General features: G+C 41.9%; 2 protein-coding genes and 1 long non-coding RNA gene across 8 annotated transcripts; 2 read left to right on the top strand and 1 right to left on the bottom strand.

Moving 5' to 3' along the window:
• The first annotated feature begins 5,962 nt into the window (after positions 1-5,962).
• Positions 5,963-29,544, top strand: CLNS1A (chloride nucleotide-sensitive channel 1A). Of its 3 annotated transcripts, none has more exons than XM_034933432.3 (7): positions 5,963-8,142; positions 15,802-15,938; positions 19,884-19,985; positions 20,630-20,737; positions 23,014-23,187; positions 25,989-26,078; positions 26,996-29,544. In XM_034933432.3, the coding sequence occupies exons 1-6, from the start codon at positions 8,018-8,020 to the stop codon at positions 26,054-26,056; spliced, it is 714 nt and encodes a 237-aa protein (XP_034789323.1). In that variant the 5' UTR covers positions 5,963-8,017; the 3' UTR covers positions 26,057-26,078; positions 26,996-29,544. The 3 variants fall into 3 exon arrangements, with proteins under 3 accessions (XP_034789323.1, XP_054950689.1, XP_003808186.1); XM_055094714.2 differs by having other exon boundaries at positions 7,910-8,142; positions 19,887-19,985; positions 29,000-29,544; XM_003808138.6 differs by having other exon boundaries at positions 7,910-8,142; positions 29,000-29,544.
• Positions 29,545-30,799: 1,255 nt separating this feature from the next.
• Positions 30,800-55,976, bottom strand: AQP11 (aquaporin 11). 4 transcript variants are annotated; one of them, XR_004665177.2, is made up of 4 exons: positions 54,988-55,956; positions 54,749-54,827; positions 42,010-42,126; positions 36,353-36,384 (listed from the first exon to the last, which is right to left on the bottom strand). XR_004665177.2 is itself a non-coding variant. In XM_055094713.2 (4 exons), the coding sequence occupies exons 1-3, from the start codon at positions 55,604-55,606 to the stop codon at positions 54,582-54,584; spliced, it is 768 nt and encodes a 255-aa protein (XP_054950688.1). In that variant the 5' UTR covers positions 55,607-55,956; the 3' UTR covers positions 51,933-54,293; positions 54,563-54,581. The 4 variants fall into 4 exon arrangements, 3 of the variants coding, with proteins under 3 accessions (XP_003808187.1, XP_054950688.1, XP_034789322.1); XM_055094713.2 differs by lacking the exons at positions 36,353-36,384; positions 42,010-42,126 and adding exons at positions 51,933-54,293; positions 54,563-54,651; XM_003808139.6 differs by lacking the exon at positions 54,749-54,827 and having other exon boundaries at positions 30,800-36,384; positions 54,988-55,976.
• LOC134731253 (uncharacterized) lies at positions 36,378-42,472 on the top strand. The gene is made up of 2 exons (XR_010113475.1): positions 36,378-37,321; positions 37,924-42,472. It is a non-coding gene; the product is annotated as an uncharacterized LOC134731253 (long non-coding RNA).
• Positions 55,977-71,225: the final 15,249 nt, after the last annotated feature.

Below are 71,225 nucleotides of genomic sequence, written 5' to 3'. Positions count from 1 at the left end.
ATGCATAGGACTCAGCATATAATCATACTCATGCTATTTGTCTTAGACGATGGGTGAGAAGGCGTTCTTTTACAAAGTAGCCAGGCATGGTGGCTCACATCTGTAATCCCAGAATTTTGGGAGGCAAGGCAGAAGGATCACCTGAGCCCAGGAGTTTGAGACCAGCCTGGGCAACATAGTGAGACTTCATCTCTAGAAAAAAAAATTTTTTTAATCTGTTAGGCATAGTGGTACACACCTGTACTCCCAGCTACTCAAGAGGCTGAGGTTACAATTGCCACTCCAAAATCATAACTGAGACACTGAAAGACATCTGACTTAACCAACTCCATCTTGCCTCTAACTCCAAGCTGTCATTATTCATTCCTGGGCATTAGCTGAACTGACTTTGGGAAGCACTTAGTTTATAATCCGCAGTTTAGAACAAAGACAATAACAGCCCTTTCCCAAAACAAACCCACATCTTGCCTGGGGACTAGACTGCCTATGTAGGACTAACAAATTAGCCAAAAGATCAATTCTGACCCTCTCCGAATTGCTCCTGGGGATAACATCACTATTGTAAGGCCTAAGATCTGTGCCTGAGATGTTTTGCAGACCCTGCACTTGATGGATCAGCTGGCACCACCCAGCTCAATAAACTGGCTCATTTGATCTTGTGGCCCCCACCCAGGAGCTGACTCAGCACAAGAAGACAGCTTGGACTCCCTGTGATTTCATCTCTGACCAATCAGCACTCCCAACTCACCGGCACCCCATACCCACCAAATTATCCTTAAAAACTGATCCCTGGCCAGTGTGGTGGCTCATACCTATAATCCCAGCACTTTAGGGGGCCAAGGCAGGCAGATCACTTGAGGTCAGGAATTCGAGACCAATCTGGCAGTATGATGAAACCTCATCTCTACTAAAAACACAAAAATTAGCCGGGTGTGGTGGCACACCTCTGTAGTCCCAGCTACTCAGGAGGCTGAGGCAGGAGAATCTTGAACCTAGAGGTGGAGGCTGCAGTGAGCCGAGATTGCCCCACTGCACTCCAGCCTGGGGGACAGAGTGAGACTCTGTCTCAAAAAAAAAGAAAGAAAAGGAAAGGAAGGAAGGAAGCAAGGAAGGAGGGAGGGAGGGAGGGAGGGAGAGAGGGAAGGAAGGAAGGAGGGAGGGAGGGAAGGAAGGAAGGAAGGAAGGAGAGAAAAAAACAAAAACAAAGATTTTGAGAAGGATCTATCTACTTTCAATTCCTGGGGTTCCATGAAGAAAACAGAGGTTTTTCCCAAAACGGATTGCGTGGCACCTCCTCTGTTTTTCCCAAGGAGTCTCAGGCTATTAGAAGCTATCTTAGAGCCTCTCATGCATGCCTTGAGTGGCAAGAAAAAATGGAGAAAAATAATTCAGTTGACTGAAAAGAAAAAACTTTTTTCTAGAACAACAAGATCCAAGATAAAAAAAAAGCATAAAGGCCTTTTAAATATACCTATTGGATATCCACTTCTTTTTTGAGATGGAGGCTCACTCTTTCTCCCAGGCTGGAGTGCAGTGATGCAGTCTCAGCTCACTGTAGCCTCCGCCTCCCACATTCAAGTGATTTTCTCACCTCAATCTCCCGAGTAGCAGGGACCACAAGCCCACAACACCACGCCTGGCTGATTTTTGTATTTTTTTGTAGAGACGGAGTTTCACCATGTTGCCCAGGCTGGTCTCAAACTCCTGGGCTAATGCAATCTTCCTGCTTCAGCCTCCCAAAGTTCTGGGATTACAGCTGCCAGCCACTGCTCCTGGCAGATATCCACTTTTAATTAAGCCGACTTTTAACCATAGTGCTCTTTTTAAAATCCTCTTAAATCTCTTATTACCTGACTTTAGCCATGCCAAGTGGCCAAAATTTCTGGACTTTGAACTTTACAAAAGGTAACCTCCCAGGTGTTTAGAGAAAGGAAAATTCAAGAAGGGAACCCTGAAGTTGTTCATGGAGGGGAAGAGAATTAACAAATGATTAAGGTCACACAGGCCAGGTGTGGTGGCTCATGCCTATAATCCCAGCACTTTGGGAGGCTGAGGTGGGCAGATCACGAGGTCAGGAGATTGAGACCAGCCTGGCCAACATGGTGAAACCCTCTCTACTAAAAATACAAAAAACTTAGCCAGCCATGGTGGTGGGCGCCTGTAATCCCAGCTACGCGGATGTCTGTCAGGAGAATCTTTTGAACCCAGGAGGCGGAGTTTGCGGTGAGCCGAGATCACGCCACTGTACTCCAGCCTGGGCAACAGAGCAAGACTCCGTCTCAAAAAAAAAAAAAAAAAAGGGAACAAAAAAAAGTCACACAAATATCACCCAGAAAGTACTCATATCCTAAGCCAGGAATTGAACTCAGGCCACCACTGTAAAACGGCAAAGCCTTAGCTGCTGAGCTACAGCACCGAGCTCTTTCTGTTGCCCTTCCCAGAAGGAGTCTAAGGTAGTTAATTTTGAGCTTGCAAACGCTTTTAACTCCTGAAAATGATTTTTGGAGCTAACTATGACGTGAACCCCCAAATTCCTGTTTCCTGGAAGGTGGAGACCAAGAGAAAGTACTCTCACATGGTTACAAGGTCAGGCTCCTAAGGACATAAAACAAGATAGAGACCTCATCCAGTTTTTCTGTTTTTTTTTTGTTGGTTTGTTTTTTGTTTTTTTTTTTTTTGTTTTTTCTTAAGAGACTTGTAGCAAAGTTTGGAACTGACTAGTTTGCTGGGGTGGTTTGAACAGCGGGCTTATGGGGTCCTTTTGTTTTATCCTAAGGTACTTCTCTTTATGACAGACCCATACAGAAAGACACACAAGGCCCACCAGATTCGCTACTGTTTAACAATAGCCTTAAAATCCTTTGTTGCATTAAGAAAAACTTTACAGAGGATATAAACAGTGATTGTTATCATTCATTCAACCGGTTTGCACAGAGAGAGGACAGACGTCAAGAAATCCTTTCACTTTTGCTGGTTGCCTTTTCCCTGAGTTGTTCTAGTAACCTGGCTCACTGCACTATAGCCCTGGGGGCCAAGTTGCAACACAAAGAGAATTTATCTTTTTCCACATTGGCCAGAGCAAAATACATGTGACAAAACATAGACATTAGCCACTCCACTTAGCACCCAATATCAAACAGGCAAGACTGAAACTTGCCCCTGGATGGGCCCTGTCATCTTTAAATCTTTTTAGAAGCTTCTGCATATTAATAGGCATCCCTAGATGAGACTAATTTGGGAGCCCTCATTTTTAAATGCACTTCAGTGCATTGTTGTTCAGCTGAAACTTTCCACTGTAAGTTATGTTTAGTAAAATTTTGCCATTTCTGTAAGGCTCTGCTGCTTCCCAGGCCTAACACTTATGCAGGTATAAGCTGGAAGAAACTCAGTCCTCCAGAAATTAAGGATCTATTTTTACCTAAGATATTGGCTTCACTTTCAGTTTCCCTTGATCAGCTTAGCCAATGATTTTTTCCTACCTAAGCAAGCAAAAAAAATGAAATAAAGGGGAGGAACACAAAAATCCCTGTGAATTTTCAAAAGCCAAATTTTACAACCCCAACAATACCACCACGTACTACCAGTTTCTTTCTGGCCTAGTCAGATATAAAAGGCCTCTAACTGGATTCAAGCCAGTTAATTACCAGATCAAATTTGATCCTGGACCCAGTCTAGTTTCTGTCGCAACTTCTAAACCTAGTTTGGAAAAGAAATTTGCTCAAAGAAACTCAGAGAGCTGGCCGGGTGTGGTGGCTTATGCCTGTATTCCCAGCACTTTGGGAGGCTGAGGTGGGTGGATCACTTGAAGGTCAGGAGCTCCAGACCAGCCTGGCCAACATGGAGAAACCCCATCTCTACTAAAAATATAAAAAATTAGCTGGGTGTGGTGGTGCATGCCTGTAATCCCAGCTACTCAGGAGGGGGCAGGAGAATTGCTTGAACCCAGGAGGCGGAGGTTACAGTGAGCCAAGATCTCGCCATTGCACTCAGCCTGGGCAACAAGAGTAAAACTCTGTCTCAGAAAAAAAAAAAAGGAACTCAGAGAGCTCAAAACACTAATCTGTGGAGCTCTGAAATCTGAGAGAGAACTTACCAGGATCCCCAGCTGCTGTGACAGATCAAAGGACACAGTGGATTCTGCAGGTAACTTGCTTGTTCACTCAGCACTCCTGGAGATCGTTACAAGCTCTACTTCAGATCCCACTTCTGACACCATCTGTTAAAAGAAAAACTTCAGCAGAATTAAATTTCAAGGAGTTTAATTGAGCAATGAATAATTTGCAAATCAAGCAGCCCCCAGAATCACAGCAGATTCAGAGAGATTCCAGGGATGCCTCATGGTCACAACAAATTTATAGACAAAAAACAAGAGAAGTGATGTACAAGAATTGGAAGTGAGGTACAGAAACAGCTGGGTTGGTTACAGGTTGGCATCTGCCTTATTTGAACACAGTTTGAACACTCAACAGTGTATGAGTTGTTGAAGTATGGCTGCTGGGATTGGCCAAGGCTCAACTATTGTTACAGGTGAATACTCCTAAGTTAGGTTTTCAAAGTTATCTCCCTATTAACTTAGGTTACAGTGCATCCACAAGGACTCAAATATAGAAGTACAGAGCCCTCCTCAACCCATATTTAATTCACTTTAACACTACCAACAAACTAGTCTACGTTAAAGGAAAAAAAATTTTTTTTGAGATGGAGTCTTGCTCTGCCACCCAGGCTAGAGTGCAGTGGCACAATCATGGCTCACTGTAGCCTCCACTTCTGAGGCTCAAATGATCCTCTCACCTCAGCCTCCCAAGTAGCTGGGATCACAGGCACATGCCACCATGCTGGGCTAATTTATTTATTTATTTTTTGGTAGAGATGGGGGTCTCACTATGTTGCCCAGGCTGATCTCAAACACGTTAAAAATTTAATGCCAGCCTAACTGTTGAGAAGATAGAAACAAAACTACTCCACACATCCTGTCCTCCAGCCTCAGCAGTCCTACTGCAAAGGTATTACCATACTGAGTTTACAAGAGGATTTACTTGAATTTCACTTGTTCTCTCATGGCCAAATTATTGCTCTTGAGTTTAATGCCTCAGGTCTCTCATCTGTAAAGTGGGTCAATAATAGTAACTTCACAAACTTGCAAAGAGTAAATGAAGAGATGATGCAAGCAAAGTGCAGGAAAAGTGCCTGGAAGAGAGCCTGGCACAGAACACTCGTTAACTTTAGCTACCATTATGACGATTTTGGAAGTCTTTCTTCCTATTGCTACTATACTCTTTAGTGCCTAACGAAGAAACAAAACATCAATTGCAATTTTGGTGGATTAATTCTTTTCCAGTCAGTGCCCCAGCTCCTTACTGATGTAGCTAGCTCTTCACCCTGCCCTTATTAACCCTTTATACTTATCTGCCCACCTGACACGTGGGGACGTGGCTTGTGCACTAGGGCAGTATAAGGACCTAGATTGATGTATGCTACTTGGTTGTGTATACCTGAGATGTGAACAGTCCCAGGAGATGGGGACGGGGTGGCCAGATCAGAACATCATAACCGAGTTGGGAGACTTCTGAGCTCCAGATGAGTGGTCTCTATGTCCTATGCATCCTTTGGCAAGGGACTCCATGTATTAGTCTTTCTCTCTTTGTTTTTTTTTTTTTTGTTTTTTTTTTTTTTTTTGAGACGGAGTCTTGCTCTGTCGCCCAGGCTGGAGTGCAGTGGCGCGATCTCGGCTCACTGCAAGCTCCGCCTCCCGGGTTCACGCCATTCTCCTGCCTCAGCCTCCCGAGTAGCTGGGACTACAGGCGCCCGCTACCACGCCCGGCTAATTTTTTGTATTTTTAGTAGAGACGGGGTTTCACCGTGTTAGCCAGGATGGTCTCGATCTCCTGACCTCGTGATCCGCCCGCCTCGGCCTCCCAAAGTGCTGGGATTACAGGCGTGAGCCACCGCGCCCGGCCTTTTTTTTTTTTTTTTTTTTTGAGACAGTGTTTCGCTCTTGTTGCCCAGGCTGGAGTGCAATGGCGTGATCTCGGCTCACCGCAACCTCCGCCTCCCGGGTTCAAGCAATTCTCCTGCCTCAGCCTCCCGAGTAGCTAGGATTACAGGCATGCGCCACCACGCCAGGCTAATTGTGCATTTTTAGTAGAGACGGGGTTTCTCCATGTTGGTCAGGCTGGTCTCGAATTCCCGACGTCAGGTGATCCGTCCGCCTCGGCCTCCAAAATGCTGGGATTACAGGCGTGAGCCATTGCCACCGGTGTATTACTCTTTCTCTATTGCAATTACCCTGTCTTGATAAATAGGCTCTGTCTAAGCAGCAGGCACGGTGATCCCATTGGGCAGTTACACAGGGTTGTATGTAACTGGGTTACAGGGTTGTAACAGGGTTGCTGCTGTAATGGCCCAATGGGTTCACCTTGCCTGTTGCCTAGACAGAGCTGATTTATCAAGACGGAAATTGTAATAGAAAAACAGTAATTCACGCAGAGCTGCTGTGCAGGAGACTAGAGTTTGTTGTTGTTGTTTTGAGACGGAGTCCCGCTCTGTCGCCCAGGCTGGAGTGCCAAGGCGCGACCTCGGCTCACTGCAAGCTCCGCCTCTCGGGTTCACGCCATTCTCCCGCTTCAACCTCCCGAGTAGCTGGGACTACAGGCACCTGCCACCACGCCCGGCTAATTTTGTTTTTGTATTTTTAGTCTAGACGGGGTTTCACCGTGTTAGCCAGGCTGGTCTCGATTTCCTGTCCTCGTGATCTGCCCGCCTCGGCCTCCCAAAGTGCTGGGATTACAAGCATGAGCCACTGCACCCGGCCTAGAGTTTTATTTTTACTCAAATCAGTTTCCCAGAGCATTCAGGGATCAAAGTTTTTTTGTTTTTTGTTTTTTGTTTTTTGAGATGGAGTCTCGCTGTGTCGCCCAGGCTGGAGTGCAGTGGCGCCGTCTTGGCTCACTGCAAGCTCTGCCTCCCGAGTTCACGCCATTCTCCTGCCTCAGCCTCCCCAGTAGCTGGGACCACAGGCGCCTGCCACCACACCCGGCTAATTTTTTTGTATTTTTAGTAGAGACGGGATTTCACCATGTTAGCCAGAATGGTCTTGATCTCCTGACCTCGTGATCCGCCCGCCTCGGCCTCCCAAAGTGCTGGGATTACAGGCGTGAGCCACCGCGCCCGGCCAGGGATCAAAGTTTTTAAGGATAATTTGGCAGCTTGGGGAAGGCCAGTGAGTCAAGAGTGCTGATTGGTTGGGTGGGAGATGAAGTCACAGGGAGTTGAAGCTGTCCTCTTGGCGCTGAGTCAGTTCCTGGGTTGGTGGGGAGGGGGCACAAGATCACATAGTCAGTTTATCCATCTGGTGGTGCCAGCTGATCCATCAAGTGCAGGGTCTGCAACATATCTCAAGCACCGATCTTAGGTGTAGTTTAGGGAGGGTCAGAATCTTGTAGCTTGCAGCTGTAATTTCTAATCTAAACCATAATTTCTAATCTTGTGGCTGATTTGTTAGTCCTACAAAGGCAGTCCAGTCCTCAGGCAAGAAGGAAGTTTGTTTTGGGAAAAGGCTGTCATCATCTTTGTTTTAAACTTCAAACTGTAAACTGAGTTCCTCCCAAAGTTAGTTCAGCCTATATCCAGGAATGAACAAAGACAGTTTGGAGGTTAGAAACAACATGGATTTGGGTAGGTCAGATCGCTTTCAGTGTCTCAGTTATAATTTTGCAGTGGTGGTTTCACTGTGACAATCCTGAGGGACTTCCCACAGAACCCTCAGTTATTGAAGCCCAAAGCCTCAGAAATGGCGAGGAAGAAGGGGAGGGGTGTTGCGCGGTCAAACTCCACACGTTCTTAGCCGACCTCCGCCGCTTTTCCTAGAATGTCTCATCTCTATGGTCGACGGCGTTCAGATTCCGGGGCAGACTAAGTTGTTCTTCCGGGGTAACTGCCTCTTCCAGGGCGGGCGGTGTGGTGCACGCATTGCTGTGCTCCAACTCCCTCAGGGCCTGTGTTGCCGCACTCTGCTGCTATGAGCTTCCTCAAAAGTTTCCCGCCGCCTGGGCCAGCGGAGGGGCTCCTGCGGCAGCAGCCAGACACTGAGGCTGTGCTGAACGGGAAGGGCCTCGGCACTGGTACCCTTTACATCGCTGAGAGGTAGGGTTCCTGGTCCCCAGCGCCGGCCTCCTGCGCGCCGCCCTCCTCCTTGCTGGAGCAGGCGGTGCGAAGGAGCCGGGCAAGGGGCGGCCTGGAGGCCTGCTGGGAGCGGGGTCTCGTGCCCGACGCCTCAGGGATACCTGTACCGGGTGGAAGGCTCGATTTTTCTAGTACTTCTCCGGAGCCTTCCATTCTCTGTTTTCTCCGGCCGGAATTTCCCCTTATGGATTGTGCTTTTTTTTTTTTTCTTTTTTTCCTCTTTCTCTTTCTCTGTCTCTTTCTCTCTTTCTTTCTTCTTCTTTTCTTTCTTTCTTTTTTTAACTCGCCTATTTACTGGAGGTCTGGCGCGTGCGTTGCCCTTAACGCACGGTCTGGTTTTAAGGGTCTGAAGTGTGCCTGTCTTTCCGGATGAACAGATGCAGGAGATGTTCCCCTCTCTGGGATACGTAGTTTCAGAGCCGACTGTGGAGGACTTTTAAAGTTTGGTTACACAATAAAGATTTTCTTCTGTAGGTATAGTAAGGAGAGGAACACCCTTAACTCGACACAGACAGGGGTCATATGCAGAGGGACCAGACTCCCGTTTTGGGGTCCTGGAAGGAATTGCCCTTTTATTTGGCCACGTGGAGCACTTTGGTATTTTGACAGTCAGATAGATCTACCGTAAATATTGTGGTTGTAGAACTGAGGTCCCTGTTTCCTTGACATGCAGTTTTCTTTATTTTGAAGCCTGTAATGACACATCGAATCTTTCCTGCCCTTCAGATATGTGTTGCTTCCCCTTTTGCTCCATCACTTGTCTACAGCCAGAGAAAATTCTCTACTTTTAAGAGCTCATGTGATTACTTTGGAACCACCTGTAAAATCCAGGATAATCTCCCTATGTTACTGTCGACTGGTAACCTTAATTACGTTTGTGAAGTCCCTTTTGCTGTGTAATATAACATATTCACCCGCATGATACCAGAAAGTGAAGGTCGTGGGGCCAAAATTCTGCCTACTACAGAATCCAGAGCACAAAAACTGTAAAGAACCTCTGCTTTAAAGGGAAATTTAGACATTGAGCAAGGTTTAGGCTTCAGGCCAGAAACTGAGATAGGACATATGGATGGGAGGAAAAGCAAGATTGAGGTGAGAGGCAGATAATGAGTTTGGTCAGGACATGTGTGGAGTAGTTGTACATATGACCGTGTTGGGCCGGGCGCGGTGGCTCACACCTGTAATCCCAGCACTTTGGGAGGCTGAGGCAGGCAGATCGCTTGAGCCCAGGAGTTTGAGATCAGCCTGGGCAGCATGGCGAAACCCAGTCTCTACAAAAAATAAAAAATTAGCCAGGCATGGTGGCGGCCTGTAGTCCTAGCTACTCAGGAAACTGAGGTGGGAGGATCACCTGAGCCCAGGAGGTCGAGGCTGCGGTGAGCCGTGATTGTGCCCCTGCACTCCAGCCTGCATGACAGAGTGAGACCCTGTCTCAAAAAAAAATAAAAATAAAAATAAAAAAAGAATGTGTATCTTGGGAAAGTGGTATTAAAGAGAGATGTTTGGAGGTCGTTAAAGTGTTAGTGTATACTCATGGAAATGGATTAGATATCTCAGAAGAGAAGAGGACCAAGTGTAGAACCCTAGGGATACGCCGACGGGTGGGTCATGGAAGAAGAGACTTGAGAAAGGAGGAAGGAGCAGTCAAAACAAAATGTGAAGAGCATATATTGAGTATTGACAAGGAAATCTTTGATAATTGGGGAAAGCAGTTTCTTTGAAGTGGTGGAAGATGGAGCACAGATACATTCCTAGTTCCCAGGCATTCCTTTTTTCTTCATGACATTTCTGTATGTGGACGCTTCTTTCAGTATTATAACTCCTTTTGAGGGACAGTCCTGTATTGGTTTTTGCATTTAGAAGAATTTCAAACCTAAGATCCAGTGTGGTGGCTCACGCCTGTAATACCAGCACTTTGGGAGGCTGAGGCGGGTGGATCACCTGATGACAGGAGTTCAAGACCAGCCTGGCCAACAACGTGAAACCCTGTCTCTACTAAAATACAAAAATTAGCCGGGTGTGGTGGTGTGCACCTGTAATCCCAGCTACTTGGGAGGCTGAGGCAGGAGAATCGCTTGAACCCGAGAGGCGGAGGTTGTAGTAAGCCGAGATCATGCCATTGCATTCCAGCCTGGGCGACAGAGTGAGACTGTCTCAAAAAAAAAAAAAAAAAAGAAAAATTTCAAACCTAAAGAAAAGTTGTGTTATTACTACCCATACACCCTTCACAAAGATTTATTAGTTAACATTTTGCCATGTTTATGTCTCTGTTTTTCTTTTTTTTCTGAGCCATTTGAGAATTGTCGGCATGTTTTCCACTTCCTGTTCAGAAGAACAGGGACATTATCTTGTATAACCACAATACAATTCTCATACTAAGGAAGTATAACTCTTTTTAAGTTCTTATCAGCTTTTAAAAAATTCTTAGCCTGGGCAAGGTGGCTTACGCCTGTAATCGCAGCACTTCGGAAGGCCAAGGTGAGCAGATCCCTTGAGTCCAGGAGTTCTTGACCAGCCTGGACAACATGACAAAACCCCATCTCTGCAAAGAATACAAAAAATGCAAAAATTAGCCGGTCGTGGTTGCACGTGCCTGTAGTCGCAGTTACTATGGGGAGCTGAGGTGGGAGGATTACTTGAGCCTGGGCAGTTGAGGCTGCGGTGAGCTGTGATCACACTACTGCATTCCGGCCTGGGTGAAACCTTGTCTCTGAAAAAAATTAAACATTATTTGTTTCAGCTTTTCACAAACAAATCTCTTATGTTTCTTCTTTAAGATTTTTTTTTTTTTTTTTTTGAGACAGAGTCTTGTTCTGTGGCCCAGGCTGGAGTGCAGTGGCGCGACCTTGGCTCACTGCAAGCTCCGCCTCCCGGGTTTAAGCGATTCTCCTGCCTCAGCCTCCTGAGTAGCTGGGACTACAGACGTGCTCCACCACGCCCAGCTAATTTTTGTATTTTTAGTAGAGACGGGGTTTCACCATGTTGGCCAGGCTGGTCTGGAATTCCTGACCTCATGATCCACCCACCTTGGCCTCCCAAAGTGCTGGGATTACAGGCATGAGCCACTGCGCCCGGCCAAAATAATTTTTTTGTGTGTGAAACATAAATACAAAAAAAGGGTATAAATACACACACATACTATGTACATATATATACAGTCCAGCCGTTCTTCATCTGAGGGAGTGAGGGAGAATGCCCAGAGATAACAAAGCTGGAGAAGGAGAGAGTCATGTTCATGAATTTGGCTTATAGCCTTTAGGCTTTGGTGAAACTATTTAGTTTGAGGCAGAGAGGGACAGCAACAGATTAGGTTTGGCTGGACTTGGTTTAGTCTCTCAGATTTGTGTTGAAAGATTTAGAATCTCCGGCTTATTTCAGAGCTTAGTTTTTTATAGGAAGTTGAATTTTTTTTTTTTTTTGAGATGAAGTTTCACTCTTGTTGCCCAGGCTGGAATGCAATGGCGCAATCTTGGCTCACCGCAACCTCCGCCCCCCGAGTTCAAGCTATTCTTTTGCCTCACCCTCCCGAGTAGCTGGGATTAACAGGCATGCACCACCATGCCTGGCTAATTTTGTATTTTTAGCAGAGATGGGATTTCTCCATGTTGGTCAGACTTGTCTCAAACTCCCGAACTTAGATGATCCATCTGCCTTGGCCTCCCAAGATGCTGGGATTATAGGTGTTAGCCACTGCACCCGGCCAGGAAGTTGAATTTTTATCCAAATAAGGAAGATACAGAGGCATGAATAATATAAAATAGACAGTTTAAAACAGGTAAAATAGGTAATCAAATTAAAATTAGGTAATTTAAACTTAAAATTTTTTTTTGTATCTCATTCCAAAATTAATCTTAAACCAAATAATTAAGTTAACCCAAATTCAAGACCTCTCTTAGCTTCCTGTCCTGTTTTTCATCCCGTGCTGGGAATAAAGGACACTCACCATACTTGTGCAAAAGCATTTGAATTCAGCAAAACATGTTCTCTACATGTTTACTCTGTGTCTAATTCTTCTTGTCTTTCCCTTTTGACTCACAGTTTCTTTGGAACTGGGTATGATTAATTAAATGTTTTAGAAGGATTTCTTCTAGAATATATACAAAGAGTAAATGCAAATCAGAATTTAATGATCAGACAAAACAGTTATATTTTTAGATGATACAGTGAAATCTTTTATGTTTCTCTACAGCACTTTGAAAGTTAGAACTTGAATACTTTGAGTAGATTTATTACAATCATCCCAGCAAACTTTAATGGCAGCATGTCTGGCCTATTTCATCGTGGCCTCTGCTAGAATTAGAAAATCTGGTGGTGGTACAACAAATAATTCATGTGCAATAGGATTTAATTTGTTGTTAATAGGTATTTGTTCAAATTAAAATTGCCAGATTAAATGAATGTACTGTCAAATCTCTTTTTTTTTTTTTTTTTTTTTGAGATGGAGTCTCCCCGTCGCCCAGGCTTGAGTGTGGTAGCGTGATCTTGGTTCACTGCAACCTCCGCCTCCTGGATTCAACCAATTCTCCTGCCTCAGCCTCCCAAGTAGCTGGGATTACAGGTGCCTGCCACCACACCCAGCTAATTTTCGTATTTTTAATAGAGACAGGGTTTCGCCATGTTGGTAGTCTGGTCTGGAACTCCTGACCTCAGGTGATCCATCCACCTCGGCCTCCCAAAATGCTCCCAGAATTATAGGCCTGAGCCACCACGCTCGGCTTATAATGTCAAATCTTTTTAAACATAGTAACATGCTGTTGGAAAAAATAAGTTGTTGAAAGTAAGTTGTTTTCCCATTTAAAAATATCTGTGAATATTAATATATGATTTGCATTTGTAAATCTGAAAAAGTAAAATACAGAAACCTAGAGTTTCTTTTCTTTTTTTATTTTAAAAAAAGAATTTAATGATTAGAATAAGTGTTTTTAAGTGTGGAACTTGGCTTCTGTCCTATAGAATGCATAATCCCAGTTCATGTAAAAGATTATGAGAGTTCCATAGCAAATGCTGTGCAGAGGAGCATTTGTATTCTCTCTGCACTAGTAAGGAATTACAGAGTTATTATGATGGCTTTTAAAAGTGAAGGCCATAATTTGATAGGCACTCATTCTATGTTTAGGTTTCAGTTTTTCCATGTCGTCATTGAGTCATTCAAGTTTTATGGCTCTGGATATTTGAAATTATTTTGGACACCCAAATTTGGAATGTTTCTTTCTGAATTGTGATAACGCCAGAAAATTTTTGAGATCAGAAAAGGGCAGTTTATTTGCTTTAAAATAATACAGCTTTTGTAGGGGACTCGTGATACTTGGGCATTATTTCATCTCCACATTAAAAGGAAAGCAGTGGGCAGGAAAGATGCATACAGCACATAACCTCATTACATAATACAATGTTTCTTTGGAACCAGTAGGAATGAGTTGTTCTGGAAAACAATTTGTAGAGGTTTTATCACTTTTAGCTCTTTAAGATTTATCACTTTTAGGCCAGGCGCAGTGGCTCACGCCTGTAATCCTGGCACTTTGGGAGGCCGAGGTGGCAGATCACCTGAGGTCGGGAGTTTGAGACCAGCCTGGCCGTCATGGCAAAACCCCATCTCTATTAAAAATACAAAAATTAGCGAGGCGTGGTGTCACACGCTTGTAATCCCAGCTACTTGGGAGGCTGAGGCAGGAGAATCGCCTGAACCCTGGAGGTGGAGATTGCAGTGAGCCAAGATCATGCTACTGCACTCCAGCCTGGGTGACAGAGTGAGACTTCATCTCAAAAAAACAAAGATTTATCACTTATAAGCTTCCTAGTTTTCCTTTACTTTTTTTTTTTAAATAAGAATGTTGGATGGAAATCTTTCCACATGACAGTGCATATATTCTTACTTTTGCCTTTTGAAAGTATACAATTAGGGGCAGGGTGTGGTGGCTCATGCCTATAATCCCAGCACTTTGGGAGGCCGAGGCGGGTGGATCATGAGGTCAGGAGATCCAGACCATCCTGGCTAACACGGTGAAACCCCGTCTCTAAAAATACAAAAAATTAGCCGGGCGTGGTGGCGGGCGCCTGTAGTCCCAGCTACTCGGGAGGCTGAGGCAAGAGAATGGCCTGAACCCGAGAGGCGGAGCTTGCAGTGAGCCGAGATCCGCCACTGCACTCCAGCCTGGGCGACAGACCGAGACTCCGTCTCAAAAAAAAAAAAAAAGTATACAATTACATAAGTTTTAGTATATTTACAGAGTTGTACAGTTATCACCACAATCTAATAATATGCCTTTGTTTTTGGTAATGCTTTCGGTAACTGAGGGTCATGTGGTTAGACATTGATTTCATTTAGGGGAACTGAGGTGTAAAGTTCATCCTCCCCTTCCACTGAACATGAGTGATCTCAGACTGTCACACTGTCATTGTTCCTGCCCAAGGCAGTCCTAGGTTCTCCTGTTTTACTTTTGTTTTTGCTTGGTTAGAAATTAGACAGCCAGGCTTGTTAAAATTGTATAGAATATAGAATGATACAGGGGTCTTACTTCATTGACTTTTAAAAATAATTCATATAGCATACAGTTTAACCATTTAAACATACAATTCACTAGTTTTTAGTCTGTTTACAGAATTGTGCAATTATCACCACCATTTTAGAATATTTTCTTCACCCCAAAAAGAACCTGGTACCCACTAGCAGACATTCCCTATTTCCTTCTAGCCCTAGGCAACCACTATATTGCATTAACATTTTTTTTTTTTGACTTCTTCAGGATTTTTTACTTTTTTTCTGCTAAGTGGTACAGCTCCAGATGGATGAAGTATTATCAGAAAATTAGCTAGCCTCTACTGAAAGCTCAACATACTGATTTTGGTGATGTGTTTCCTTTATTACACCAATAAAATATTTGCATTTGACCACATTTGAGGGAAAACTAGACCTAGCTTTTCTGTGGCTTTCTCTTAAAGACGTTGAATAAATGAAAGGCTTCAGGGAATCTGTCTCTCAGGGTAATAATTATTTCCTGACTTGCGGTGAGTGTGATTACAGCCATTTCATATATATGTCTTTTAGTGTAGGATTCATGGAGAAATGCATGATTACCAAGGATTTATTGCATACTTAACTCCTGAGCTCTTTCTTAACGGTTTTGAAGAATGTTAATAAAGGAGTGTGACAAGTTCTGCTGTCTGATAGTTCACATTCCATAAGGGTACATATAAGACTCATTACCACAGAGTTAAGTGCTAAAATTTGCAAATCAGAAAAGGAAGAGATCTTTATGGACTGGTGTAGTTGAAGGGAGGCCTCATGGAAGAGGGGAGGATTTGCAAAAGCAAAGAGGGTATTTGAAGACATACCAAAAAAGAGTAAGCATGAAAGTCATAGAAACATACATGTGACTGAGGAAAATGGAATTTCAAGTCTGTTTGAATTTATAGCTAGAGGGAAAGAGACCGTAACAGAATTGATCTTAAAGAAAACTCAGTTTCCACTACTGAATTTTCTTATTTTATGAACGTTTCTAAAAAAGTAAACTTGAATTTATTTATATGCATAAAGGTGTCCAAGCTGAACTTTTATATACTTTGTGGTCTTACATGAGGATTTACTTTCTAAAAATAATCTACTTAAAACATGTTTTTCAGCCGCCTGTCTTGGTTAGATGGCTCTGGATTAGGATTCTCACTGGAATACCCCACCATTAGTTTACATGCATTATCCAGGGACCGAAGTGACTGTCTAGGAGAGCATTTGTATGTTATGGTGAATGCCAAATTTGAAGGTATGTATGGTGTAATTTAATCTAATGCCTCCTTTGATAGCAAATTATATTTTAAAAAAGAGTCTTTGAGTCCGGGCGCGGTGGCTCACGCCTGTAATCCCAGCACTCTGGGAGGCCGAGGCGGGCGGATCACAAGGTCAGGAGATCGAGACCATCCTGGCTAATACGGTGAAAACCCGTCTCTACTAAAAAATACAAAAAATTAGCCAGGCGTGGTGGTGGGCTCCTGTAGTCCCAGCTACTCAGGAGACTGAGGCAGGAGAATGGTGTGAACCTGGGAGGTGGAGCTTGTAGTGAGCCGAGATCATGCCACTGCACTCCAGCCTGGGCGACAAAGTGAGACTCCGTCTAAAAAAAAAAAAGAAAAAAAAAAGAGTCTTTGATAATAATCAATGTAACATTGAGGCCATTGACTCATTTTGGGTAGTAGTTTATTAAGCAAAATTTCAGCACAGCAACTTGGACACTTGAAGTTTTCACAATGGATGTTCATGTGTGTCTGTATATATTTCTCTATATTTACACTTAGAATTCTTCATTTATTATGGATATGTATTTCTAGCTTTTCCTCTAAAGTTTCACTGTTTATTCTGCCTTTCTCTTTTTAAAAGGCACCCTTAGGGGCTTGGATCAGTATACCCTGTGCTTCTCATAATTTAAGATAGAACTGTTTTGTTTTGTTACAATAGTGGGTCTCAGTGGTTGTAGGGGGGATATATTTTCCATGGGCCTCCACCAACCTCACCATTCCCCCACATTTGGCAGTGACATTTTGGTTGAAAGAGGAAGGGTATTATTGGTGTCTAGCAGTTAGATGCCAAGGATGCTATTATTATACTAAATATTCTGCTAGGCACAGATGGTCCCCCACAACAAAGAATTATTCCATCCAAATGTCAGTAGTGCCAAGGTTGAGAAACTGTAGGATATAAAGATTCTCAAGTTTTGCTTTGGGATAATTGCAAAGACTTGTAAAAATCTAGTGAAGATGCTCATGTTTAAAATAACGGGTTGCTTTTCTTTGAAGTAGTGTGTAAGAGACAATCCTATGAAGTTACCTGTAAGGCTATTGCTCTTTCAAATTTAGATTTTAATATGGTTCCAGATATAATATGATCATTTATATTCAGTTGTGACACTATTTAGTAATTCTTAGGACTTTTGGCAAGACCTGCCTCATTAAGTGGTAATGACTGATTCAGCTATCTGAAAATATTTTTGTTATAAGATTTCAAATTCTTGCCATTGGAAAAGGTTCAAAGACATTTAAAAATCTAGTGAAGTTTGAAAAAGAGGATGAGGAAAAGTAAAAGGCTGTTAACCTTGGGGTGTAGTAGTGTAGTAAGACTTCCTAATAAGGCATTTGACACAAAATTTACTCTCCATCTAAGTAAATGCAACTATGATTTTATAACCAAGAATATTATGTGTCATGTTTAGTTTAAAGCATTCATTCATTTGCAGAAATGCGAAACCTTGCTCTTGTCAGTCAACTCCAGATGCTGGTGTGAAATGGCCCCAAATAGTGACGGCCATTGGAGGTGGGAAAGGTACATGCCAAGAGAAAGGCTTAGGAAATAGCATTTAATAAATACTAGCCTAAGGGCAAAAGCACATTGAATAAGAAAACTCTGTCATTAGGCCTGGCACAGTGGCTCACACCTGTAATCCCAACACTTTGGGAGGCCAAGGGGGGCAGATCACAAGGTCAAGAGATTGAGACCATCCTGGCCAACATGGTGAAACACTGTCTCTACTAAAAATACAAAAATTAGCTGGGCGTGGTGGCGGGTGCCTGTAATCCCCGCTACTCGGGAGGCTGAGACATGAGAATCACTTGAACCCGGGAGGTGGAGGTTGCAGTGAGCCGAGATCGCGCCACTGCACTCCAGCCTGGGCAACAGAGCAAAACGGTCGAAGAAAAGAAAAAAAAGTAAAAACTCTGTCATTAACTTGCTAGGCAAGTCATTTGCATTTCTCTGAGCCTGAATTTCATCCAAAAAGTTAAGGGAGTATATTAGTCTCTTGTTCCCAAACTCAAGACTAATGGATACACATTAGAAATACGTGGGAAGCTTGTTTAAAATGCAAATGCTCTGAGTCCTAAACTAGGAAAAAGCAGTTCAGTAGGTTTTAGGGTGTGTGTTTTAAATATGTGCTCTATAATCATACAGAATCTATATGATTGGTTGTAATTGATGTGATTATGATTAATCCTTTCTTAGTAAGATACGCAGGATTTCCTATCTTACTAGAAATTAGTATCTTTCTGGGTCACATTTATTTCACTAATTCTCCAGTTCCTTTTTTTTTTTCTTTTTTTTTGAGATGGAGTCTTGCTCTGTCGCCAGGCTGGAGTGCAGTGACGCGATCTTGACTCACTGCAACCTCTGCCTCCTGGGTTCAAGTGATTCTTCTGCCTCAGCCTCCCGAGTAGCTGGGACTACAGGCTCCCGCCACCACACCCCCGCTAATTTTTTTTTTTTGTATTTTAGTAGAGTTGGGGTTTCACTGTGTTGGCCAGGATGCTCTCCATCTCCTGACCTCATGATCCACCCACCTCAGCCTCCCAAAGGGCTGGGATTACAGGCGTTAGCCACCTCGCCTGGCCCTTTAGTTCTTTTTATCTTAAACTCCTCTCATAAATTACATGTGCTTGAATCATATTTTCCCAGCCTTTGTTCCTTGCATTCTGATTCTCTAAGCTCTAAGTTTTTTTTTTTCTCTTTGGCATACCTCTGTAAGTCTCTTTAAAAATGACCATCAGGGCTGGGCGTGGTGGCTCACACCTGTAATCCCAGCACTTTGGGAGGCCGAGGCGGGCGGATCACGAGGTCAGGAGATCAAGACCATTCTGGCTAACACGGTGAAACCCCGTCTCTACTAAAAAAAATACAAAAAAATTAGCCGGGTGTGGCGGCGGGCGCCTGTAGTCCCAGCTACTCAGGAGGCTGAGGCAGGAGAATGGGGTGAACCCAGGAGGCAGAGCTTGCAGTGGGCCGAGATGGCACCACTGCAGTCCAGCCTGGGCGACAGAGCAAGACTCCGTCTCAAAAAAAAAAAAATGACCATCAGGACCGGGCACAGTGGCTCACATCTGTAATCCCAGCATTTTTTCTTTGTGATGGAGTCTCACCCTGTCACCTAGGCTGGAGTGCAACGCTGTGATCTTGGCTCACTGCAACCTCCACCTCCCGGGTTCAAATGATTCTCCTGCCTCAACCTCCCGAGTAGCTGGGATTATAGGCGCCTGCCACCACGCCTTGCTAATTTTTGTTTTTTTAGTAGAGATGGGGTTTCACCATATTGGCCAGGCTGGTCTCAAACTCCTGACCTCGTGATCCGCCCACCTCGGCCTCCCAAAGCGCTGGGATTACAAGCGTGAGCCACTGTGCCCAGCCACAATCCCAGCATTTTGAATGGCCAAGACAGGAGGATCACTTGAGCCCAGGAGTTTCAGACCAGCCTGGGCAACATCGTAAGACCCCATCTCAAAAAAACAAAAATTAGCAGGGTGTGGTGGCAAGTGCCTGTAGTCCTAGCTGCTTAGTAGGCTGAGGTGGGAGGATCGCTTGGGCCTGAGAGGGCAAGGGTGTCCAGTCTGGGCAACAAAACAAGTCCCAGTCTCAGAAAAAAAAGTTGACCCTTAGCTCATTGTTGATGAAATTAGATTACCTTAAAAATAACCTTAAAAATTCATTCCCGGTGAGGCGCGGAGGGAGCACTTTGGGAGGCCAAGGTGGGTGTATCTCGAGGTCAGGAGATCGAGGCAAGGCTTTTCTAGGATGCTCACTGGATAAATAATCAGAATTTTTCAACCATAATTGGAAATAAATTTGTCAACCATAATTGGAAATTAAAATTGAATTGCAATATTCAGATTTTCAATATGCTTCATTTTTTTAAAGTCAAATAATGACATTAAAAGGGTATTTTATTTTCTAGAAGAATCAAAAGAACCTGTTGCTGATGAAGAAGAGGAAGACAGTGATGATGATGTTGAACCTATTACTGAATTTAGATTTGTGCCTAGTGATAAATCAGCGTGTGAGTGTTCTACAGTATTGATTCTTCCCCTTTTACATACCAAGCATTCCCAATTGACACACACACATACACACACACACACACCTCTCACCTTTACCACCATTACCTCCATTCTATTGCTTTTTCTTTATTTTAGCATTGGTAATATCATTAAGGACCAAATACCTATTAATATCAAAGGTTGTGAATGTAGTGAGAATATTGTAGACACTCTGTCATCTGGGTATATTTTGTGAGTGGACTCTGGTTAGTTTTACTGATTGGTGCTGTTGACTTAATCTCACCTGCTGGATGGCAGAGGAGTTATGGCAGTTTTAAAGTGGAAGATCTCAGGATGGCTGGAAAGAGCCCTATCAGCTGAGAGCAGTCTTCACCCTTCACCCTGATGCCAGCAGTCTTACCAGGACTCTGACCCTTTTTTCTTGGAAAATCCCACGAGCCATGAAGAGATTGCAATGATCTCTCATAATGAACTCTTATTATTTTATGACTTGTCTTTTGCTTCAACCGCTTTCAAGATTGATCTTACAATTTGGCAGATTTTGTAAATACTGTGGCCTTTTGTGTACCCGTTAAATTTATTTGCACTGATGGTTACTTTTATTACAAAAAAAGATTGGTTACAGTTTAATTTCCTTGTTCAGTGGAGGCAATGTTCACTGCAATGTGCGAATGCCAGGCCTTGCATCCAGATCCTGAGGATGAGGATTCAGATGACTACGATGGAGAAGAATATGATGTGGAAGCACATGGTTAGTGAAATGGATTTTAAAGTGGTTTTTTTGTTTGTTTAGTGTTTCATTTTAAGCATTTATTTGTATTAAGGGTAGAGGATTATAGTTCTTTATATGACTGTAAAGTATGCAGTATGGTAAAATTATTATTATTATTTTTGAGATGGAGTTTTCGCTCTTGTTGCCCAGGCTGGAGTGCAATGGTGTGGTCTCGGCTCACTGCAACCTCTGCCTCCTAGGTTCAAGCGATTCTCCTGCCTCAGCCTTCCAAGTAGCTGGGATTACAGGCATGCGCCACCGCGCCAGGCTAATTTTGTATTTTTAGTAGAGATGGGGTTTCTCCATGCTGGTCTTGAACTCCCGACCTCAGGTGATCCGCCTGCCTCGGCCTCCCAAAGTGCTGGGATTACAGGTGTGAGCCACTGTGCCTGGCTGGTAAGATTATTATTAAAATAGAATGACACGGTAGAACACTTTATGCCAAAGCCCTTTGCAACAGACAAATTTTTGAGTGTAAGAAATAGAGATTGTTATGGGGAAGAATGGGTAAGTAGAGCATATGGGAGGAAAGAAAATGGTAGATAGGGAAGTGGATGGTCAGGAAAGTCTTTTAAGCTGAGGCAGCTGCCCCCAGAGAACAAGCTTCTCTCTCTACACCTTGAGAACCTGGATCATTTATATTGTTTTATTATTACTATTATTATTTTGCAACAGGGTCTCACTCTGATGCCCAGGCTGGTGTGCAGTGGTGTGATTTCTGCTCACTGCAACCTCTGCCTGCTGGACTCAAATGATTCTCCCAGCTCAGCCTCTTGAGTACCTGGGACTACAGGCTTGCGCCACCATGCCTGGCTAATTTTTGTGTATTTTTTATAAAGACTGGGCTTTGCTATATTGCCCAAGCTGGTCTCCAACTCCTGGGCCCAAGCAATCCTCTGGCCTTGGCCTCCCTGAATGCTGGGTTACAGGCATGAGCCACCGGGCCTGGCCTGCATCTTTATTTAACATGTTCCTTCAAACAGCTCACTGCCAAGGTCATTTCTTTTTCTCAGAACCATACTTCATTTATTTAAGAGCTCTTTCCGATTGCCTCCCCCAGACCAGAATGCAGTCACTAGCGTGATAAGAGTCTTTATAGCTTGAAGTATAAAGCTGTTCTCTTTTCTTTTCCCTACTGGTCTTATGTACACCAATCTGGGTATCCAAAGCCCTTTCCTTCATATGCACCCACTTCTTGGCCTGAGATAAACACATTTCTGGGATTCGCCATCACATACCTAAATATATCCAAATATATCCTTATCTTTCTGAGATTTTTGAGTGATTTAAAATTTTTCATCCTTTTTGTATGTTCCAGAATTTCTAATTTTTTTTTTTTTTTTAAACAGGGTCTAACTCTGTTGCCCAGGCTGGAATACAGTGGTACCATTCTCCACCCACTGCAGCCTTGAACTACTGGACCAAAGCTGTCCCACCCCAGTCTCCCGATTAGCTGAGACTACAGGTGCACACCACGTGCCCGGCTAATTAAAAAAAACATTTTTGGAGAGATGAAGTCTTACTATGTTGTCCAGGCTGGTCTTGAACTCCTGGGCTCAAGCAGTCCTCCCAGCTCGGCCTCTCAAAGTGCTGGGATTACAAACGTCAGCCACTGCACCTGGCCCTGATTTTTTTAAAGAAAGGAGCATGTTTTTTAATCAGAAAACATCTTCATTATACAAATTAATACCAAATTAATTTGTGCTCACTTGTAAAATTCCCACCTCAGGATAATGTAGGACTCTCTGACCTTAGGAACACACTTTTTTTTTCTAGTCCCTGGACTTGGGATTCTTTGGGAATTGCTGTTTACTGGCTTGTTATCTCTTTTAATAACCCTAGAGAGTAGGGGCATCTTCTTTGTATTTCTGTCTTCAGCAGTAGCCTATATATGTGTATAAATAAATGTTCAAAAGTATCTTCCTGGAAGCCTATTTGGACAGTATATTACCTTCAGCAGATTCTTTTTTTTTTTTTTTCCAAGACAAGGTCTTGCTCTGTTGCCCAGACTGGAGTACAATGGCGTGATCTCGGCTCACTGCAAACTCCACCTCTGTGGTTCAAGCGATTCTCCTGCCTCAGCCTCCTGAGTAGCTGGGACAACAGGCGCGTGCCACCACGCCTGGCTAATTTTTGTATTTTTAGTAGAGATAGGGTTTCACCATGTTGGCCAGGCTGGCGGCAGATACATTATTGATTCCATTTTGTTTTTTCTAATTGTTGTATTTAAACTTTAAAGTTTTCTGTTTGTTTAGAACAAGGACAGGGGGACATCCCTACATTTTACACCTATGAAGAAGGATTATCCCATCTAACAGCAGAAGGCCAAGCCACACTGGAGAGATTAGAAGGAATGCTTTCTCAGTCTGTGAGCAGCCAGTATAATATGGCTGGGGTCAGGACAGAAGATTCAATAAGAGATTATGAAGGTGAGTGTCCTTTTGCAGTGTGAACAGTCAGATGAGCACTTGGGCAATAAGTTATGGATAGTCAATAGAAGTTCTTTTAATAACTAAGAGAAAGAATTGACTCTCTATAGTATAGGAAGCAGATACAGAATTACATAGTATAGGAATGCTTATGTCATTTGTTTTTAGTGATTTTTTTTCCTCATTACCAAAAAAGTCTTTGTTCATAGTCAAAAAAATTTTTTTAATGTGCGCAGGAAAGTAGAAGTGAAAAAGAAACAAGTGTAATTCTAACTGAGAGATATCCACTATTAATTTACTGTTGCATCTGTGTATTAGTTTGCTAGGGCTATTATAACAAAGTGTCATACAGGCTGGGTGGCTCAAACAATAGAATTTTATTGTCTCATAGTTTTGGAGGCTAGAAGTCCACGATAGGTTATCTCTGAGGGCTGTCAATTCAGGCATCTCTTCAGGTATACACACACCCACCAAAGCAAGAGAGAGATTTTAAGAAATTGGCCCACGTGACTGAAGGCTGGCAAGTCCAAAATCTGCATGGTAAGCCGGCAGACTGGAGACCCAGAGAAGAGTTTATGTTGCATTCTGCTGCCTCAGAAGTTCTGCTGGCAGAATTTCTTCTTGCTCAGGGGAGGTGAGTCTTTTTCCTATTGAGGCCTCCAGCTGATTAAATGAGACCCACCGCACTATGCAGGGTAATCTCCTTCACCCAATTTTCACCAGTTTACAAGGCTAATCTCATCTAAAAAATAACCTCCACAGAAACATCTAGAATAATGTTTGACCAACTATCTGGACACCATTGCCTAGCCAAGTTGATGCATAAATTTAACTATCACACCCTTCTTTTTTTCTTAAGATGGAGTTTCGCTCTTGTTGCCGAGGCTGGAGTGCAATGGCACGATCTTGGCTCACTACAACCTCCGCCTCCTGGGTTCAAGCGATTCTCCTGCCTCAGCCTCCCGAATAGCTGGGGTTACTGGCGCCTGCCACCGCTCCCAGCTAATTTTTGTATTTTTAGTAGAGACAAGGTTCCACCATGTTGGCTTAAAGTATGCACAGGCAAAGAAGAGGTAGAAAAAAATAAATATAATTCTGAGATGCATTTACTATTAATTTTCTGTTGCATATCCTTTCAGTCTTGTGTCCTTTTGTGTGTGTATATACACTGATTGTGTGTGTGTGTGTGTGTGTGTGTGTGTTTGAGACAGAGTCTTGCTCTGTCGTCCAGGCCGGAGTACAATAACGTGACCTCGGCTTACTGCAACCTCTGCCTCCCAGGTTCAAGTGATTCTCCCACCTCAGCCTCCTGAGTAGCAGGGATTACCCACTACTATCATGCCCAGCTAATTTTTGTATTTTTGTAGAGACGGGGTTTCACCATGTTGGCCAGGCTGGTCTCGAACTCCTGACCTCAGGTGATCCGCCCGCCTCAGCCTCCCAAAGTATTGGGATTACAGGCGTGAGCCACTGCACCCGGCCATGATTCTGTCTTACTTATTTATTTATTTATTTAAGATGGAGTCTCACTCTGTTGCCCAGGCTGGAGTGCAGTGGCATGATCTTGGCTTACTTCAACCTCCACCTCCTGGGTTTAAGAGATTCTTCTGCCTCAGCCTCCTGAGTAGTTGGGATTACAGGCATGTGCCACCATGCCTGGCTAATTTTTGTATTTTTAGTAGAGGCGGGGTTTCACCATGTTGGCCAGGCTGGTCTCTAACTCCTGACCTCAGGTGATCTGCCTGCCTTGGCCTCCGCCTTCCTGGTTCAAGCCATTCTCCTGCCTCAGCCTCCCGAGTAGCTGGGATTATAAGCGCCTGCCACCATGCCCGGGTAATTTTTTTGTATTTTTGGTAGAGATTTTGCCATGGGGTTTCGCCATGTTGGCCAGGCTGGTCTCAAACTCCTGACCTCAGGTGATCCACCCACCTTGGCCTCCCAAAGTGCTGGGATTACAGGCGTGAGCCACTGTGCCTGGCCAAGACAACTCTTTCCGTGGGGCTTGTATTAGTCTGTTTTCACACTGCTGAAAAAGACATACTCAAGACTGGGCAATTAGCAAAAGAAAGAGGTTTCATTGGACTTACAGTTCCATATGGCTGGGGAAACCTCACAATCGTGGTGGAAGACGAGGAGCAAGTCACATCTTACATGGAAAGCAGCAAGCAAAAAGAGCTTTTGCAGGAAAACTCCCCCTTATATAACCATCAGATCTAGTGAAAGTTACTCATTATTATGAGAACAGCACAGGAAAGACCTGCCCCCATAATTCAGTTACCTCCCACCAGATCCCTCCCACAACACGTGGGAATTCAAGATGAAATTTGGGTAGGGACACAGCCAAACCATATCAGGGCTCTTGTTTTTTTTCTCTTGTTCCCTCCCCACCTTTTATTTAATGAGATGACAAAAACAGGGAAATAAGCAAAAAGCTTGCTGTACTGATTTTTGTCTTTTCACTTTGTGAGGATAGGGCTGTATACCTTAAAAAGCCTAACAGTAAATACTTAGATCTGTAAAGGGTGAACAATTGATACTGCATTTGAAAGTTCCTACATAGAGTTATTTTAGTATTGAGGGTGAGAATTTACACAGTTAGTGTCGCAGACTGATTTTGATGTGGCCTAAATCCCCAGGTAGCATTTTCTTTCTCAGTTTGTCCCTTCAGACTTTTCCAAAAAGAGGAAAAAGCAATTCTTACCAGCAGAGGGCACTAGCTTCCTTCTGGTAGAAGTTTTAAGTTGAATCTACCTGTCTGAGGTGTTCATAGGGATTGCTCAGTAATTAATTTTTTTGTTTAGATGGGATGGAGGTGGATACCACACCAACAGTTGCTGGACAGTTTGAGGATGCAGATGTTGATCACTGAAAATGATTTATGCAAGTTTAAGGTGAGTAGTTCATTTTCTCCCTTGTCGCTGATCATGAAAATCATATGAAATGATTACTTTCTACTTTTTTAAATTCTTTTTTGAGACAGGGTCTTACTCTGTCACCCAGGCTAGAGTGCAGTGGCATGATCCTAGCTCACTACAGCCTTGAACTCAAGCAATCCACCTGCCTCACCCTCCCAAATAGCTGGGACTATAGGCACATGCTACCACACCCAGCTTATTTTAAAATTTTACGTAGAGACAAGGTCTCACATGTTGCCCAGCCTGGTCTCTAACTCCTGGCCTCAAATGATTCTCCCTCCTCGGCATCCGAAAGTACTGGGATTACAGCTGTGAGCCACTGTATCTGGCCTATTTCTTTTTCCTTCTTTAAAAAAATTTTTCTTCTTTTAAACCTCAGATTGTTCCTGACAATTTATTTGCTACTCCATTATTCTGAGAAATATATTGTCCTTTGCCAGCCTAAGTATTTCAACTATATATTAGATAATAACTGAAGGTCATGTTCATATCATACAGAGCTAGAACCAGTAATTGTAGTAGTCCTTTATAAGCTGTTGTCAAATTGTTGTCCCTGTTTCCCCACTACAACTTCCTCCTACCTTATAGCATTGTTTTCTTGAATACTGGCTATCCTCCAGTCTTTGAGATGCTCTCGCTAGCCTCCTTTTATTTTACTAAAGCATATAGTAATAGCATGGTAAGATTTATATGTTTTGACTTGACTCTGCTACCACTGTCAGTCATCCAGTTAAGTTATAAGATCCTTTGTTATTCCCTGCAATGATAAATATTTCAGAATTCCTTCTCTTTTCTTCTGATACAGATTTTAGTTCTGAACCTAGTTCTGTAATCATTGGCTTTTCTCCAGTTACAAGTTTTAATTCCTTTACCCCTGTTCTATTTCATTTCAGAAACCAGCCTTTTAAAGTTCCAGTTAGCTTCCAAGTTACTGCCATTGTGAAAACTGTATAACATTGCTTCTTATACTGACCATGAATTGTGATACTGGACCTCTGCTTTCTTCTCACATCCTGCCAGTGGAACTATCAGAAAATAACCTCTTAGAGTTCTATGATTTATATTTTCCCTTAAATACTTAATTTTAATTTCCACATTTACTTTTGTCAGTGATAGCCATACAGTTTAAAATTAGGAATGTCTTCTCTGTTAAAATCATGTGTTCACGTCACTGGAGCTCTGTTAACTTTGATTTTTAGCTCTCACAGTTCCAATTGTCAGTAACTTCACTGTTCTACTTCATGGGAAATCCTTTGATATCAACTTCAGTATTCTTTCCTTATTTCTCATCACATTATAGCATATTAATTTTTTCAGTTCAGTGATACTTGTTTAGTAACTGTTTTATTGCAATTAGAAAACAGATTTTTGGGTCTTTGGGCTTTCACATATTTCTTTTGAAGAATAGACTATACAGAGAACATCAGCCACTCTATTATTAATCAGAATCATGAGAAACTCATTTGGTATGTCACTAACAGTTAAACAAATGGGATGTTACTGCAGTCCTTGGCAAGAATTCTTAGGATTCTTTTTAATGGTGAAATAGCCACAAACTTTTTAATGAGCTTGTTTTCTGTTAATTTTATCCTAGATCTCAGAGGCAGAGAATTATTTTATTCATAACGTTTTTTTTTCTTTTCTTTTCTTTTCTTTTTTTTTTTCTTTTTGAGATGGAATCTCGCTCTGTCGCCCAAGCTGGAGTGCAGTGGTGTGATCTTGGCTCACTGCAACCTCTGTCTTCTGGGTTCAAGCGATTCTCCTGCTTCAGTCTCCCAAGTAGTTGGAACTACAGACGCGCGCCACCACGCCTGGCTAATTTTTGTATTTTTAGTAGAGAGAGGGTTTCACCATGTTGGCCAGGATGGTCTTGATCTTTTGACCTCGTGATCCGCCTGCCTCGGCCTCTCAAAGTGCTGGGATTACAGGCATGAGCCACTGCACCCTGTTTATAATGTATAAACATTATGTATAATGTTTATACATATTCTTCATCTGGATAATTGATCTGAATTCCGAACAATGTCTGTACATTTTTTTTTTTTTTTTGACACGGGAGTCTCGCTCTGTTGCCTAGGCTGGTGTGCAGTGGCGCAACTTGGTTCATTGCAACCTCTGCCTCCCGGGTTCAAGCAATTCTCCTGCCTCAGCCTCCTGAATAGCTGGCATTACAGGTGCCCACGACCACACCCGGCTAATTTTTTTTTTTTTTTTTTTTTTTTTGAGATGGAGTTTCGCTCTTGTTGCCCAGGCTGGAGTGCAATGGTGCAATCTCGGCTCACCGAATCCTCCGCCCCCCCGGGTTCAAGTGATTCTCCTGCCTCATCCTCCCAAGTAGCTGGGATTACAGGCATGTGCCACCACGCCCGGCTAATTTTGTAATTTTAGTAGAGACAGGGTTTCTCCATGTTTGGTCAGGCTGGTCTTGAACTCCTGACCTCAGGTTATCCGCCTGCCTTGGCTTCCCAAAGTGCTGGGATTACAGGTGTGAGCCACCACACCTGGCTGTGTAAATTTTTAATCATTTAAAATTGTACATGCTTTAAAAGAATGAATAAGGAATAAATAATTAAGAGTAGTTTATGCAACTGTTAATAATTTCAGGATAATGGAACTAGGACTTCTCAATGCATGAGGTGGGGTGGAGACGGCACATTAATCGTGGAATCACAACTCTGCCACATACTTGTGTACACCTTTGGACAAGGCATATAACTTATTTAATCCTCACTTCCCCCATCTGTAAAATGGGGAGGATAATACCTACCTTGCAGGGTTGTTGCAGAGGCTAAGATAAAATGTACCTAAGTCCTCTGGCACTCGTGACTAGGCATTCAATAAGTAGTAGCTATTATTATTATCACTACTGTAAACACTGTAAACCTTTTGTTTTTCAGATTCTGCTCCTAACTGTAGGAGAGAACTTGGTGCCTCTTCCACTCTGGAGTGAAGTTAATGAAAGTCTTTTTCCTTTTCCAAAACCCAACCTGAACCAGTTCTTTCTTGAGACAGACTATACTGAGACAACAAGTTGTCACCAGCAGAAGATAGATAATATGACCTTTATTAACTTGATGAATTAACTTAACCAAGAGGGTATTTGTAGTTTACTATTTACCCTAAAACTTTCTGTGTCTGGGTACCCTCTGAGTAGGCCTATAATTCCTACCTTGACTGTGTGCATCATTTGTAAGCTAGCAGATCTATGTGGTGAAAATGCACAGGAGCTTGGTAGACTGCGGGGGAAAGAGAGAGCTCCTTTCGCCATGTTTTACCAGTCTGCTGTTATAACCTCTTAGGTTGTATCCTTTAATTTCCAGCCTTTTAAGTTAGTTTCTGTAACAGAACAAGTGAGTCTGGGATGAAGTCCTCAAAGTACTTCAAATGGTAATTGTTTTGTTTTTGTAATAGCTTAACAAATAAACCTAGGTTTTCTATATTACTTTGCTCTCATTCTTGACTAAAACCATTAATGAGAAATGTTTTTTAAAAAATAATGCTGGCAAATATGAGAATTTTGTTGGCTTTATTTTTGTTTACTTGTTGAGAAGATGAACATGAAATTAATAATAAAATATAGTTATAGCTTCTGGCAAGTATTTAGTAAGGCAAAGATTTAACACATTTCAGGGGATTTCTGCCACTTCCTTTTAGATCAGCAGTAATTTCTTATATTTATCAACTCTAAATTTTTAGTTTTCATAGATACCTGGGTATTATAAGGCTGATTTATAATTACTGATTTATACTTGGACTTTTGATATTATGTGTCCTTAAAAATGAGGTTATACAAGCTAACCTTCTTACCAGGATCACATGGCTAATTAGTGACTAAATTGATGTTTGGTACCACTCAGCCCAGTGTTCATTTCAGCACTGTCACTTGGTTTCCCTTATCTTGCAAGGTAGACTGAAAAAAAACGAATTTTCCTTTTTCTAACCAGACTCTCAGAATTTCTGAGTCTGTTAACAATAGGCAAGTAAAACAGCCACTTGAAATGGAAACTAAAATTTACTGAGACCTCTGTACTAGCCACTGTCCTGAGTTCTTTATTATGTATTATAATATTCTTAATTATCTTATGAGATACGCTTTTATCCCACTTTATAGTTGAGGAAACTGAGTTATAGAGAGAGGTAAAATAACTTGCTTAAGGTCATGTAGATAGTGAATTGTGATTTTTGAGCCTGTGCTTTAAAACATCATACAGCCTTACCACCTACCAGCAGCAGAAAGCATGCACACTCTCCCCACTGCTGCAGGGTTTCAGTGTTAACATTTCAATGGCCAGTACAAGAGCTTCCCAAGTTTCTCTGCTACCCATCTGAGCAACACCCATAATTCTATCCTAGAAGTTTGTCCATTCTTCAGTAATCAGGACATTCTCACAGGCTAATATTAGAAATTCCATTTGAGTTCCTTTTAAAAGGAACAAATTTATAATTGTGACTTTCCATGAACATAAATTGCTCTGATAGCAAAATGTCGAGAAGATTCAGAGTGTACTTGGTTTCTTGTTGGTGTTGCTGTGGTCAATGCAATATGCAAAAAGGCAGGAGACCAAAGCATGTGGGCACCTCTCTGGGCTTATTTCCTCATTAGACTAAGTGACTTTCAAAGATTGAGCTGTAACATTCACTAGATAGTTAGAACCGTAGCATTGAGAAAATAGAAGCTGAGAAAAAAGAGCAGGTCAGGCTTTTAAAAGATAAAATTTATAATGATCAGCCAGACAATATTTATTGATTTCATTTGAGCCTAATTTTAGGGTTGCTGGAATTGTTTTCTTTGTGTGTTCCTGATGTAGAGACACTTTAAAGGTACATAGACATTTCCCCTCCAAAATGTAAGTCATCTAAATGTTCCTAAAAGCTAGGGTTAATGGTTCTCTGTTCTAGGTTCTTCATTTAAAAAATGTATTCATTAAGATATGGTCCCAGCCGGACGTGGTGGCTCACACCTGTAATCCCAGCACTTTGGGAGGCTCAGGTGGGCAGATCACTTGAGGTCAGGAGTTTGAGACCAGCCTGGCCAATACGGTGAAATCCCGTCTCTACTGAAAATACAAAAATTAGCCAGGCATGGTGGTGGGCACCTGTAATCCCAGCTACTCAGGAGGCTGAGGCACAAGAATCACTTGAACCCAGGAGGCAGAGGTTGCAGTGAGCTGAGGCCATAAGCTTGTTTAAATCTTTATAGGGGCTGGGCACGGTGGCTCATGCCTATAATCTCAGCACTTTGGGAGGCTCAGGTGGGTCGATCACCTGAGGTCAGGAGTTCCAGACTAGCCTGGCCAACATGGTCAAACCCTGTCTCTACAAAAATACAAAAAATTAGCTGGGCGTGGTGGTGGGGCACCTCTAATCCCAGCTACTTGGGAGGCTGAGGCAGGAGACTCCCTTGAACCCAGGAGGCGGATGTTGCAGTGAGCTGAGGTCACACTGTTGCATTCCAGCCTGGGCAACAAGAGCAAAACTCCATCTCAAAAATCAAAAAAGGTTATGTGGTTATGTATTTTTGAGGTTCTGTTAGGAGCTTCCTCAATATTGGTAAAGGTGAGAGATTATGTGCAGATGATCATAATATACAGGTTGAGTATTCCTAATCTGAAATCTGAAATTCCCCAAAATCTGAAACTTTTTTGAGTGCTAACATGATGCTCAAAGGAACTGCTCATTGGGGCATTTTGGATTTCAGATTTTTGGATTAGGGATGCTTAACCAGTATAATGCGAATTATTCCAAAATTTTAAAAACATTCCAAAATCTGAAATACATTTGATCCCAATAATTTTGCTTAAGGGATATTCAATCTGTATAGTCCTTTACTTTTAGAAGAAGACAGGTATGATTACTTACTGCTCAGAGATAATAGATACTTAGAATTTATCTGCAGGATTTCAGATGGGTTCACTATTACATACCTGATTATCATGCAAATCCTGTTTTAAAAGTATAGAATGGATGAATCCATATCTGGGACTCATCTTTTGTGACCAATAACTGAATTCTAAGCATTATCTCTCATGGGGATCCTCACAGAATTGTTGCCATCCCTTTATGAAGGAGCTGGAACATATTTTCACTAACATCTCACTCTGCTCATGTTTACATAAGTAAAATCAGTATCTAGGGGAACTTCATAATTTCAAATGAAAAAAATGGATTATTTTGGAGATTACATGAATCACTAGTACATGTAAAGCACTTAGAACAACAGTGCCTAGAATATAGCTCAATAGATGGTAGTTGTTACTAATAGTAGTAATCCTTTTCATAACAGAAAGCAGCAGCTACAAATTTATCAACTCACTATTTAGAATACATCTGATTAGCTTGAAGTTTAAAAATCCACTGAGCAATTAGACATCATGAAATCTATACTTATTTCTCAGGACCTCAGGCTTTCACTGCAAATCTCTACTCTTGCTCTACAAACAGGTCTGATGTACTTGAATATCTAGTTTCTCGGCACACAATGGGTTTGACAAGGAGAAAAAGGTAGTTCTATCAGTAGCAGCAGTAAATAGCTGACAGAATTATGAAAAAAGGTAAACATATATTCCCACAAAATATAGTAGTCTAAGCCTCTAAACAGTACAAATGAGGACAGTGTAGCAATTTATGTTCATAAAATTATGACCCTGCATCAGCCCAAATTATGATTGTAAATCCAAGTCTGACTAAGCAGTTTTTTTTTTTTTTTTTTTTGAGACGGAATTTTCCTCTTGTTGCCCAGGCTGGAGTGCAGTGGCGTTATCTTGGCTCACCACAACCTCCGCCTCCCGGGTTCAAGCAATTCTCCTGCGTCAGCCTCCTGAGCAGCTGGGATTACAGGCATGCACCACCACACCCTGCTAATTTTGTATTTTTAGTAGAGACAGGGTTTCTCCATGTTGGTCAGACTGGTCTCGAACTCCTGACCTCAGGTGATCCACCCGCCTTGGCCTCTCAAAGTGTTGGGATTACAGGCGTGAGGCACCGTGCCTGGCCTAAGCAGAAAATTTTTATTAGAAAGCTATCTGGTAGCTCACTAAATGGACAGGAAAGTTGAAATAAGCCAGGCTCATAAAAAGATGAAATCTACATAAGATGTTATGATTCCTCCGCTGCTGTTAGACTGATTTCTTGATTGTCCCTGTGTCTGTGAGTCACCACACTTAAGATGCAAACTTCTGGTTGGCACTGTGTGTCTTCATTGCCAAGGGCAGAAGGAGTATCTGGGCCTTTCAGCTTCTACAGTGGAAGGACGCTGCCGCTGTGCAGATGCTCACAGGAGTGGATTACCCCAGGTAAGAAGGATGCTTAGATGTTGGATTGCAAGAAATGTACAGCTGTCTACTACAACCCCACATCTTTTTTTTTTTTTTAAAAAGCTGCTATTCTATTGCACAAGTGCAGGCATGGAATAAGCAAACAGTTGGATTTAATCAACTTGAGGCTAACCTCTGTGAGTATGAGATAGAGGAGCAAGGGAGTTAAGGGTGTATGCATGTGATGATGACTGGCCAAGTAAGCTGCTTAAGGAGAAGAGGGTACTTGAGAGGGGTGAGAGATATGAAAAAGTGGTGTTATCAGTGGACAGAAGTTCCACATGGGGGTCAAAGGATCACTGGAGATGGGGTCCTAGAGAGACTGAGCTGAAAAGGGGTCAGTGGTTAGAGAGTAGGGTGTCTGAGTTCATAGAAGATTTCAGTTATTGGTAGTAAGTTCAAGGTTACCACCAAAATTGCAGCTGAGGCAAAGTAGAAGACAAAATTTTCAAAGGAGAGATCCAGTGAACTCCAAGGCCGTGCAGCTGGAAGGATCATCTTTGTATCTGTCACCAAGAAGTATAACTGTGGTGGTGGTAGAGAGTGAGACAGGAACTAAGATCTGAAAGGAACAAAGGGAAATTGAGGGGACTGTATACTAGAAGACTGCAACAAGTACCCAGGTAACTGATGACATGTTTTTAATGGAAGAAGCAGAGGAGAATGGATGAGCAGCATCCAATGAGGACAAGCATCCAATGAGGACATTGAGGACAAGGAAATCTACTCTGCCTCCAGGCACAGTGGTATACTAGGTGTGGGAGAGAAAAGAGCCACTACTTGAGAGGGCTATAGAGGTAGCAGTGTCATCAGAAGTCACAAACTCCAAAGTCTGACAGTGGAAGTTCAGAGGGCTAGGCATTTTCACAAATTAATACTCATTTTTCTTAACCCACAGAAGTCCTCATGCTAGAGATGTAAAAAGGCATATTCCTATAAGAAAAACAGCCATGAAACAGTAAGTGAAACTTAGCTTCATGTTTGCAAGACGGGACCATTTTAAAGGGAACAACCATTATTTTGTGTTGTATGGCAGAATTCAGGCCTAGTATTGCAAGGTCTTTGGAGTTTTTCTAAGAGCAGCTAGAACTATGGATTTTACTTAATTTCGACTTTTTAAAAAAAACTACTGTGAGGCCAAATAAAATAAGTCAGAGACTGCATTTGGCCATTTAGTCACATTTGTGAACTCTTTTTTTTTTTTTTTAAGATGGAGTTTCACTCTTGTTGCCCAGGCTGGAGTGCAGTGGCACGATCTCGGCTCACTGCAACCTCCGCCTCCCAGGTTCAAGCGATTCTCCTGCCTCAGCCTCCTGAGTAGCTGGGACTACAGGCGCCCACCAACATGCCTGACTAATTTTTCTACCTTTAGTGGAGACAGGGTTTCACCATCTTGGCCAGGCTAGTCTCGAATCGCTGACCTTGTGATCCACCCACCTCAGCCTCCCAGTGCTGGGATTACAGGCGTGAGCCACTGTGCCCGGCCGAACTCTGCTTTTTAAAATACAAAGCTGGCTGCCTTGTTGGGTAGACTTGGCAAAAGGCTGCACCTGTTCAGTCTGCAGGTATAAATAGAGTGACTGTCTACAAGCTGGTCACCAAGCAGCACTTAAATTACCTGGCAACTGCGACTACAGGTGCACGCCACCATGCCTGGCTAATTTTTATATTTTTAGTAGAGATGAGGTTTCACCATCTTGGCCAGGATGGTCTCAATCTCTTGACCTCGTGATCCGCCTGTCTCGGCCTCTCAAAGTGTTGGGATTACAGGCGTGAGCTACCGTGCCCAGCCTTTACTTTCAATTCTAACTCTGATAATGGAATTTCCTTTGAAGGGATACATACTTAACCTTTCATGGCCTGAACTTTTAATAAAAATTAGACCGCATACAATAAAAGAAGCCTTCTAATATAGTAAAACTGGAAGGTTCTTTAAACCTCAAAAAATACTAGTTAATTTCTAAACAAGTTTTAACGTTATTATAAAGTATTTAATGTTTCTATGAACCCTTGATTTCCCTTTAGTCATAATCGTGACCGAGAAGAATTTTTGGATTGAAGTTGAAGACTAGAGATGGTATTTGGCTCTATGTGATCTAAGCCAGGGCAGCAAACCCATCTAGGCTTAGTTTCCTTATCTGTAAAATGGAGATTAAAAATACATGCCCTCCCTACTTCATAAGGTAGCTAGCTGTTGGTTCAAAGGAGAATGTGAAAAGCTTAAATCCTGACTTTGTATGGGTGTTTTGTTTTATTATATTCTATTAAAGAATAACCACTTGGCTGGAGCTAGTGAGATTGTCTATTTAGAGAAAATATTTTAGGTATTAGATTTTAATGTACTTAAAATGTAGGAAATCGCTTGCATGTGAGTGAATATATATTCTACTTCTAAAAGCAACTTTCCTGTTGAAAGATGACACTGCTTGATGGTATCATTTTGTGAGGTGGTGGCTGAAAGTATCCTCTCCCCAGTTCTGTAAGTTGACGCGTTGTACTTATAGTTAAAAATTCTGTTCATTTGGGTGACACTTGATACACAAATTCGTTGGTCTTACTATCACCTTTACTTCCCTTCTCATCCTGTACTCGTTTTTCATCAAAGTTAACAATTATCATTTAAGATTGATTTATGTTTAATGTAATGAGGCTTTTCTAGCAGCATTTAATACATCACTCAAAGAACAAGTCTTAACTGAGAAGTACAGAATACCTCATTTTCACAGTAATTTTTTTTTAAGTCCCAGTGATGAAAACTATAAGGCAGCTTCCTCAAAGGAAGTTAACACTGATGAATCCAGTGCAGCCGGTGTTTTCCATATGAGGTGATAAAATCTTTATCACATCCAGCTGGACTGTCCTGTATGTTAGTCTGAGTCTTTGGAACAGTTATTCCTTTTTATTAATTGTATGGTTGTTATGCAGCCATGGAAGGAAAAAGCTGAACATCAAAATCATCAACAATATACCTGAAAGACAAAATACAGTAAAATAAAAAGACAATCTTTAAGGAGGTTCATAATCACTAGGTGGGTATATTTTAAAATTACAATTATATACCTAGATGTTTGGAAAGCCATGCTTAAAGAATTGGCTACATCAATTCTACGTGAAACATGTTAGATATTTAAATCTAATATTCTCAGATTTAAATCTAATATCAGATTTAAATCTATTATTCTCAGATTATTTTTTCTTCAACTGTGAATCCTTAAACACAGTATGCATTTGGTAAAACCAATAGGATCTAAACAATGAATTCAAAGGATAAACTAAATCCAAAGATGTAGTTTTAGTTCTGGCTCTTTAGTTCTAGACTTGGGTCTTCATTTTCTCCTCTTTAAAATGGTAACACTCTCCTTTTCCTCCGTGCCCCAGGGACATACCTAGAGAATAAAGCAACTGAAAGCACTTGGAGTTTTCACTTAGAATGTTCAAATAAAAACAATGTTAGGTTACTTTCTCCAGTCTCTCTTTTTTCATTAATCTCAACTATTAACAGTTTTTTCATTTTTATCTCAACCTTATTTAACTGACCATTAACTGGTTTTAGAGATGTGTCAAGCAAATAAAATATCTAAACAAAATTTCAGTCGATGGTGGAAGTTTAAATCTGAAATATAATACAAAATTGTTGTTTATTTGTTTGTTTTTGAGACAGAGTTTTGCTCTTTCGCCCAGGCTGGAGTGAAGTGGTGTGATCTTGGCTCACTGCAACCTCTGCCTGCCAGGTTCAAGCGATTCTCCTGCCTCAGCCTCCTGAGTAGATGGGATTACAGGCACCCGCCACCATGCTCGGCTAATTTTTTTATTTTTAGTAGAGATGGGGTTTCACCATGTTGGCCAGTCTGGTCTCGAACTCATGATCCACCCCCCTTGGCCTCCCAAAGTGCTAGGATTACAGGCGTAAGTTGCTGCACCCGGCCCAAAATGTTTTGAAAATTCACATATTGGTAATCTTCATTTCTGAGAATTACAACAGAGAAATCTGGCATGTAGCTTTTGGTTAATTTTTCAATGTGAAATAGGGACTAAGGAGAGTGAGCCAAGGGCTCAAGTCACTATCCTGAAAAGTAAATCTGCAGTGGTTAATTTTTCATCTTAAACTGAATGTATTCAGGCTTAAAGCCCTAGATCAGTTTAAATTCAGATTGAAAACAAGTTTTGTTACATGCACATTTGAAATTATGTTCTCTTGTTTGCAACAACAAAAAACCTTAAGGTTTGGCAACCACTTAGATACCTTAACATATTTGTGAGAGATTAGTCTGTTTGCAACCGAAGGCTTTAAATGAAAAAAAAAAAAATCAGAAACAACCTCTATGTTAACTGACCCACAAATTTTTTTGTCATTTTTTATAAAGTCAGAACTAGAAAATAAGACATTTAAAACTTTTTCCAAAAATAGAATTGCAGTTTCATAGAAGCAAATAGAATTTTCTACTTTTCACTGTATGAAATGTATAAACTAGAGAATTCTATATACTTTTTTTTTTTTTTTGAGACAGGGTCACACTCCCATCACTCAAGCTGGAGTGCAGTGGTACGATCTCAGCTCACTGCAGCCTCGACTTCCTGGGCTCAAGTGATTCTCCTACCTCATCCTGCCGAGTAGCTGAGACTACATGCATGTACTACTACACCAGGCCACATATACATCCTTATAGTCACATTTCTAAATTTTTAATTTGGTAAGATGGCAGGGGCCATTAGAGGAATTATAATTATCTCTGCTGTGATGAGAAACAAGAAAGAATATGGACTATGACTCCAAAGAATAGTTTGCTTCCTGCTTGGTCAAGAAGGAAAGAAGGTGGATACCTTGGGATTACTCTTTCCTCTGTCTCACTCCCCTGGCACCCTGGCACTGCCTAATTAATGTAGCTTTGGTAGTTGAGTGGTGTTTGTTTTGGGGTTTTTGTTTTTATTTTTATTTTGGACTCCTCATCTCTTAACTCTTTGAATGATTCTTTTAATTTATAATTTATTTTTTCCCATTCTTTTCAGAGTTATATAATGTGTCGCTTTATTTCTTTATTTCATTTGGAGCCAATTTTTTTTCCAGTGGGAAGGTAACTTCAATATATGACAAAATTCAATGGCAGGCTGGAATGCAGTATTCTAAAAATCATCATTTATTCACATACATGTCTTTTATCTACATATATTGAAGGATGCCTTTATTCTCATTCATAAACCTCAGAAAGAAATATAGAAACATGCCTCTTCAAACCAAAAATACAGTAAATATTTTACGTTGGGTCTATTTTAAAAGGTAGGGGTCCTTAGACCAACTGAGAATCTTGGAATACATATTTTCAACAAGCTAAATATAAAAAGTATCATATGAATTCGAAAATGTTTGATCTCAGCCAAGCATGGTGGCTCACACCTATAATCTCAGCACTTTGTCAGGCCAAGGCAGGCGGATCACCTGAGCCCAGGAGTTCGAGACCAGCCTGAGCAACATAGAAACCCCGTTTCTATAAAAAATACAAAACTTAGCTGGGTGTGGTTTTATGGAAACCCCATTTCTATAAAAAATACAAAACTTAGCTGGGTGTGGGGGCATACGCCAGTAGTCCCAGCTACCTGGGAGGCTGGGACAGGAGGATCGCTTGCGCCTGCGAGGCAGAGGTTGCAGCCAAGATTGCACCACTGCACTCCAGCCTGGGTGACACAGCCAGACCAAAAAAAGTTTGATTCCACTTCTATTTGTAAGAGATTTCGGCTTTTTTTTGGCGGGGTTAGGGGGGATGTTCGGATTATTAGGGGGTAAGTGGTTCTTTAAAATGTTTTGGCTACATATAATGTGTTATCTTCCTGTTTGTACCACACTAACATGAAGAGAATATAGTCACTTTCCCCAACCTATCACACTTTCTGCTCTGTAAAGGGAGAAGATTTAGCATTCCTTTTTTATCTATCGTGAGGCTTTTCTTCTAGTATGTTCTTCCAGGAAGTCATTAAGTGCTGCTTTGGCTGGAAAATGTGTTCTAAGAAAAAATCAAGGTCCTTTTACAGAGATTGTCATTACTTCAGATTCCTTTTTAAAATTCTTCCATAAAGACCCTTTTTAAAAAATTTATTTTTTAGATGTGGTTTTGCTATGTTGCCCAAGGTGGCCTTGAACTCCTGGCCTCAAGCAGTTCTATCTCAGCCTCCCAAGTAGCTGGGACTATAGGCATGTGCCACTGTGCTTTTTTTTTTCTTTCTTTTTTTTTTTTTTTGAGACTCGCTCTGTCGCCCAGGCTAGAGTGCAGTAGTGCGATCTCGGCTCACTGCAACCTCCACCTCCTGAGTTCAGGTGAATCTCCTGCCTCAGCCTCCCGAGTAGCTGGGATTACAGGCACCCATCATCACACCCAGCTAATTTTTGTATTTTTAGTAGAGTTGGCCAGGCTGGTCTCAAACTCCTGACTTGAGGTGATCCACGCACCTCGGCCTCCCAAAGTGCTGGGATTACAGGCATGAGCCACCGCACCCAGCCTACCTGGCTACTTTTTAATGTTCTTTCAAGTAATGGATGAAATAATTCCTTAACACAGAGATCCTCAACCTTTTTAGCACCAGGGACTGGTTTCCTGGAAGACAGTTTTTCCATGGACTGGGGGCATGGTTTTGGGATGGAACTGTTCCACCTTGGATCATCAGGCGTTAGTTAGATTCTCATAAGGAGTGTGTAACCTAGATTGCTCACATGCTGAGTTCACAGTAAGGTTCACGTTCCTATGAGAATCTAATGCCACCGCTGATCTGACAGGAGACGGAGCTTTGTAAGCTTGATTGCCACTCACCTCCTGCTGTGCGGCCTGGTTACTAACAGGCCACGGACTGTACTGGTCTGCAGCCTGGGGTTTGGGGACCTTTGCCTTAGCCTACTGTTACAATAGTAGTTGGAGCACGCTAACAAATAAATCATGTTAATATATGTTAGTCTCCAGACATACTGGGGGAATTTTTTCATATAAAAACTACCTGTAGGCCTGCCCAATTAGTGACCTTGTTTGTTAACTTCTTAACTTCTTTACATTAGTGACCTTTTTAACTTTAAAATTTAAAAACGGATTTTTTGAGATGGAGTCTCGCTCTGTCGCCCAAGCTGGAATGCAGTGGTGCGATCTCAGCTCACTGCAAGCTCCGCCTCCTGGGTTCCCACCATTCTCTTGCCTCAGCCTCCCAAGTAGCTGGGACTACAGGTGCCCGCCACCACGACCAGCTAATTTTTTGTATTTTTAGTAGAGACGGGGTTTCACCATGTTAGCCAGGATGGTCTCAATCCCCTGACCTCATGATCTGCCCGCCTCGGCCTCCCAAAGTGCTGGGATTACAGGCGTGAGCCACTGTGCCCGGCCTAAAAACAGAGAAAATTTTTCTTTAAAGAAGTTATCGGAAAATACTAGCACTCTGTAGAACTGACCAAAAGTTATATTACTAGCATTTAAAACCAGTTTTTCTCTGATATTCTTCATGTTTAGGCCTATAGATATTATTGAGCATAACAATATTGAGCATAACAATATGATATTGAGCATAACAATAACATTAATGTGAGATAGAGGAATGGAAGGTAAACAGGAAGAGTAAAGTGTGATTGACTATTCAAACCTGTTATGGCACTTCCCTTCTGTGTTACCTTCTGTGTATGTGTGTGTGTGTTTTAAAGAAAATGACTAACAAGAAACAATATGCTAACTGGATAAAAAGAAGAGTGAATTAATGGAGGGCCAAGCATCTTCATATTCACTTACAGTTATGAGTTATAATCAGGCTTAAAACAGATGACTAAACAAAATCAATAAATGCTGATAACTTTATATACGTAATGCAAAAGAAATGCATAATAATTTTTTGTATATTGTATAATTTTGTGTGTTATTTGACCCATCTTTATAAAGAGTTTATATATCTGATCTAAATAGAAGTAACTGGAATGTAGCCGAGCAACATAGCGAGACCTCATCTCTACAAAATATACAAAAATTAGCCGGGTGTGGTGGCACATGCCTGTCATCCCAGCTACTCAGGAGGCTAAGGCAGGAGGATTGCTTGTGCCCAGGAGTTCAAGCACAGTGAGCTATGGCTATGATCATGCCACTGCCCTCAAGCCTGGGTGACAAAGAGAGACCCTGTCTCGAAAAAAAACAAAACAAAAACAATAAAAATAACAGGAATGTAATGTGGATAATTTTTAAACTATACTTAATACAGGTATTCATTGTTTCATGAGATGCTGTTCTGCAAAATGAGTCAAATGAACTAAATGATACTTTATCTGGAGCTCACAAATGTGAAAAAACAAATTTCTTTAGCAAAAAAAAAAAAAGATTATTTTTGAAGGGAAGTAAGCACTCTTTGCTTTTTTGGTGCTCAGATCTAAGGTTTCTTAAAGTGATAGCATATCTGAAACTGACTACCTTTAACAGTTTTAAAGGATACTACACAAAGTATTATTTCAGGCATGTTAGCTACCTTTTTCATTTTCTGTTTTGTGCCTGCTGTGGCTTTGGAAATTGACATGTTACAATGATATACACATATCATATTTTAAAATACCCTAATATTTCAGACATATTAAATAAAAATATGCTTACCTAAAGAAGGAGCCAGCCAGTATACTATAAAAAACTGAGGGAATGCTTCATCAAAACACATGAAATGTAGCGAAAGTGCCAAAGCTGGATTAAATACAGCTCCTGTTAGACTTCCTCCTGTAACAGATTTTAAGCAGAGTGATTTCAAATGATTTATCTTCCATTTCCTTCTAACTGGAAATAAATGGTTACTAAATGTGACTTTTATTTTAGGTATTCTTAGTCTGTGATCTTCCTTTGCAGAATCACCTGGCATATTTTAGACTATAATCATAAATCATAATATGCCACTTACTATTAAAAAAAAGACAGAGGACATTAAAGTTTGAACCCAGTGCTTTTCCTATAGACTATAAAATGGACACTGAAAGTTAATGTGCTCTATTATTATTCCTACCGTTTTATAAAATAGATTTGGCTGCCCTGAACATTTGTCAATTTAAATGAATGAATAATAATAAAAGTAAAATGAAAATACAGTTAAATAGATACAATGACCCAAGATCCTCTTGAGTACAAGCATAACTTTGTATTGAAAAGGTAAAATGGACCAATAGACCAAAGCTTTATCATTGGTTCTATTTTTACTTGTCAACAGAGCCCTTAAGAAGGGACTGTGAGTAGTCATGAGAGATAAGCACAAATTATAACTGTTGGCTACTTTTTAGGATTTGTGTTCCAGCTCTGCACCCAGGGTATTTCTCTGACATGGGGCTAGGAGTCTATAGTCTGGCCACACAAGTACGGAATGGAAGAGGAGGCTGGATGCCTGTCCAGCAGTACTCCACAGAGCTGTGTCTTCGCTTTTCAAAGTCCAGCCTAAGAGCATCCCTCAGACAGTGACATTTTCAGCAGTTTTTCCAAGTGGAAGCTTAGGCACACAACTCTGCCTCTTTTACTTAGCCACAGAGATAGATCCTGAGATCTTCAGAAGTTTTATTATTGACATGCACCATTGTAGCCTGTTTTCATGGAAATTAAGTGGCCCTTTCATAAGATTTCACTACTGAGATTTCACACTTGAATAGGCCGAGAACAATGAAGCTGTGTTGAGATGAAGATATTTAGCAATGAACTAAGCTCACTCAATAGCTAAGAGTTTTTTCTAGTGTACCAGCCTCACAGCATGATTCATATTCATGACTCAGCAATTATAAATGATATCATAGACCTTCGGAATCATTCTTGAACAGTCAAATCCTGGAATGTTAAACCTGCCACTGCTAAGGGTGAACAGAATTGTCTGGTTGGCAGCTAGTCATTTCAGTTTGATTACACAAAAACGTATTGAGTTCCTGTGTACTAGATACCATGGGCAGAAAGATAAAGACTCACACAGACATTTACAATATAATGTAATATGACCTATGATGATATAAATGACCTGTGACTTTTAGGCATGTATTGATAAAAATGGACTGAATCATTACCCTCACTTAGTTTACTTCAGTATTCAAGGCCATGGTATACTGAAGATTTTCCACTAGATCTAAGATGAACACCACTGATCAGTCTTATACCATCCTAAAACTCAAACGACTTCACTTCCTAATCTTCTCATCCTCACACAGCAGTTCTGATCAGTGTGACTTAGTGGTAGCTGCTTCTCCCAGCAAGACATTGTCTACTTTCCCTCTCTTAAAAATGAGCTGGCTTTGCAACTTGTGTTGATAGATAGAATGCAGCAGAGTAGGGCTATGGGAATTCTGAATGTAATAGGAGTGATGCTGTGTGAATTCTAGGTTCACATCTCAATAAACCCATCAGCTTCCACTTTTTGCTCTCTTGGAAGAATGCCCTGACCATGTAAGTTTGCTGGTCTAGGCTGCTGGAGGATGAAAGGCCACACGGAAGAGAACTGAGGCATCTTAGATGACAGCTGACAACTGCCAGACATATAAGTGAGGCTACCTTGGGCTTTCCAGCCTCACCACTGGTCAGTTGAATGCAGCTATATGAGAGATCTCAGAGGAACTGCCCATCTATAACCCACAGAATCATGAAAAATAAGTTATTCTCAGTTTTGGGGCCAGGCATGGTGGCTCATGCCTGTAATCCTAACACCTTGGAAGGCTGAAGCGGGTGGATCAGTTGAGCCCAGGAGTTTGTAATGAGCTCAGGCAACATAGCAAAACCCCGTTTCTGTAAGAAATACAAAAATTAGCTGGTTGTGGTGCCACATGCCTGTGGTCCCAGCTACTTGGGAGGCTAAGGCAGGAGAATAAACTGAGCCTGCAGAGGTTGAGGCTGCAGTGAGTCGAGATTGTGCCACCGCTCTCCAGCCTGGGTGACAGAGTGAGATCCTGTCTCAAAAAAAAAAAAAAAAAAAAAAAAAGTTTTGAATGGTGTGTTACACAGCAATAGTTAACTGATACAGAAATCCATGTCGGGTGTGGGTTCTGTGTTCACAAAAGCTAAAAACATGGCATTGGCTTTAATGTCTTACTGGATAATTCTTTGTTGTGAGCTGTCCTGTGCACCGTAGTATGTTTAGCAGCATCCCTGGCCTCTACTCAGATGGCAGTGGCTTATTCCCTCTCCCCACATTGTAACAACCAAAAATGTCCCCTGGGGGGAAAACTGTCCCTAAGTTCAGAATTACTGTCCTAGAGAAACACTGGTATTTGTGTATGAGAAGACATATACAAGATTTTTTTTTTTTTTTGAGATGGAGTCTCGCTCTGTCGCCCAGGCTGGAGTGCAGTGGCACGATCTCGGCTCACTGCAAGCTCCACCTCCTGGGTTCACACCATTCTCCTGCCTCAGCCTCCCGAGTAGCTGGGACTACAGGTGCCCGCCACCACGCCCGGCTAATTTTTTGTATTTTTAGTACAGACAGGGTTTCAACATGTTAGTCAGGATGGTCTCGATCTCCCGGCCTCGTGATGCACCTGCCTCGGCCTCCCAAAGTGCTGGGATTACAGGCGTGAGCCACCGCACCCGGCCCTACAAGATTGTTTATTGTAGCAAAGAACTAGGAAAAACCTAAATGTCCATTCATAGGAAAACAGCCCTAACAAATTTACTATTACTTTGGAATATCATGCAGTGTTTTGAAATAATGAGAGAAATCTCTTTACTAACATAGGTAGATATACAAGATGTATCGTTGAACAACTACCACCAAAAAAAGCAAATTGTTTCCTCATCCTGTATCTTCCATGTCATAAATGACCTGTGACTGTGTCTTGCCCTTTCTTCCTCCAATATATATCTCCAAACACTTCTCTGCATTCCACAACTACCCCAACTATTTGTTTAACTACTTGCCCCTTGAAGGACAGCCAGGTAGTTGTTTCCGGCTCTTGGCTATCAGGAATAAAGCCTGCTGAGTAAGGTATGATACTTTTTAATGTTAACACAAGTATACACATGTACAATAATATATATAATAATATGTCATTCCTGGCTGGGCACAGTGGCTCACACCTGTAATCCCAGCACTTTAGGAGGGCAAGGTGGGTGTATCGCCTGAGCTCAGGAGTTCGCAACCAGCCTGGGCAACACGGTAAAACCCCACCTCTACTAAAATACGAAAAAAAAAAAATAGCTGGGCATGGTGGCGTGCGCCTGTAGTCCCAGCTACTCGGAAGGCTCAGGCAGGAGAACTGCTTGTACCCAGGAGGCAGAGGTTGCAGTGAGCCAAGATCACGCCACTGTACTCCAGCCTGGGCAACAGAGCAAGTCTCAGTCTCAAAATAAATAAGTAAATAACAGTAATAATATATTATTCCTGTAGGGTTTTATCTATATGTATAATAAATGCACATGAAAAGAGTTTGGGCCTAGGTTTGATGGCTCGTGCCTGTAATCCCAGCACTTTGGGAGGCTGACATGGGTGGATTGGTTGAGTCCAGGAGTTCAAGACTAGCCTGGGCAACATAGCAAAACCCCCATCTCTACAAAAAATACAAAAATTGCCTGGGTATGGTGGCATGTACTTGTGGTCCCAGCTACTCGGGAGGCTGAGGTGGGAGGATCTTGTGAGCCGGGGAGGCGGAGGTTTTGATTGCACCACTGCACTCCAGCCTGGGTGACAGAGTGAAGCCCTGTCTCAAAAAAATAAAAATAAAAACACAGTTTGGGGCTGGGCATGGTGCCTCACGCCTATAATCCCAGCACTTTGGGAGGCTGAGGCTGGTGGATCATTTGAGGTCAGGAGTTCAAGACCAGCCTGGGCAACATGGTGAAACCCCTACTAAAAATACAAAAAGTAGCCAGGTGTGGGGCCTGTCATGGGGTGGGGGGCTGGGAGAGGGATAGTATTAGGAGAAATACCTAATGTAAATCATGAGTTAATGGGTGCAGCAAACCAACATGGCACATGTATACCTATGTAACAAACCTGCACGTTGTGCACATGTACCCTAGATCTTAAAGTATAATTTAAAAAATAATTAATAAAAAAAAATTAGCCAGCTGTGGTGGCAGGTGCCTATAATCCCAGCTACTCCGGGGGTAAAAGAAAAAAAAAATTAGCCAGGTGTGGCCAGGCATGGTGGCTCACACCTGTAATCCCAGCACTTTGGGAGGCTGAGGCGGGCACATCACCTGAGGCTGGGAGTTCAAGACCAGCCTGACCAACATGGAGAAACCCTGTCTCTACTAAAAATACAAAATTAACCAGGCATGGTGCTGCATGCCTGTAATCCCAGCTACTCAGGAGGCTGAGGCAGGAGAATCGCTTGAACCTGGGAGGCAGAGGTTGCAGTGAGCCTAGATCGTGCCATTGCACTCCAGTCTGGGCAACAAGAGTGAAACTCCATCTCAAACAAACAAACAAAAAAATTAGCCAGGTGTGGTGGCAGACGCCTTTAATCCCAGCTACTCAGGAGGATGAGGCAGGATAATCATTTGAACCTGCGAGACAGAGGGTGCAGTGAGCCAAGATTGCACCACTGTGCTCCAGCCTGGGCGACAGAGCAAGACTCCATCTCAAAAAAAACCCCCAAAACAACAACAAAAACAACCAGTTTGGAAGGTTGTAACACAAACATCAGAGACAAGGATTACCGTGGAAGGAAGAGTAGACAGGGAAGGAAAGGAAACAGGCATGGAGGCATGGAGGATGGCAGTCAAAAGGTACTTTAGTCTTTGAATTTTTTACATAGAGAACATATCACGTATTGTGTAATTAAAAATGAATTATTTTTTAAAGAATCATCAGGCATGGAACTATCAGAAGATGGCTTCAAAAAACACATTACTATTTATTGACATTTGAAGGGGAGATGACAATCATGCATGTTGAAGAAGAGGTATAACCGGGAGATCCAGCTAGTCCACTGCCAAGAGTCAGAGGACAGCATGGATTTGGTTAAATTACCACAGCCAGAGGCTAAGTCTCAAATCTGGCAATTTTAGGCACTAAAGTTTCTCAATATTCCTAAAGGGAATAAAATTCTCTGTGACAGAAGAATACTAGTTAAATATCACATAACACCCATGTAGAAGCTGGAAGGTCTATTTATTAATTTAGAATGGAAGCTAGCTTTCTAGTAACTGGAATATTTGTCTTCCCTCTCCAGAGAACCCATTTTAATGAGCACGTAAGCAAAGCAAAAGGAGTGTTATCATACCCTGATGAGCTCTGATAAAATATCATTGTCAGGAGTTGAAAATACCTCTCTAGGCTGGACATGGTGGCTCACGCCTGTAATCCCAGCACTTTGGGAGGCCAAGGTGGGTGGATCACAAGGTCAGGAGTTGAAGACCAGCCTGGCCAAGATGGTGAAACCCCATCTCTACTAAAAGTACAAAAATTACAGCGCACCTATGATCCCAGCTACTCGGGAGGTTGAGGCAGGAGAATCGCTTGAACCTGGGGGTCGGAGGTTGCAGTGAGCCGAGGTCGCGCCACTGCACTCCAGCCTGGGTGACAGAGCGAGACGCCATCTCAAAAGAAAAAAGAAAAAAAGAAAATACCTCTCTAATGACAAGCCTGCTTGTTTTCCCCAAATTCAATCTCTACTCCCGGACATTACTGGGCAAATAATTTCAAAGTTTGCATCTCCAAACTCCACTTTTCATTTCTGGTTTGTATTCTGTTGATATGCTAATGTTACTAAGCTAGCTAGCTAGCTGTTTTCTTTTCTTTTCTTGAGAGATTCTCACTCTGTCATCCAGGCTGGAGTGCAGTGGTGCAATCTCAGCTCACTGCAACCTCCACCTCCTGGGTTCAAGTGATTCTCATACCTCAGCTTCCTGAGTAGCTGAGACTACAGGCGCGAGCCACCATGCCCAGCTAATTTTTGTATTTTAAGTAGAGACTGGGTTTCGCCATTTTGGCCAGGCTGGTCTCGAACTCCTGGCCTCAAGCAATCCGCCCACCTCGGCCTCCCAAAGTGCTGGGATTACAGACATGAGCCACTGCGCCTGGCCTGTTTTCAAATTAGTGGTTATTCTTACAAACCTGGAAGAATGACATTAGACTGTTCTCAGATGTTGTGGGGAACACCTAGGGATTTGTACCAAAATCTTTACTTATTTGCAATGGACAAATTTCGTTATAAAAGTTACAACTTACATTTTCCTGAATTTATCCCAAAAGGAGTTGTGAGCAATAAAACTGATCAAATTATATGCAAAAATGATCAAATTATACTGGAAGCCTGTTAGAAATATAGAGGGAAATAATAATAATAAATAATAATTATTTCCCAAGTATTTCGTGTATGGCAGGTACTATGCTACAAACTTGAATTATTATTCCTAATACTAGTCTTATGAAATTTCTTCATTTTAGAGATGAGGAAAGTGAGGCCCAAAATAAGTATTCAGCCTAAGGGCACAGTCTTTTTTTTTAAAAATTGAAACAAGATCTCACTCTTTCACCCAGGCTGGAATGCAGTGATGAAATCATGGCTCAATACAGCCTCAAACTTCAGGGCTCAAGCAGTCTTACTGTCTCAGCCTCTTAAGTAGCTAAGACTACAGGCATGCACCACCATACCTGGCTAATTTTAAAATTTTTTTGTAGAGACAGGGTCTTGCTATGTTGCCCAGACTGGTCTCAAACTGCTGGCCTCATGCAGTCCTCCTGTCTTGACGTCCCGGTCCTGGGATTAGACATGAGCCACCATACCTGGCCTTAACCATTACACACACACACACACACACACACACATATATATATATATATTTTTTTTTAATTGAGACATAGTCTCGCTCTGTTGCCGAGGCTGGAGTGCACTGGTGTGATATCAGCTCACTGCAACCTCCGCCTCCCAGGTTCAAGCAATTCTACTGCCTCAGCCTCCCAAGCAGCTGGGATTACAGGCACCCGCCACCATGCCAGGCTCATTTTTGTATTTTTAGGAGAGATGGGGCTTTACCATGTTGGCGTTGAATTGGTTAAAGAATAGTAGAGTAGTGAGGATAATGAATAGGCTGTGGGTGGTCATGTTGATTCAGATTATGAATCAACAGGCTGGTCTTGGACTCCTGAACTCAGGTGATCCGCCCGCCTCCGTCTCCCAAAGTGCTGGGATTATAGGCATGAACCACTACACCCGGCCTTAACCACTATATTATACTGGCATAACAAAATAAATTTTGGACCTTTGAAGGTGTTTTTCATTTGTAAATTGATAATAGCTCCTATTTAAAAAGAATATATGTTCCCTTCTCTCTTTTTTTTTTTGACACTGAGTCTTGCTCTGTTGCTCAGGCTGAAGTGCAGTGGCATGATCTTGGCTCACAGCAACCTCCGCCTCCAGGGCTCAGGGGATCCTCCCACCTCCACCTCCCGGGTTCAAGTGATTCTCCTGCCTCAGCCTCCCAAGTAGCTGGGATTACAGGTGCCCACCACCATACCCAGCTAATTTTGTATTTTTAGTAGAGACAGGGTTTCTCCATGTTGGTCAGGCTGGTCTCGAACTCCCGACCTCAGGTGATCCGCCTGCCTCTGCCTCCCAAAGTGCTGGGATTACAGGCATGAGCCATCCTGCCCGGCCATATTATTTCTTCCTGTACAGATTTTTAGAGTAAACAGACTATTTGCTAGTTCGTTCACTTATTCTAAAAATACATTTACTTTGTACCAGGTCCTATGCTAAGATCTTGATATATATTATGACAAATAAAACAAATGTGGTCTACAGACTCAAAGCTTGTCATCTGGTAGAGGAAAACAGGCATTGTATCAGAAAACAATATAATTTAAAATCCTATGAAAGAAATGAGCAGTATGTGGTAATAAAGACAACTGACGTGTAAAATAACAGATGTTTTTCTTTCTTTTTTTCTTTTTTTGAGATGGAGTTTTGCTCTTGTTGCCCAGGCTGGAGTGCAATGGCACGACCTCAGCTCACTGCAACCTCTGCCTCCCAGGTTCAAGCGATTCTCCTGTCTCTGCCTCCTGAGTAGCTGGGATTACAGGCATGCGCAAGCATGCCCAGCTAATTTTGTATTTTTAGTAGAGGTGGGGTTTCTCCATGTTGGTCAGGCTGGTCTCAAACTCCTGACCTCAGGTCATCCACCCACTTCGGCCTCCCAAAGTGCTGAGATTACAGGCGTGAGCCACCACACCCGGCCCAGGTGTTTTTCAATATCTAATTATACATAAAAAATGAATGCAGCTCTCTCTCAAACTGTTCATTGAACTAAATTCTTCCAGAATCCAAAGTAAGGAAGATTTGCTTGAAATCTGATTAACAGTTTATAGCTCTAATAAGTTAATAAATCCCACAGCTTTTTTTTTTTTTTTACACGATTAGGGGAGCCAGTTAATACACGATAAATGGTAATGACATAACTGGGGCTCCATGTGCCATCAAAATTTGGGGTGCTAAATCAATAAATACACAGACACTTGGTCACTGGCTATCCTAGGAGCCTGTGGCTATGTTGCTGGACGCTTATGTTCTGTAATCCTAAAATACATAAGTTATTTTGATGTACCCTGTATTGGTGACTTCTCAGTGCCCTCAAAATGCAAGTGATTAAAGAAATCTCCCAAGGTGCACCTTTGTCAAATCTGTACTTGTAGTATCCTAGAAGCTTAAAAGAGACATATCATAATAACTTGTAATGATGCCTGACTTAGCCAACTGTCCCAAGACAGTCCTATTTGTAACAACTCTGTTCCAAAGTTATGACTTATAGCCATAGAAAATAAAAGGGAGAGATGGGACTTAGTGCAGCATTTCCCAAAGTATGTTCTCTTCTGCTACACATTCCTAGAAAAGAGGATCTCGTAAGTTTGAAAAACTGTGCTCCAAATCCTCCTCTTGGAGTTTCACAATACTTAGAAGCATAGCAAAGGCTCTATGAAGTCTTAAAATTAGAAAACCTGTTTAATCCAGTGTCTCCCAAATTTATTTGGCAACAACATCATTTTGTAACTTAAAAATTGTATAAATCATGGTGAAATATATATATACCATAAAGTATGCCATTTTAGCCATTTTTAAGTGTATAAGTCATTGGTGTTACATTCACCATGCTGTTTCACCAGCAGCACCATTTCCAAAGGTTTTCATAACATAAACAGAAACTTTGTACCCATTAAAAAATAAGTCCCCATTCCTCCCTCCTCCCCACAGTCCCTGGTAACTCTATTCTACTTTCTGTCTCTATGAAGTTGCCTAATCTAGATATTTTGTATATGCAGAGACATACAGTATTTGTCTTTTTGTGTCTGGCTTACTTTGCTTGGCATATTGTTTTTGAGGTTCATTCATGTTGTAGTATACATCATAACTTCATTCCTTTTTATGGCTGAATATATTCAGTTGTGTATAGTTTTGTTAACTTTTGAGGAGCACACTGTGGAAATGCTGATAATGAATCCGTATGAGCTTTAGTGCCAGTTGGAACCATAGTTCTAACACATTCTAGTTATGTAAGCTTAGATAAGTCATTTCACTTTTCTGGGCCTCACTTACTTTACTTAAAATGGGAAGAATGTATTCATCAATGGGTTGTTTTTTTTTTTGTTTTTTTTTTTGTTTTTTTTTTTTTTTTGAGACGGAGTCCCGCTCTCTCGCTCTGTCTCCCAGGCTGGAGTGCAATGACTCGATCTTGGCTCATTGCAAGCTCCGCCTCCTGGGTTCACGCCATTCTCCTGCCTCAGCCTCCCCAGTAGCTGGGACTACAGGCACCCGCCACCATGCCTGGCTAATTTTTTTGTATTTTTTAGTAGAGATGGGGTTTCACCGTGTTAGCCAGGATGGTCTCGATCACCTGACCTCGTGATCTGCCCGCCTCGGCCTCCCAAAGTGCTGGGATTACAGGCGTGAGCCACCGCGCCCGGCCGATGGGTTGTTGTAAGAATTAATTAAGATAACTCTCATAAATTTCCTTGCAAAATGCTTGGCCTATAACAGCTGACAATCGAATATTCTTATCTCCCTTATATTGGCAGAAAACAAACAAAGGGAAGATCATACTGCGTTATAAATTTCTGTAACTAATAGTAATCAACAATTGTCTATTTTGTTCTACCCATGCAAACAGACTCTAGCACTGTCCAATCCTGTACCCACTAGCTACAGCACAATTTGACAAGTGACCACTTGAAATGTGGCTACTCTGAATCTAATTTCAGTTAATTTAAGCGTAAACAGCCACATGCAGCTAGTGGCTACTGAATTGCACAGTGCAGGTCTAGACTCCTAAAGCAGTGCTTCTTTACCTTGGTTTCATAATGGGATCACCTGTGAAGCTTTACAATACACCGCTGCCTAGGCCCCTTGCCAGAGCAATTGGATTTTAATCTGTGGGCCCAGAACAAGGACATTTAAAGAGCTCCCCAGGTGATTTTAATACAGAGAGAAACACTGCTCTAGTGTTCCCTTTATACTCTCCCTCTCCCCCATCAATTAGTACCCTCATTTCAAGAAAAAAAGGGCAGTGTTTTTGATCTGTTGATATTTTATAGATACTTCTAATAACTTTCCTTATATCTATGACTGGATCTATAACTCCAAGTATTATCTGTGTCTCTTCTCTCAAATTTCTTGTCACTGATAAAATAGGGAATGGCTAATATATACAGTATTATCTATGGAATCATAAATATGTATTAAAAGTAGACAGAAAGAATATCAACTTCAGGTTAATCAAGAGAGGGAAGAGGAACATAGGTATTGAAAAATCCAACTGTAGTTAATGTTCTATTGATGTAAAAATTCTTTTTAAAGTTTTTACTGCTTTTAATTGTAGAAATAAAGAGCTAAACCATAGCATAACTCTTTTTGCAGTGACAATTCTGTTCATATACAGGGGATGTTTCTGCTTTAGCTAAAATCTAAAACTTCAATAAATAAGCAACTACCCACCAATCCCTCAAATATGCCTGTACTTGTCACTCTTTTTCTCTTTTTCTTTTTTTTTTCTTTTGAGACAGACAGGGTCTCTATAACCCAGGCTGGAGTGCAGTGGCACTATCACAGCTCACCACAGCCTCAACCTCCTGGACTTGGGTGATCCTCCCACCTTAGCCTCCCAAGTAGTTGGGACTACAAGTGCGCACCAGCACGCCCGGCTAATTTTTGTATTTTTTGTAGAGATGGTATTTCTCTATGTTGCCCAGGCTAGTCTCGAACGCCTGGGCTCAAGCGATCCACCCGCCTTGGCCTCCCAAAGTGTTGGGATGACAGGTGTGAGCCACCGTGCCCGGCCCCCTTCACTCTTCTATACCACTTATTTCCATTTATGTCTACTTAAAAAGTGGTACTAGACCTAAAGAAGGGGAAATTGATTGGGAAGGCTTTCTCTTTTTTTGAGACAGAGTCTCACTGTTGTCGCCTGGGCTGGAGTAAAATGGCGCGATCTCAGCTCACTGCAACCTCCGCCTCCCGGGTTCCAGCAATTCTCCCGCCTCAGATTCCCGAGTAGCTGAGATTACAGGCGCCCACCACCATGCCTGGCTAAATTTTTTTTGTATTTTTAGTAGAGACGGGGTTTCACCATGTTGGCGAGGCTGGTCTCAAACTCCTGACCTCAGGTGATCCACCCACCTCGGTCTCCCAAAGTGCTGGGATTACAGGTGTGAGCCACCGCGCCCGGCTGAAGGCTTTCATTTCATTTCAAGTACATGTTTAGGAGTCCTTATCTTGAAGTTTGCTTCTAGTCATGGTTTCACTTTTAATGGGCAGAAGATTATTACCACAAATTTCCTTTGTTGTTATTTCTGCCTCCACAGTCTTTTATAATTTAGATGTAGTCCCAATAAAGATATTCTGTTGTAATCATTTAAAATGACACATTTCATCATTAAATACTTGTGTTTTGGATTTCCTCCTCCCACTTAGGACTAGATTGCCCACTGCATCTGAGATCTGTCAAAGTAAACAAATGGTTTAAAAGAAATCAACAGATTTCTCAAGAGTAATATTTTAAAAAGCATCTTTAATTTGAAGGAAGTTATTTAAACACATTTTTCTTAATAGGTCACTTAAAAGTTCATGTATAACTCAAAATGAAGTATTAAGGAAATAAGAAATTTCATAACTCAAAATGAATTATTAAGGAAATAAGAAATGACTTTAAATCATTTATAGGACTAAAATGGAACTACAAAATTTCTACCCTCCGCTCTTATACTAACCAATCATGTGCCTTGTGCTTTAAATCGAAAGGAACTTTGTAAAGCCAGGATCATTTTTCAGTAAGAGTATCCGAAACGATCTATACCACCTTGGCATGAAGAAAGAGGCAGTTAATAAGTTATCTTTCCTTTCTACCATTAAAACAATCCCTTTGTAGGATATCTGAACCCTTGGCAATATCTCACCGTATCTCAGTTTCAGCAGAGGTGGCTCCTTTCTCTGGGTGTTCAAAGAAGCACTGCATGAAGGCTCTATATGTCGGCCCTACTGGTTAAGAACGGGCTGCAAAATGGTTAGAATAACGGGGATACCAGCATTTACATCATAGCGGGATAGACGGTTTCAAATGTATTTTAGTAAAGAACTTACAGCCTCATGTCATAGAGGCTCTGGAAGTGCCAAGTATTTGGTGAGAATGACAAACCTGCATAGACCAAAAAGGTGATGAGTGCAGCCAGCAGGTGGATACGAAGCTTGGTTCGGACTTCCTGGAAGTGCAGCAGAGCGCTGTGGAAGAGAAAGGAGCAGACGGCCTCTGTGATGACCGCTTTGAGCAAGTCGACTTGGATGGGATTCTTGCAAGCGAAGCTCCTCTCGCTGACGTGATACTGGGTCAGACCCAAGCTCCACAAGGCGCTTGTGCAGTACCTGCTGCACAGGGCACTAACCAGCTGAGCCAATAGCCTCACCGCACCCGTCTCGGGGGACATGCCCCCCAGCATCATCTGCATCATCACGCCGCACGGGTTGCTGGACGTGCCCACCAGAGTCAGGCCATGCACAAGCGAGAAGAAGTAGACGAGCGTCAGCGTCCAGGTGGGGTGCGCGGGGTGCTGTTCGCTCAGCAGTTGCAGCTCGTGGGTGCAGCAGCAGAGCTGGAAGGTGGCTAGAAACTCCAGGACGAAGGCGTGGGCCACCGGCCTGTGCAGCTGCTGCCGGGCGACTACGCGGGCCAGCCCCATGAGCAGCACCACCGACAGCATCAGTCCCAGCGAGGTGCAGCTGTCCTGCAGCTCGGGCAGGAGCCCCAGCAGCGGCGACATGGCTCCGTCGCCGCCTGAGCGGGTTGCGGGCTCCGGCTCTGGGTAGGAGGCGGTCTCCAGGCCCGAGTCCGAAGTCCGCAGCCCCTCCCCTCCTCACGCCCCTCGGGGCGGGACGAGCGGGAGGCTCCGGGGCGGGACGAGCGGGAGGCTCCCGAGCGGCACACTTAGGAAGTCCTCCCCGCCTCCCCGGCTTGGCGCTGGGGTGTTGGAACCAGAGCCGAGGAGGCGGGGAGGCGCGGGGAGGCCGCCTAGGGCGCCGGCCGCAGGGCCAACAGTCAGCCGAGCCCGCCGGGCACTCGCCCTCCGCCGTCTCCCTCAGGGCCTTGTAGGCGGGCGCGGCGGCGGAGGGCCGGCGGGGCGCGGTCGACGCAGCGTGCTTGGTGCCCACTGCGCACGCGTGCTGCGGCCCTTGCGCCCCTGCGGGCGGTGAGGGCGGACCACGGGGCGGAGAGGAGCGGTACGGCGCGGCGTAGCTCCGACGGTTGCTTTGCAGCGAGGACCTTAGAGTTTTTCTTTCCCCGCTCCACACTGTAAAACCGTGGAGCTGGAAAGACCGCTGAAGGCCATCTCACATAGCCACCTCGTTTTTATCAATGGGCGACTGAAATTGAGAGGGGAGACGCGGCGCAGGGGGCGGGTGAGTTAGTGGGCGTAGACCGGTGCGCAGGGCCTCCTGGAGCCTTGCTTTTCTTCACCTGCCAAAAAACATTTCTAAAAATGGTGGTAATATATGCCAGATAAAATTCGCCACTTTAATCAATTTAAGTGTATATTTCAGTGGCATCGATTACCCTCACAGTGTTGTTCAACGGTCACCTCTTTTTTCCAGAACTTGAGCGGTGATTCTTCAAAGTGTAGCCTAGTTTTAGCATGTGACTGTCTATAACCTTTGGCATGAACTCTTTACGTATAATATGAAACAGTTGTGTCTTACTGTTACATGCACTCTTCGTGAAGAGGAAACAACAGGTAACTGGAGAGGTCTGTTGCCAAGAACTGGGGGTCCTGGCGCACCTCTTCCATCTGCTTTGAAAGCAGGAATACGGCTGCGTGAGGTGGCGCGCGCCTGTAGTCCCAGCACGGAGAGGCTTAGGCGGGAAGACCGCTTGACCCCAGGAGTTCCAGGCTGCAGTGAGCTGAGATCGCGCCACTGCACCCCTGCCTGGGCCACAGAGCGAGACGCTGTTTTTAGAAACAAAAACAACAACAAAAACCGGGCGCGGCTGGGCGCGGTGGCTCACGCCTGTAATCCCAGCACTTTGGGAGGCCGAGGCGGGCGGATCACCGGAGGTCGGGAGTTCGAGACTAGCCTGACCAACATGAGAAACCCCGTCTCTACTAAAAATACAAAATTAGCCGGGCATGGTGGCGCATGCCTGTCATCCCAGCTACTCAGGAGGATGATGCAGGAGAATCGCTTGAACCCGGGAGGCAGAGGTTGTGGTGAGCCTAGATCGCACCATTGTACTCCAGCCTGGGCAACAAGAGCGAAACTCCGTCTCAAAAATAACAACAACAACAAAAACAAAAAACCAGTCAAACAAACAAAAAACAAAACATGAAAGCCACTTAGTACAGTTCCCAATACGTAGAAAATATTCACTAAGTGGTAGCTTACAGTGGAAACAGCAGGTTTCAGCAGCCAGAGTGCACGGCTCTTGCCACCGCATTCCAGTCCCAACAGCTTGTACCCTGGGGTGACCCCATTGTGGGTGCAGCACTTTGGGAGTCCGAGGCAGGCGGATAACGAGGTCAGGAGTTCAAGACCAGCCTGGCCAACATAGTGAAACCCCATCTCTACTAGAAATACAAAAATTAGCTGGGCATGGTGGTGCGCACCTGTAGTCCTAGCTACTCGGGAGGCTGAGGCAAGAGAATCCCTTGAACCCGGGAGGTGGAGGTCGCAGTGAGCCAGCCACTGCACTCCAGTTTGAGCACCAGAGTGAGACTTCGTCTAAAAAAAAAAAATTCTTTCACAAGACACAAACTAGTAGAAAATCAAGACCTTTTCTCTTTCCTGTGTTGATTGCCTGGCCAGAAAGAATTTAAATTAGAATTATTTATTATTATTATTTTTTTAAGACAGAGTCTCGCTCTGTCTCCCAGACTGGAGTGTAATGGCGCGATCTCAGCTCACTGCAACTTCTGCTCCCGGGTTCACGCCATTCTCCTGCCTCAGCCTCCCGAGTAGCTGGGACTACAGGCGCCTGCCACAACACCTGGCTTTTTAAATTAATTTATTATTTTTTTATTTTTTAGCAGAGATGGCGTTTCACTGTGTTAGCCAGGATGATCTTGATCTCCTGACCTCGTGATCCTCCCGCCTCGGCCTCCCAAAGTGCTGGGATTACAGGCGTGAGCCACTGCGCCCGGCAATTAGAATTATTTTTAAGTCACTGCTGTTTAAAGAAGTTGCCTTTAAATCAGTCCTATGAATGTAACCCTTTCAGTGCTCCCCTAGACTAGAAGTCACTTGAGGATTAATGTGAATGTATTTTATTTACTGCTCTGCTGATAATTCACTTTTACCCGGAAGAGTCATGTAGAAAACCAGTGTTTTGGACTTCGGTAAGAAATTTTAGTATAGTCGTAATACATATTGTCATTAAAAGGACTTTGGACATTTTTTAAATTAAAGAACAAGGGCAAAATTAACATAATTACTACTGATTGGATATTTTGCATCAAATCAACCTTCCTATTTTCAGAAACAAGAAATCACCAATTAAAGTCTCTTGAGAGTGACATCATGGACGAAGACCTCTGTTAGCTTTGGTAAAACAGCAGTAAAAACAGTCCTCGCTCTTGAATAGCATAGAAGAGGGAACAGAAGAGAAAACAAAATTAAAATATAGTGTAAAAGTACAATGGTAAAAGAATAAAGGCCTGGGCACAGGGAGGGGCCCCCACTCAGACTTAAGGAAAGGCTCCTTGGAGGAAGTGTCATCCTAGCTGAAACCTGAAGAATAAATAGGAGTTAAGGGGTAAAGAGAAGAGGGAGAAAGAAGAGAGGCAGAGGCACTGCATTTTGCAAACAGAGAAAGCCTAGAGGAGTCTCCGTGCTCTAGGCTGGAGTATGAAAGGGGAAGTAGCAAGAGATCAAGGTTAAAAGAAATAATGCCTGAAAAAGATTTAGTACATGGCCCAGCACATAGTAGTGCTTAATAAGGTTTAATATATAAAAATGGAGGTAAAATAGACGATAGTTCAATAATCATGGATTTTGCCCTGAAGCTTCAGACAAGACAAAGCGAAATGAAGAAAAAAAAAAAACCCCTGCCAAAATTCAGAATTGCATTTCGTTAACATCTGCGAGGAGATAAAGCATTTAAGAGCTTCTGCACCAGGCGTGCTGGCTCACGCCTGTAATCCCAGCACTTTGGGAGGCCGAGGTGGGTGGATCACCTGAGGTCAGGAGTTCGAGACCAGCCTGGCCAACATGGTGAAACCCTGTCTCTACTAAAAATACAAAAATTAGCCAGGCGTGTTGGCACATGCCTGTAGTCCCAGCTACTCGGGAGGCTGAGGCAAGAGAATTGCTGGAACCCGGGAGGTGGAGGTTGCAGCGAGCCAAGATTGTACCACTAAACTCCAGCCTGGGCAACATGGTGAGACTCCATCTCAAAAAAAAAAAAAAAGAGCTTCTGAAGCCATGTCCTTTGGCTTGACGTTTACGTGGGAAGAAACATGGGAAGAATTTAAGTAATAGCATTTAAAAAATCTTTTATTTTGAAATAATCTCAGGCTTTCAGAAAAGTTGCAAGTATAGTACAAATTTTTTTTTCCTGAACCATTTGAAAATTAATTGTTAATATTATGCCCAATTACTCAGAACATTTTAGGGTGTATTTTCTTAAACATCTGTGTTCTACATAGCCATAATAAGACTATCAAAATCAGGAAATTAACATTGTTACTACCATCTACTCCTCAGATCCCATTCAAGTTTTGCCAGTTGTCCCAACATTGTGCTTCTTAGCAAAAGGATCCAATTCAGAATTGCACATTGCATTTAGTGTCATGTCTCATGAGTTTCCTTCAATCTAGAAAAGTTCCTCAGCTCTTCCTTGACTTTCATCACCTGGACAATTTTGAGGTTACAGATCAGTTATTTTGTAAAATCTCCTTCAATTTGGGTTTGCCTAATGTTTCCTAGATACTAGTTTCAGGTTAAGTGTCTTTTTTTTTTTTTTTTTTTTTTGAGACAGAGTCTCACTGTGTTGCCCAGGCTGGAGTGCAGGGGCGTGATCGCGGCTCAATGCAGCCTTACAGGGTATGCATCTTTAGCAGGAATATCACAGAAGTGATGCCATATTTTTCTCATTGTGTTTTATCAGATGTGTACTCCCAAAATCTGAGACATGTCTCAGTTAATTTAGAAAGTTTATTTCGCCAAGGTTGAGGATGCGTGCCTATGACACAGCCTCAGAAGGTCCTGATGACATTTACCTGAGGTGGTCACAGCACAATTTGGTTTTATATATTTTAGGAAGTCATGAGACATCAATCAATATATGTAAGAAGAACGTTGATTCAGTCTGGAAAGGCATGACATCTTGAAGCAGGAAGGGGGCTTCCAGGTCATAGGTACGTAAGAAAAAAATAGTTGCATTGTTTTAAGTTTCTGATTAGCCTCCTCAAAAGAGGCAGTCAGATATGTTTTTATCTCAGTGAGCAGAGGGGTGACTTTGAATAGAATGGGAGGCAGATTTGCCCTAAGCAGTTTCCAGCTTGACTTTTCCCTTTAGCGTATTGATTTTTGGGGGCATAAGATATTTTCCTTTCACATTTCCCACTTTTCTTTTTAAAAATCTTTTGGAAAAAGCATTTTAGAAGAAAATGAGTTTGTGGTCTCAGGTTTCATCTGATCTGTCATGGCTAGGATGGTTTATTCCTAGACAAGTAGGTCCTGAGTTATTAGGAAAGTTCATTTTTAGAAGGTTGTGAAGTCTCATGTCCTATGAAAAGAAAACGGGGAGCAAGGGAGAAAAACAACAAACAAAAGAACAATCCTGAAAAATCATTATAGGCTGGATTACTCTGAAGTCCATACATCAGTAGGCAAGTATGAAAGTGGCTTATGTATGTAAATAGGTTGCTGTTATTTTCTTCTGAAGTTTAAGTTGTCTGGCTTCAGTTTGCAGGGCTTTAAGAAAGCACAGCTAGCCGGGCATGGTGGTGCACACCTGTAATCCCAGCTACTCGGGAGGCTGAGGCAGGAGAATTGCTTCAATCTAGGAGGCAGAGGTTGCAGTGAGCTGAGATTGCCCCACTGCACTCCAGTCTGCATGACAGAGCAAGACTCTGTCTGAAAAAAATAAAAATAAATAAATAAAAAAGAAAGCACAACTTACTCCGGACGTGGTGGCTCACCCTTATAATCCCAGTGTTTGGGGAGGCCGAGGTGGGTGGATCACTTGAGGTCAGGAGTTTGAGACCAGCCTGGCCAACATGGTGAAACTCGGTCTCTACTAAAATACAAAAATTAGCTGGGCGTGGTGGCAGGTGCCTGTAATTCCAGCTGCTCAGGAGGCTGAGACAGGAAAATTGCTTTAACCCAGGAGGCAAAGGTTGCAGTGAGCTGGGATCGTGCTACTGCACTCCAGCCTGGGTGACAGAGCATGACTCTGTCTCAAAAATAACAGAAAGCACAGCTTAGTTTTCCATGACTTCAAACTAGAAAAAATGGGGAAAAAAAGAAGAAAAATTGAAAACCTTATTTTGAAGACGCGTAGCTAAAAAAAATTAGAATTCTGTCCAAATGGTACAAAAATAATGAAAACGGAAAAACATTAGGCAAGCCTAGAATCTAACAACAGGTATACTACAGTTTTCAAAACATAATTTTTCTTTCTCCAGTTTCCCATTTTTACTAAAGTCATGGTAGGACTGATGTGCTTTATTATACTTGGCCTAATTATTTGTATAGAATGCAGCAAGAATAATTATTTTTCAAATACACTTTTAAATTGGCTTTGATGGAACTTTGTTCTATAGAAGGAATCTCAGATAAGATCTTTTTAAATTTTTTATAATTTCTTTTTTGAGATGGAGTCTCACTCTGTCCCCCAAGCTAGAGTTCAGTGGCACGATCTTGGGTCACTGCAACTTCTGCCTTACAGGTTCTAGCTATTCTCCTGCCTCAGCCTCCCAAGTAGCTGGGATTATAGGTGCACGCCACAACGCCCAGCTAATTTTTGTGTTTTTAGTAGAGTCAGGATTTCACCATGTTGGCCAGGCTGGTCTCGAACTCCTGACCTCAAATAATCCACCCACCTCAGCCTCCCAAAGTGCTGGGATTACAGGTGTGAGTTACTGCACCCGGCTAAGACCTTTATTTAAAGCCAAGCCCAGCCATGGATTTGTGCCATTAAATACCTATAAGTTGGATGATCCTCTGCTCTTGAGGTTCCAAAGTAAACTTGGGGCTCCTGGGCCTGTCAGAAAGTGACATTCTTTACTTACCACAGGTCAGGAACCCTGTACAGGGAAGGTATGAGGCCAGTTTCCCCAAGGGGCTTTATTGGCTCCATAAGTCAAGTTTGAGTCCCTAAAGGAAAGCACACCATTCCAGTCAGAGCCTTGGTAAAATAACCAGTTTCTCCGTTTGTGTCCTGTTGCAAAATGAAAACAGATTCTTACTATACTTATGCAAATTACGATATTGCCATCAGTTAAGCATACTCAAAAATAATTCCCAAGTTCTGGAGAAATCAGGTAGAGAGAAACAAATATGCTCCAAATTATAGTCATAGGAGTATACTAAATTGTTAAAAGCTGTCAATAGCTCAAAAGAAAAGTTTCCTTGACTCTGAAAAAAAACCAAAGAATCAGCAACATTTAAAGCAAAAGTCAAAAAGATTACTTTAGTCTTCTATCAGTTCAGTTTATGCAATTAACTCCTGTTCTGCTTGATACTCATGAACATTTCAGCTCTCCATGAGAGTCCTGAAAGTTTCTTTTTTCCTCTATTCTAATGTCACAATTTCCAAAGTTATCAGAAACCTGCATTTAAGAACACCTGTTAAGAGTTCTATAGCTGATTATAAAACCACCTTCTAAAGAGGGCCAAAACAAGACAACAATTGTCTGTGGATGACAAACAGTTTTATAGCAGCCATAGTCAAAGACACAATTGACAAGGACATTTGTTACCTCTGTGGCACACAATAATTTAACATAGGAATTATAATTATTACTGATAAGGTACACTTAAGTTATATCACTAGATGTTTCTCACTATGTACACTAAGTTATAATTATAGGAGTTTCCCATAATTTTGGAACACATACCAATAACATATTTATATAAATGTAGCCCAAAGAAAACCAAACACTATATTATATGTGATAATGATTCCTGTATAATTTTTATACCAGATAAGCCAAATATGTCATTTTTGGACTTCAGGGAACCTATTAATAATACCTTAAAGGATTAATTAAATCAGAAAAAGACATAATTTATAATTTGATTTTGGAAAGTTTGTCAAATATCAAAGGTTTAAAACACTTGATATCACAAAATAGGATCACAGGTCATTGTTAAATAAGTTATTCATTTAACCAAACTGATAATTCAGGGATTTCAAAGAAAAGGTGAAAACCTTCATTCTTTGAGAGGGGATATTTAGTTTTCCAAACAATAAACCCTGACAAAAACAGCACAGGCTGGGTACAGTGACTCACACTTGTAATCCCAGCACTTTGGGAGGCCAAGGGGAGGGGTGGATTACTGGAGGTCAGGAATTCGAGACCAGCCTGACCAATATACTGAAACCCCATCTCTACTAAAAATACAAAAAATTTAATCCCAGCACTTTGGGAGGCTGAGGCAGGTGGATCACAAGGTCAGATCGAGACCATCCTGGCTAACATGGTGAAACCCCATCTCTACTAAAAAATACAAAAAATTAGCTGGGCCTGTTGGCATGTGCCTGTAGTCCCAGCTACTTGGGAGGCTGAGGCAGGAGAATCACTTGAACCTGGGAGGCGGAGGTTGCAGTGAGCTGAGATCGCGCCATTGCACTCCAGCCTGGCGACAGAGCCAGACTCTGTCTCAAAATAACAAAACAAACAAACAAAGAAACAGAATTAGCCACGCATGGTGGTGGGTTCCTGTAATCCCAGCTACATGGGAGGTTGTGGCAGGAGAATCACTTAAACCCAGGAGGCAAAGGTTGCAGTGAGCTAAGATCACACCACTGTGCTCCAGCCTGGGTGACAGACTTCGTCTCAAAAAATAAAAAAAGAACAGCACGAAGCCAGTTAAATTTGTTTTTCAAAATTGTATAAACATTCTATAACATTTTAATCTTGATTGTAAGATATAACTTCAACAAGCCTTTTATAACCTTTACTATGGAGTTAATGCTTCAAGAAAACCTTGTTAATCTGACACAGTGGCACATATTCTGGTCTTGCATCAATGTGCCTTTGACATTAATGGTTAATTTACGGATGTAATAATCTTAATTAAAAAATTTTAATCTCAGTTTTTTCCTAAGCAAACCAAAACTTAATAGTAATAGCATAGGAATTATTTTGATAAAATGTAAAATTTGTTAGGCTAGTTACCAAAAGGCAAAAGAAAAGATCTTCTGCAGTGTACAGAAAATTATGTTGGAAGAAAAGATTTCCTTTAGATCTTTAAGAAAATATTGTTAGCATCAGGCCACAACAAACAGAACTTGAGGGGAAAAAAAACATATATGAGCTGAAAATGAGTTGAAGGAGAGTGTTATAATTTTGCACCTTTTAAAAGGGGAAAGAAAACTGAAAACAGCGTGATGCAATAAAAGTTGAACCTTGGGTTAAAAAAATTAAAATCTTTATAATTTATTAAGAGGTAATCCCTTAAGGAAATTTTATTGTTGTAATGAATTCTTTAGTGTGTACGTTTCATTACATCACACCCAATGTCTAGAAAAACCCATTATAATTTTCCTTTAATTATAGACAACTTGATCATATAAAAGTTTTTGGTTTTTTTAGGTAAATCCTTTTATTATGACTTACACAGACCATTCGTGACATGCTTGGACTTTTTGGTTTGTTCTGAACATCTTTCTTTCTTATACAACCAGTCATTTTATTCTTGGTCTAAATTTACCATACAAGATTATTTTTCATACAAAATTATTTCTCATTTGGGCATAGTGGCTCATGCCTGTAATCCCAGCACTTTGGGAGGTCGAGGCTAGTAGGTCACCTCAGGTCAGGAGTTCGAGACCAGCCTGGCCAACATGGCAAAACCCCATCTCTACTTTAAATACAAAAATTAGCTGGGCGTGGTGGCAGGCACCTATAATCCCAGCTACTCAGGAGGCTGAGGCAGGAGAATCACTTGAACCCTGTGAGAAGAAGGTTGGAGCAAGCCAAGATTGCACCACTTCACTCTAGCCTGGGAGACAGAGCGAGACTTCATCTCAAAAAAAAAAAACAATTTAAGAAATTATTTCTCTTTAAGCTTTCTTACCAAAAAATACCTCTTTCTTTCTATAATTTTGTTTACACGTCTCTTATTTCCCGGTTCCTTTTACCTTGTTTTATACATGACCTTTAAGTAAGCTTTGAATTAGACAAAAATTGTTCACCTTTTTAAAAGGGACACTTTTTTTTAGAAAGAATGTTTTCCTACAATATATTATTATTCGAAAATACCAAAATAATGAAGTATCTATAATTTAATATAACTTTAGATTCTAAATTATGACTAGTTTATCTATATCCTATTACATTTATCTAATTATTTTATTTTAATCATTTACCTAGATTATTTATGAAAACTGCGATAGTCATCATTTAAAGTTATGAAACCGCCATTGCAAAATTATAACTGAGACAGTGAAAAAGATTTGCCCTAAGTGACTCCATCTTGCTTCTAAACTCCAAGCTGTCCTTGTTCATTCCTGGGTATGAGCCGAACTAACTTTGCTAGGAACTTATAGTTTAGCTTTGAAATAAAAATGGTAACTGTCTTCCCAAAGGAAACCTCTTACTGTCTGTGGACTAGACTGCCTAACACCACAGGATTAGAAGTTATGTTAATCTGGCCGGGCATAGGCGGCCTGTAATCCCAGCACTTTCGGAGGCCAAGGCGGGTGGATCACCTGAGGTCGGGAGTTTGAGACCAGCCTGACCAACATGGAGAAACCCCATCTCTACTAAAACTACAAAATTAGCCAGGCATGGTGGCACATGCCTGTAATACCAGCTACTTGGGAGGCTGAGGCAGGAGAATCACTTGAACATGGGAGGTGGAGGTTGTGGTGAGCCAAGATCATGCCATTGCACTCCAGCCTGGGCAACAAGAGTGAAACTCTGTCTCAAAAAAAAAAAAAAAAAAAAGTATGGTAATCTTACTAAATTCAAGATGTAGCTTTTTTATTAAACCAATATCAATGTATTATTTATTAAAGATTACACCAGCAAAGATAATTCTGTCTTGGGCTGGTTTTTTAGTTTTGTAACCTCTATACCAAATTTTGACACCTTATAGTATCTGGCTGGGATAAGTATAAAATTGCTTGATAAGTAAATGCAAACGAAAATGTATTGCTGGCAAATTCTTAAGACATTTCTAATATTATTTTACCAATAATTTTAAATCCAGCTTATTTATTAAAGATTTTACTTAAGTCCTGTGAACCTGAAAAAGCATTTGACTAGTCTTGTTTTCTTTAGTATCTGATGTAAGCACTTTTGTTTTTTTAAGCCAATTAATTAGCTCTTTTATATATTTTCAGTAGTGAAATATTGTGTGCACAACACATAAATACGTAGATGTATTGGCATGCTGACAGAAGTACATCTTATAGATTCATAAAGACCTTTTTTTTTTATCTTAGACTTTCAGGTTCTTGATAACCTGTTTCACAACCCTAGGCAGTTGTCAGCTAAATAGCCTTAAATTTGCCTATTTAAGGAAACAACTCAGGTGAAAATCAAATAACAGAATTTACATCATAAGGTACAGAGAGGAAAAGTCTGGTGTGCTAGAGGGAGATTAAAGATAAATGTGAAATCAAACATAAAATTATAAAAATCTATCATAGGATTGTATAAGGAGACCAATTTTATTTGCATAGGGACTACCTATCTTTTAACTGGATCTCTGAGCTCTAGGCAGAACCTATACCAAATCCTGGGTTTCCAAAAAGGGAGAATTATTATGAGGCTAGACTAAGTGATGTTTTTACACTGCACTTAAAGAGAATTTTTTTAAACAAAGATGTATCTCAGTGTTGAATACACTCTTCCTTAAAAACCTAAGGCTAGCCTCTGTTACAAATAACTATTTTAGTCAATAAATCATGTAACACAATACAAAAACAAGCAGTTTAAAAGCTGAGATGAATTTGTCTGTTTATACTTTTGGCACCTTCTCCACTTTCTTAAAGGAACCCCAGGCTATTATAAACTATTTCAGTTCCCTCATGCAGCAGAGGGTGCAAGAGAAAGGAGAGACAGCAGAAGTAAATGAAGAAAACAGAATTCAGTCAACTGAGAAGAAAAACCTTGCTCAAAAGAATGACAAGGTCCTAGGAGAGAAAAAAACAAACAATGAAGACCTTTTAAATACAAACACGCACACCCATATACACACATATCTTGGATGTTAGCTTTTAATTAAGTTGGCTTTAACAAATGAGCTCCTTTAAAAAAAGAAGTTTTTAAATCTCATTACCATATTTCAACTGGAACAAATTGGTGCTATTTCATCTGCTTTTCTTTTTTCTTTTTTTGAGATGGAGTCTTGCTCTGTTGCCCAGGCTGGAGTGCAATGGCGCGATCTCAGCTCACTGCAACCTCTGCCCCTGGGTTCAAGTGATTCTCCTGCCTCAGCTTCTTGAGTAGGCAGGATTACAGGCATGTGCCACCATGCCCAACTAATTTTTGTATTTCATTTTCATTTTCTTTTTTTTTTTTTTTTTGAGACGGAGTCTTGCTCTGTTGCCCAGGCTGGAGTGCAGTGGTGCAATCTCAGCTCACTACAACCTCTGCCTCCTGGGTTCAAGCAATTTTCCTCCCTCAGCCTCCTGAGTAGCTGGGACTACAGGTGCACACCGCCATGTCCGGCTAATTTTTTGTATTTTAGTAGAGACAGGGTTTCACCATGTTGCCCAGGCTGGTTGCGAACTCCTGAGCTCAGGCAATCCATCTGCCTCAGCCTCCCAAAGTGCTAGGATTACAGGCATGAGCCACTGCTGCCGCCTTTATTTTTTTGTTTGTTTGCTTTTGTTTTTAAAATTGCTGCTATTTCAGAAGTACAACCATTGCTCTTTCAGATTGGCCTGGCTAGCTAAAAGGTGGCCTTGTAAATAAAGCCCGTGTAGTACTCAAAATCAAAAATCTTTCCTCTTTTTTCTTTTTGCTGGCAGTTTTTCTCCCCCACCATACCACCTTTTTGTGTGTGTATGGGAATTTAAGTATTTAAGAGGCCTTCTTCCCCATAATTTGGAACTTTCCTTCAGATTTGATCAAGTCTGATAGAGTTGGTCAAACCTAATGGGACAAAGACCCAAACAACAACAAAAACAGAAACAACAACAATGAAAAACAGTTAAACAAAACAAATGATCACACAACTTACATGATTACTGAACACTTTAACAGTAAGGAGAAATTATGACCATCTGGTTGTTAACTTTAGCCAAGACAAAACCTCAATTCAGCTACTTACCTAGGGATGGGTCTCAGGCTGAAGACTACTCTCTACCATCCTAGAAGCAGGAAAAAAAAAATAGTCTTTTCTGTTGGAAGCAAGCTCAAACTCCATAAAGGAATTACCTGCCTTCCATTGTCATGGAAGGAGGAAAACTTGCCTTTCTTGTTGGAAGCAAGTAAAACTCCAAAAAAAAAAAAAAAAAAAAAAAAAAGAGGGAGTTGTACAGCAAAATAAACTTTAGATCTCAACCAAACTTTGGGAGAGCAGGGATTCTCTGGAAGGAGTGCTCCCAGGCCTCAGCAAACTATTCATAAAGTTAGCTTATGCTGATACCAAACACCAGTAAAAGATTTGTCAAAGTTCAAGTGTTCCTCCATGCAGAGTCCCTCTGTGGTTACCAAAATGTTAACCCCAGTAATTTGAGACAAGTCTTAGTTAATTTAGAAAATTTATTTTGCTAATTAACCGGGTGTGGTGGCGCAAGCCTGTAATTCCAGCTACTCAGGAGGCTGAGGCACGAGAATTGTTTGAACCTGGGAGGTGGAGGTTGCAGTGAGTCGAGACTGCATCACTGTACTCCAGCCTGGGCTACAGAGCGAGACTCTGTCTCTAAAAAATAAATAAAATAAAAAATAAAGTTTATTTTGCCACAGTTGAGGATGTGCACCCATGACACAGTCTCAGGAGGTCCTGATGTCATGTGCCCAGGGTAGTCAGACCATACCTTGGTTTTATACATTTTAGGGAGAAATGAGACATCAGTTAATATATGTAAGATGAACATTGGTTTGGTCCAGAAAGGCGGGACAACTCAAAGCAGGGACAGGGCTTCCAGGTCATAGGTAGAAAAGAGACAAATGGTTGCATTCTTTTGAGTTTCTGATTAGCTTCTCCAAAGGAGGCAATGAGATATGCATTTATCTCTGAGCAGAGGGGTAACTTTGAATAGAATGGGAGGCAGGTTTGCCCTAAGAAGTTCTCAGCTTGACATTTCCTTTTAGATTAGTGATTTGGGCAGGCATGGGGGAGCTCATACCTATGAATAGAGACATAAAGTAGAAGGATGGCTGTCAAGTGATGAGGGAAGGGAGGAGTGAGGAGTTAGTGTTTAATGGGTATAGAGTTTTAGTTTCACAAGATAAAAAGAGTTCTGTAGATGGATGGTGGTGATGGTTGCACAACAATATAAATGTACCTAATACCACTGAATTCTCCATTTGAAAATGGTTAAAATGGGCCCGGTGCGGTGGCTCATGCTTGTAATCTTGTGGGAAACTGAGGAATGGAGAGACCAATATGAGAGTACAGGAGGATGTTTATTTTAAGGTGTGCACCGGCTGAGTGGATTCAAATCCAAAAAGCTGAGCATTAAACAAAGACAGAGCAGGGTTTTTATAAGTGGACTTACAAAAGTAAAACAAAAGCAGTTAATCATATAGTGCATAACTTGTGGCCTTGCATAGCTGGTGGCCTTGGAGCTGCGTCAAAAGAAAAACAAGAACTGGCTAAATACAGACATTTGTAAAACATAATCATGCTTAAGAAGCCAGGGAAAGGAGTAACAGTAAAGGAATTTGTCTTTTTCTTTTTCTTTTTTTTTTTTTTCCTTCAACCTTGTTCTAGAGGGGAGGGATGTCTGGAACCCATTCCTTTGGACTTGGCTTCTCAAACAGCATTATCTTATAACTGTCCTTGAAGTGAGCTTGCTAGGCCAAGGAAAACTTGTTCTTTTCTTTTTAACCCTTGCCTTGCCTGTTACTTTTCTTGGAGTGAATGAATGCATATTTATTTTTAAATTTCTGCCTCAGTTTCCCCCCTTTGATGCCTTTTATAAAAGAAATTTAATAGGAGGCATCACTATTATTTAATTTTGCATGAAGAGACAAGTTTTCTTCTTTAGACAAAGGTCGACATTTACATAGAGCCATTAGCTGACTGGTAGTTTGCCTAGCTACTATTGCCTCTATAGTTGACTGAATGTTTCTAACAAGGAGAGGTAAGAGACAAGGGAGTATTAGGCAACTTCCTAGTATGGCCAGAATCAATCTTATTAAAGTCTTGAACCCTCCGAAAAATGAAAAACAGCCTCCAAAGAGAGAATCTGGAGACCACCCTTTCTACGTTTGAACTGGAACGTGGGTTAATTTTCTTATTCTTGCAGTTATTTCCATAAATGTCTTTCCATTGTCATTGATTTCCAGGCAGCAATTAGTTAGATTGAGTTTTCCACATACTCCTCCTTCCTGGGCTAGGAGATAGTCTAAAGCTAATCTGTTCTGATAGATAGCATTCCTCATTTTTTGTAGCTTGCTGGGTCAGTAAATCTAATGCATTTGATGTTTATTAGTGATGATCTCAAGCCCTGCCTGTAACCTTATGATGCGCTTAAGCACGTAAGTAGGAGTATGGTAACTCCATGACCTATCTTCCACCTAGGTAGCTGGCCATTTCCTGGGTCATAAATTGAATAGGTGATCTGATTGTACAAGTTCCTAGGTGAGTCCCTGTATACTCATAATAAGTATGGTATAATAGAGTCCTGGTTATACTGTTTTCTGACCATGTAGTATGTGTACAATGGGGACACCCTTCTATGGGTGTTTCTTCTAGCATGGTTAAGGGGGGTAACAACAGTAAAACAATGTGCAGTATATTCATATCTAGTAAGGACAGAAGAGGTCCTTACTTGGGAGAGGAGGTTGAGCACAGTGACAGAACAATAGTAAAACAGTTAATATTACAAGGAAAACTACAGTTCTAAGATTTCTAACTACATTTACTTGCTTGATGAGTCCTCAAGCTTTGGCCGTGCATAGACTAGTCAGCTTTCAGTGTGTGACTAGAGCAGGGCTTCTTGTTTCCTCAAACTTCAGCCATGCGTAGGCTGGTTAGCCTCCGGAGTGACCAGAACAGGGCGGTCGTCTTCAGCAGCAGTTTGGGCCCGTCTCA

This window comes from Pan paniscus, chromosome 9 (genome assembly GCF_029289425.2).
Source record: "Pan paniscus chromosome 9, NHGRI_mPanPan1-v2.0_pri, whole genome shotgun sequence".
NCBI classification, from domain to species: Eukaryota; Metazoa; Chordata; class Mammalia; order Primates; family Hominidae; genus Pan; species Pan paniscus.
The sequence above is the reverse complement of the archived record's forward strand: the minus strand, read 5'-3'. Positions and strand labels throughout refer to the sequence as shown.

Coding starts and splice junctions, on each gene's coding strand:
- CLNS1A (XM_034933432.3), top strand. CDS start 8,018: ATGAGCTTCCTCAAAAGTTTCCCGCCGCCTGGGCCAGCGGAGGGGCTC. Junction 20,738..23,013: donor ATATGATGTGGAAGCACATG/GTTAGTGAAATG, acceptor CTGTTTGTTTAG/AACAAGGACAGGGGGACATC. Junction 23,188..25,988: donor TTCAATAAGAGATTATGAAG/GTGAGTGTCCTT, acceptor TTTTTTGTTTAG/ATGGGATGGAGGTGGATACC.
- AQP11 (XM_003808139.6), bottom strand. CDS start 55,606: ATGTCGCCGCTGCTGGGGCTCCTGCCCGAGCTGCAGGACAGCTGCACC. Junction 42,127..54,987: donor CACCTTTTTGGTCTATGCAG/GTTTGTCATTCT, acceptor AATCTGTTACAG/GAGGAAGTCTAACAGGAGCT. Junction 36,385..42,009: donor CTGGCTGGCTCCTTCTTTAG/GTAAGCATATTT, acceptor TTTGTCTTTCAG/GTATATTGTTGATGATTTTG.